The following is a 72,089-nucleotide window of genomic DNA, read 5'->3' as shown; positions in this document are numbered from 1 at the left end:
CACTCACTCACTGACTGACTCACTGACTGACTGACTCACTCACTGACTCACTCACTCACTGACTCACTCACTCACTCACTGACTCACTGACTCACTCACTGACTCACTCACTGACACTCACTCACTCACACTCACTCACTGACACTCACTCACTGACACTCACTAACTGACACTCACTCACTGACTCACTCACTGACTGACAGACTCACTGACTGACTGACTGACAGATTCACTGACTCACTGACTGACTCACTGACTGACTGACTGACAGACTCACTCACTGACTGACTGACAGACTAACTGACTGACTGACTGACAGACTCACTCACTGACTGACTGACAGACTGACAGACTCACTCACTGACTGACTGACAGACTCACTCACTGACTGACAGACTCACTCACTGATTGACTGACAGACTCACTCACTGACTGACTGACAGACTCACTCACTGACAGACTGACTGACTCGCTGACAGACTGACAGACTCACTCACTGCCTGACAGAATCACTCACTGCCTCACTCACTGACTGACTGACTGACTGACAGACTCACTCACTGACTGACTGACAGACTCACTGACTGACTGACTGACAGACTCACTGACTGACTGACTGACTGACAGACTCACTGACTGACTGACTGACAGACTCACTCACTGACTGACTGACAGACTCACTCACTGACTGACTGACTCTCTGACTGACTGACAGAATCACTGACTGACTGACAGACTCACTCACTGATTGACTGACAGACTCACTCACTGACTGACTGACAGACTCACTCACTGACAGACTGACTGACTCACTGACAGACTGACTGACTCACTGACTGACTGACAGACTCACTCACTGCCTGACAGAATCACTCACTGCCTCACTCACTGACTGACTGACTGACAGACTCACTCACTGACAGACTCACTCACTGACTGACTCACTGACTGTCTGACAGACTCACTGACTGACCCACTCACTGACTGACATACTCACTGACTAACTGACAGACTGACTCACTGACTGACTCACTGACTGACTCACCGACTGACTCACTGACTGACAGACTCACTCACTGACTGACAGACTCACTCACTGACTGTCAGACTCACTCACTGACTGACTGACAGACTCACTGACTGACTGACTGACAGACTCACTCACTGACTGACTGAGAGACTCACTCACTGACTGACTAACTCACTGACTGCCTGACAGACTCACTCACTGACTGTCTGACAGACTCACTGACTGACTGACAGACTCACTGACTGACTCACTGACTGACTCACTGACTGACTCACTGACTGACTGACAGACTCACTCACTGCCTGACAGAATCACTCACTGCCTCACTCACTGACTGACTGACAGACTCACTCACTGACAGACTCACTCACTGACTGACTCACTCACTGTCTGACAGACTCACTGACTGACTCACTCACTGACTGACAGACTCACTGACTGACTGACAGACTGACTCACTGACTGACTCACTGACTGACTCACTGACTGACTCACTGACTGACTCACTGACTGACAGACTCACTGACTGACTGACTGACAGACTCACTGACTGACTGACTGACAGACTCACTCACTGACTGACTGACAGACTCACTCACTGACTGACAGACTCACTCACTGACTGACTCACTCACTGACTGTCTGACAGACTCACTCACTGACTGTCTGACAGACTCACTGACTGACTGACAGACTCACTGACTGACTCACTGACTGACTGACAGACAGACTCACTCACTGACTGACTCACTGACTGACTGACTCACTCACTGACTGACTGACAGACTCACTCACTCACTGACTGACAGACTCACTCACTGACTGACAGACTCACTCACTCACTGACAGACTCACTGACTGACTGACTGACAGACTCACTGACTGACTGACTGACAGACTCACTCACTGACTGACTGACAGACTCACTGACTGACTGACTGACTCACTGACTGACTCACTCACTGACTCACTCACTGACTGACTGACTGACTCACTCACTGACTGACTCACTCACTCACTGACTGACTCACTCACTGACTGACTCACTCACTGACTGACTCACTCTCACTGACTGACTGACTCACTCTCACTGACTGGCTCACTCTCACTGACTGACTCACTCTCACTGACTGACTCACTCTCACTGACAGACTCACTCTCACTTACTGACTCACTCTCACTGACTCACTCTCACTGACTGACAGACTCACTCACTGACTGACAGACTCACTCACTGACTGACTGACAGACTCACTGACTGACTCACTGACTGACTGACTGACTCACTGACTGACTCACTGACTCACTGACAGACTGACTCACTGACTGAATGACTCACTGACTGACTGACTCACTGACAGACTCACTGACTGACTCACTGACTGACTGACTGACTGACTGACTGACTGACTGACTCACTGACTCACTGACTGACTCACTGAATGACTGACTGACTCACTGACTGACTCACTGTCTGAGAGACACACTGACTGTCTGACTCACTGACTGACTGACTGACTCACTGACTGACTCACTGACTGACTGATAGACTCACTCACTGACTGACAGACTCACTCACTGACTGATTGACTCACTGACTGACTGACAGACTCACTCAGTAACTCACTGACTGACTGACCGACTCACTAACTGACTGACAGACTCTCTGACTGACTGACAGACTCACTGACAGACTCACTCACTGACTGACTGACAGACTCACTGACTGACTCACTGACTGACAGACTCACTGACTGACTCACTCTCACTGACTGACTCACTCACTGACACTCACTCACTCACTCACTGACTGACTCACTGACTGACTGACTCACTGACTGACTCACTCACTGACTGACTCACTGACTGACTCACTCACTGACTCACTCACTCACTGACTCACTCACTCACTCACTGAGTCACTGACTCACTCACTGACTCACTGACACTCACTCACTCACACTCACTCACTGACACTCACTCACTGACACTCACTAACTGACACTCACTCACTGACTCACTCACTGACTGACAGACTCACTGACTGACTGACTGACAGACTCACTGACTGACTGACTCACTGACTGACTCACTGACTGACTGACTGACTGACAGACTCACTCACTGACTGACTGACAGACTAACTGACTGACTGACTGACAGACTCACTCACTGACTGACTGACAGACTGACAGACTCACTCACTGACTGACTGACTCACTGACTGACTGAATCACTGACTGACTGACAGACTCACTCACTGATTGACTGACAGACTCACTCACTGACTGACTGACAGACTCACTCACTGACAGACTGACTGACTCACTGACAGACTGACTGACTCACTGACTGACTGACAGACTCACTCACTGCCTGACAGAATCACTCACTGCCTCACTGACTGACTGACTGACTGACTGACAGACTCACTCACTGACAGACTCACTCACTGACTGACTCACTCACTGACTGTCTGACAGACTCACTGACTGACCCACTCACTGACTGACAGACTCACTGACTAACTGACAGACTGACTCACTGACTGACTCACTGACTGACTCACCGACTGACTCACTGACTGACAGACTCACTCACTGACTGACAGACTCACTCACTGACTGTCAGACTCACTCACTGACTGACTGACAGACTCACTGACTGACTGACTGACAGACTCACTCACTGACTGACTGAGAGACTCACTCACTGACTGACTAACTCACTGACTGCCTGACAGACTCACTCACTGACTGTCTGACAGACTCACTGACTGACTGACAGACTCACTGACTGACTCACTGACTGACTCACTGACTGACTCACTGACTGACTGACAGACTCACTCACTGCCTCACTCACTGACTGACTGACAGACTCACTCACTGACAGACTCACTCACTGACTGACTCACTCACTGTCTGACAGACTCACTGACTGACTCACTCACTGACTGACAGACTCACTGACTGACTGACAGACTCACTCACTGACTGACTCACTGACTGACTCATTGACTGACAGACTCACTCACTGACTGACAGACTCACTGACTGACTGACTGACAGACTCACTGACTGACTGACTGACAGACTCACTCACTGACTGACTGACAGACTCACTCACTGACTGACAGACTCACTCACTGACTGTCTGACAGACTCACTCACTGACTGTCTGACAGACTCACTGACTGACTGACAGACTCACTGACTGACTCACTGACTGACTCACTGACTGACTGACAGACAGACTCACTCACTGACTGACTCACTGACTGTCTGACTGACTCACTGACTGACTGACAGACTCACTCACTCACTGACTGACAGACTCACTCACTGACTGACAGACTCACTCACTCACTGACAGACTCACTCACTGACTGACTGACAGACTCACTGACTGACTGACTGACAGACTCACTCACTGACTGACTGACAGACTCACTGACTGACTGACTGACTCACTGACTGACTCACTCACTGACTCACTCACTGACTGACTGACTGACTCACTCACTGACTGACTCACTCACTCACTGACTGACTCACTCACTGACTGACTCACTCACTGACTGACTCACTCTCACTGACTGACTGACTCACTCTCACTGACTGGCTCACTCTCACTGACTGACTCACTCTCACTGACTGACTCACTCTCACTGACAGACTCACTCTCACTTACTGACTCACTCTCACTGACTCACTCTCACTGACTGACAGACTCACTCACTGACTGACAGACTCACTCACTGACTGACTGACAGACTCACTGACTGACTCACTGACTGACTGACTGACTCACTGACTGACTCACTGACTCACTGACAGACTGACTCACTGACTGAATGACTCACTGACTGACTGACTCACTGACAGACTCACTGACTGACTCACTGACTGACTCACTGACTGACTGACTGACTGACTCACTGACTCACTGACTGACTCACTGAATGACTGACTGACTCACTGACTGACTCACTGACTGACAGACACACTGACTGTCTGACTCACTGACTGACTGACTGACTCACTGACTGACTCACTGACTGACTGATAGACTCACTCACTGACTGACAGACTCACTCACTGACTGATTGACTCACTGACTGACTGACAGACTCACTCACTAACTCACTGACTGACTGACCGACTCACTAACTGACTGACAGACTCACTGACAGACTCACTCACTGACTGACTGACAGACTCACTGACTGACTCACTGACTGACAGACTCACTGACTGACTCACTCTCACTGACTGACTCACTCACTGACACTCACTCACTCACTGACTGACTGACTCACTGACTGACTGACTCACTGACTGACTCACTCACTGACTGACTCACTGACTGACTCACTCACTGACTCACTCACTCACTGACTCACTCACTCACTCACTGACTCACTGACTCACTCACTGACTCACTGACACTCACTCACTCACACTCACTCACTGACACTCACTCACTGACACTCACTAACTGACACTCACTCACTGACTCACTCACTGACTGACAGACTCACTGACTGACTGACTGACAGACTCACTGACTGACTGACTCACTGACTGACTCACTGACTGAATGACTGACTGACAGACTCACTCACTGACTGACTGACAGACTAACTGACTGACTGACTGACAGACTCACTCACTGACTGACTGACAGACTGACAGACTCACTCACTGACTGACTGACTCACTGACTGACTGAATCACTGACTGACTGACAGACTCACTCACTGATTGACTGACAGACTCACTCACTGACTGACTGACAGACTCACTCACTGACAGACTGACTGACTCACTGACAGACTGACTGACTCACTGACTGACTGACAGACTCACTCACTGCCTGACAGAATCACTCACTGCCTCACTCACTGACTGACTGACTGACTGACAGACTCACTCACTGACAGACTCACTCACTGACTGACTCACTCACTGACTGTCTGACAGACTCACTGACTGACTCACTCACTGACTGACAGACTCACTGACTGACTGACAGACTCACTGACTGACTGACTGACAGACTCACTGACTGACTCACTGACTGACTGACTGACTCACTGACTGACTCACTGACTCACTGACAGACTGACTCACTGACTGACTCACTCACTGACTGACTGACTCACTGACTGACTGACTCACTGACTGACAGACTCACTGACTGACTGACAGACTCACTGACTGACTCCCTGACTGACTCACTGACTGACAGACAGACTCACTCACTGACTGACTGACTCACTCACTGACTGACAGACTCACTGACTGACTCACTCACTGACTGACTCACTGACTGACTCACTCACTGACTGACTCACTGACTGACTCACTGATTGACAGACTCACTGACTGACTGACTGACTGACTGAGTGACTGACTGACTGACTGACAGACTAACTCACTGACTGTCTCACTGACTGACTCACTGACTGACTCACTGACTGACTCACTGACTGACTCACTGACTGACTGACAGACTAACTCACTGACTGTCTCACTGACTGACTCACTGACAAACTCACTGACTGACTCACTGACAGACTCACTGACTGACTGACAGACTCACTGACTGACTGACTGAATCACTCACTGACTCACTCACTGACTTTCTCACTCACTGACTGACTCACTCTCACTGACTGACTGACTCACTCTCACTGACTGACTCACTCTCACTGACTGACTCACTCTCACTGACTGACTCACTCTCACTGACAGACTCACTCTCACTTACTGACTCACTCTCACTGACTGACTCACTCTCACTGACTGACAGACTCACTCACTGACTGACAGACTCACTCACTGACTGACTGACAGACTCACTGACTGACTCACTGACTGACTGACTCACTGATTGACTCACTGACTCACTGACAGACTGACTCACTGACTGAATGACTCACTGACTGACTGACTCACTGACAGACTCACTGACTAACTCACTGACTGACTCACTGACTGACTCACTCACTGACTGACTGACTGACTCACTGACTCACTGACTGACTCAGTGACTCACTGAATGACTGACTGACTCACTGACTGACTCACTGACTGACAGACACACTGACTGACTGACTGACTGACTGACTGACAGACTCACTGACTGACTGACAGACTCACTCACTGACTGACAGACTCACTCACTGACTGACCGACTAACTAACTGACTGACAGACTCACTGACTGACTGACAGACTCACTGACTGACAGACTCACTGACAGACTCACTCACTGACTGAGTGACAGACTCACTGACTGACTCACTGACTGACTGACTGACTCACTGACTGACTCACTGACTGACAGACAAACTGACTGACTGACTCACTCTGACTGACTCACTCACTGACACTCACTCACTCACTCACTCACTGACTCACTCACTCACTGACTGACTGACTCACTGACTGACTGACTGACTGACTGACTAACTCACTGACTGTCTCACTGACTGTCTCACTGACTGACTGACTCACTGACTGACTCACTGACTGACTCACTGACTGACTGACAGACTAACTCACTGACTGTCTCACTGACTCACTGACTGACTGACTGACAGACTAACTCACTGACTGTCTCACTGACTGTCTCACTGACTGACTGACTCACTGACTGACTCACTGACTGACTCACTGACTGACTGACAGACTAACTCACTGACTGTCTCACTGACTGACTCACTGACAAACTCACTGACTGACTCACTGACAGACTCACTGACTGACTGACAGACTCACTGACTGACTGACTGACTCACTCACTGACTGACTCACTCACGGACTGACTCACTCACTGACTGACTCACTCTCACTGACTGACTGACTCACTCTCACTGACTGACTCACTCTCACTGACTGACTCACTCTCACTGACTGACTCACTCTCACTGACTGACTCACTCTCACTGACAGACTCACTCTCACTTACTGACTCACTCTCACTGTCTGACAGACTCACTCACTGACTGACTGACAGACTCACTGACTGAATGACTCACTGACTGACTGACTCACTGACAGACTCACTGACTGACTCACTGACTGACTCACTGACTGACTCACTCACTGACTGACTCACTGACTCACTGACTCACTGACTGACTGACTCACTGACTCACTGAATGACTGACTGACTCACTTACTGACTCACTGACTGACAGACACACTGACTGACTGACTGACTGACTGACAGACAGACTCACTGACTGACTGACAGACTCACTCACTGACTGACAGACTCACTCACTGACTGACTGACTCACTGACTGACTGACAGACTCACTAACTGACTGACAGACTCACTGACTGACTGACAGACTCACTGACTGACTGACAGACTCACTGACAGACTCACTCACTGACTGACTGACAGACTCACTGACTGACTCACTGACTGACTGACTGACTCACTGACTGACTCACTGACTGACAGACAAACTGACTGACTGACTCTCACTGACTCACTCACTGACACTCACTCACTCACTCACTGACTCACTCACTCACTGACTGACTGACTCACTGACAGACTGACTGACTCACTCACTCGCTGACTGACTCACTGACTGACTGACTCACTCAATTCAATTCAAAAACTTTATTCGATCATAACTTAATGATCATAAAAGTACATACATACATAGGTATAAAAACATGAGGATTCAGCAAATTTTAGATTAATCACATGTCATGAAAATGGTGCTTTTCCTCAGACATATCGATTTTAAAATATATACAGCAGTAAAATAGCAAATGTCCTGTGAATTAAGTCCAAATAAAAGTCCCATGGCTGAAACAATATTAAATACATTATATTTTTTAAAAAGTGGTTTCAGGTATACTTTTCGAAGATGGAGATAAAGAGGGCATAACAATAAAAAATGCTCCGTACTTTGTTTAGTAGTCCCGTCACACGGACAGGGGGCGGTAGTATAAATCTTCATTACAGGATACGCAACAAGCAAATGAACAGTCCCCATCCGGAGTCTTGTCAACACAAATTGGTGGAAACGAATAGTAACCAATTTAAGGTATCCTGGGGGCCCCATTTCTTCCTTATTATATTTGTCATAAAAGACATGTGAGGAGAACTGGACAGTAGCTGCGTTACGCTTCATCATGCTAACCCTCAAAAATTCATGTTTAATCTCAGTCTTCGTGATATCTAGAACACAAGAAGGGTTATCACAAACCCTAAAATTAAAAAGAACATCAAATGTTCGGATAATATAGTTAAGCCACGGGATGCGGGAACATTTATCCAAGTGAAGACAATCAGAGATTATCTTTCTTGTAAAACCAGTCTGTTCCTTCGACCAAATAGATCTCTATACTAACAGGGGTCTTAGTCTGATCAAGTCAGATAGATGTTCTAAACCAGACTCTTGATGGATCAACTTTGTTGAGGAAGAAGATGGCAAACAAAGGAGTTTTTTGATAAATTTGTTTTCCTCTACCTGGAGCATGTTGTTATTACAATGGCCCCACACTCCTGAACCATATAGGGCCAGAGCAACACATTTATGTCGATATAGATACAACATGTCTAATATCCGTCTTGAGCCTAGCTTGGATGCAAACCTAAATAAGCCAAAAGAGCACTTGGCCATTTTGGCTCTTACATTTATCATTTCGGAGGTCCACATCCCCCCACTATTAAAAGTGATACCCAAATAACAAAATTTGTCCACCACTGTTATTGTTTGGTCCATAACTGTAAAGGGCCTTAGGTTCTTAATTTTCTTCCCACAGGGCATTATAAAAGTTTTTGAATTATTAATTTTTAATTTTCTCCCCTTAATAAAATCTGCAAATTTATTCATTAGTTTTTGCAACCCTAAGGGGGTTTGTGAGAGCAGAACCGCGTCATCCGCATAAAGCAAAATTGGGATGGACAAGCCACCAGCAGTCGGTGCATCTGCACTTGTGGACCGTAGTTCCGACTCAATTGCATTAATAAAAAGGGAGAAAAGGAGAGGTGCAAGGACGCATCCCTGCCTAATACCGGATCCTATTTTAACACTGGGGGTGCACTCCCCCGATTGCCCGTATCGTATCTTAGCTGTCAGATTCCTATAAAGTTGGGCCAGGAAATAAATAATATCTTGAGGGGCACCCATGTCCAACAAGGTTGACCACAGAAGTCCATGGTCAACCAAGTCGAAGGCACTGGACAGATCGGCAAAACAAAGAAACAACGAGCCTTGTTTGGCTCGTGTATATTTACATATAATAAGGTCTAGGTTAATGCACTGTTCTATAGTGCCCAACCCCTTGCGAAATCCATACTGTGAATCTGCAAGGATCCCTTTATCTTCTGCCCATTCCTCCAGACGACTCAATAATACTCTACTCATAATTTTTAGGGAAGCAGTAAGGAGGGAGATCGGGCGATAGTTTTTTGCCTCACCCCTCTCCCCTTTTTTATATACCGGAATAATAATTGATTCCCCCCAGGTCATTGGAGCCGCAATCGTCGCAGCTGCATTAAAAACCTTTGTTAACAATGGGCTCCAAATGGAAATCTCGGCTTTATAAAGGTCAACGGGTACCCCGTCCGGGCCCGGCGCCTTTCCCCCCTTACTAGCCCGAATGGCTGCATCTACCTCTAGGACTGTGATATTGAGAGGTATGGGGATTAAAGCCATGGTTTCATTATCCCCCCCTACAGCTAATCCTTCGGGGTTAAAAATACTAGTAAAATGAGACACCCATTGTTCCTCAGATACCTGGGCTGACATTACCGGGACTTCTTCATTTTGGAGGAAGGGACTATTTACCGTGGACCAGAAAAGCTTGGTATCCTTAAGGTCCACTGCCTTAGTCATATTATTCCAAGCCTCTTCCCTTAATTCCTGTTTCCTATCCCTCAGATGAATTGTGTATTCCCTTCTGAGGGTATTAACTGCTTCCTTATCTCTGGGTTTTCCCTTGAGAGCAGCTTTGAGTCTTTGTAAGGATTTGGTACATTCTCTGTTAAACCATCCCCCATTAATCCTAGGGCCCTTTTTTTTTCTTCCAGTTAAAATTTCAGCAACATTTTTATTAATAATGTCGAAACTAACTAGAATATCAACATTATTCTTTCCGGGTTCAAGACAGCATTCCACCTCGTCCACCTCGTCTATACAGGCAGACACGATAGTACAAAGTAATTGTTCCTCGTTTTGCCTACCCCATTTGATTCTAGGGCCATTAGGTCTATGTGGGACTATATCTGTCACTACACCATGTAACGCCTTTTCTTTGTCCCCCCACAAAGAAAGATACATTGTTAAACAGTTATGATCACTTAGGGCCGGATCTACTATTACAGGTAAGGAACACAGAGCTGTAATACTGGTAGAGACAATGAGGTAATCGATAACCGTGGCACAGTTCCTACCAATAAAGGTTGGTACCGAATTACCCTCACTGTCTACCCTAGGTAACATAATACATAAATCCATTTTAAGCATAAAAGTGTTAAGGGAATCCCCATAAACCGAATGCATAAAGTGGGTCTGATCTTCCCCCACGTCGTCCCCATGCCCACACACCCTATTGCCACCAAATGGGCACATGTAAATGTTAAAATCTCCGCCCCACAAAATATCAAAATGCACGTCACTGCACCCATATAGTCTTTCCACCTCCGCTTCAAGTTCATCAACCATATCTGTATTTGAGTGGTTAAAGGCATTGTTGTAGTGATTTATAACTAAAACATTTCGCCCATTCCTATTTTGTAACCACAACAACTGAGAGTGTAGACCGACTGTCCGGTGGATTTTTACTCGAACCGGTAGCCTCACAGAAAGCAGTATCACCATTCCACCGCTGGCTCTCCCCATGTTGGATGGTTGGGCATGGCAATTATAGGCAACATACCCGTCAAGATAGACATCTTCGGCCGCCCAAGTCTCCTGGAGACACAGGATATCAAATTGGGTTATAAATTCTGACCATCCTAGACATTCTAACTTGTTATTCCATCCAGCAATATTCCAGCTCGCCATCTTATATCCCCGTTCCATTAAACTAACAGCCTCAGTGGATGGTGGGGATAAGGTGTGGACATGGGTTAATTCCCCTGGCACGGGATCTACAGATAGTAAGGTCTGGCTTGTACTTCCATTGGCCGGGGAAAAAGCATCGAAATTACAGTGAAGCTGGGCAAAATTACATGTACTGCCCCCAGAACTACATGTAGCATTGTATCCATTGGGTGTATTAATATCTATTGAACCTTTTTCCCCCGTTCCTCCACCCGTGTCTCCCCCTATATCACCACGGAATTCCTTCTCCCCCTTCCCTGTGGCTCGATGGCATCAATCGCAGTCTTCCAGGCCACTAAACACCTCAAACCTATTGGTGGTATCTAGGGGTGTAAAGGGTTTGAGATGGTCCATTCTCCTATGTGTTAGGGGGTTATATCTTGGGCCTATAATATTCCACCCATACAACTCTACAGCTAATGGTAATTGCCTATCGCTAAATATAGGGCCATTATTGTAGACAGGTGGGCGATATGGGTTTGGAAGCATTTGCCTCAATAATGGTGGGGGGGGAGCTCGCTGTGATTGATGATTTGGTGGGAACACCACTGAGCGAGGGTAAAAATATGTTAGGGGACGGGGGGTAATAGGTTTACTATCATGGTCTGACGGCCAATTAAGTATAAAATGGACGGCATTCTGATCTCTAAAATTAATGACCACTATGTCTCCCTCAATATCTTTGGGTCTTCCTCCCAGCCAAGGAAGGCGGCGGACATGTATAATTTCTCCATTGATATTATTTGCAATAGGTCTGTGTAGACAGTGTGATATTTTATTTTTCAACTGGGTAAAGCTCTCCCGTTTGTCCTTCTCCAGCTCTGGTACCCCAGTAAGGACTACTACAAGGGGTACTGCTTCTGGTGGAAGTTCTGGAAGGGGACCCTTGTTATAATTATCTCGGGCCGGTCGCTCGTTACCTCTCTCTCTATTTATATTCCCTAGGGCTTGACCAGAGTTATTCCGCTGTCCATTGGACGTTTCAGCCTGTACTGATGTGGGTTTACTGTTAGGTCCAACAGGATTACTCCCTGATGTACTTCCACTCATACTAATTGAGGGTTGAGGCCGAATAGTAGTCTGATCAGGGGAAAGTAGCGTTATTGTAGCGGATGTACCTGATGAAGAAGGTACCATTGGGACTTGTATAGAGGGGTTAAACGGCACTTTATTAGTTACAAGCTTTTTCTCCAATTCTTGTTCTATCTTCCCAAGTCTGTCTTCTAGTTTGTTAAGTCTTTCTATAATAGCCAGGGAATAGGACTGACTCACTCACTCACTGACTGACTCACTCACTCACTGACTCACTCACTCACTCACTGACTCACTCACTGACACTCACTCACTCACACTCACTCACTGACACTCACTCACTGGCACTCACTCACTGACACTCACTCACTGACACTCACTCACTGACTCACTCACTGACTGACAGACTCACTGACTGACTGACTGACAGACTCACTGACTGACTGACTCACTGAATGACTGACTGACTGACTGACAGACAGACTCACTGACTGACTGACTGACAGACTCACTCACTGACTGACTGACAGACTCACTGACTGACTGACTCACTGACTGACTGTCTGACAGACTCACTCACTGACTGACTGACAGACTCTCTGACTGACTGACAGAATAACTGACTGACTGACAGACTCACTCACTGATTGACTGACAGACTCACTCACTGACTGACTGACAGACTCACTCACTGACAGACTGACTAACTCACTGACAGACTGACTGACTCACTGACTGACTGACAGACTCACTCACTGCCTGACAGAATCACTCACTGCCTCACTCACTGACTGACTGACTGACAGACTCACTCACTGACAGACTCACTCACTGACTGTCTGACAGACTCACTGACTGACCCACTCACTGACTGACAGACTCACTGACTAACTGACAGACTGACTCACTGACTGACTCACTGACTGACTCACCGACTGACTCACTGACTGACAGACTCACTCACTGACTGACAGACTCACTCACTGACTGACAGACTCACTCACTGACTGACTGACTGACAGACTCACTGACTGACTGACAGACTCACTCACTGACTGACTGAGAGACTCACTCACTGACTGACTCACTCACTGACTGCCTGACAGACTCACTCACTGACTGTCTGACAGACTCACTGACTGACTGACAGACTCACTGACTGACTCACAGACTCACTGACTGACTCACTGACTGACTCACTGACTGACTGACAGACTCACTCACTGCCTGACAGAATCACTCACTGCCTCACTCACTGACTGACTGACAGACTCACTCACTGACAGACTCACTCACTCACTGACTGACTCACTCACTGTCTGACAGACTCACTGACTGACTCACTCACTGACTGACAGACTCACTGACTGACTGACAGACTCACTCACTGACTGACTCACTGACTGACTCACTGACTGACTGACTGACAGACTCACTGACTGACTGTTTGACAGACTCACTCACTGACTGTCTGACAGACTCACTGACTGACTGACAGACTCACTGACTGACTCACTGACTGACTCACTGACTGACTTACTGACTGACTGACAGACATACTCACTCACTGACTGACTGACTCACTGACTGACTCACTGACTGACTGACAGACTCACTCACTCACTGACTGACAGACTCACTCACTGACTGACAGACTCACTCACTGACTCACTGACAGACTCACTGACTGACTGACTGACAGACTCACTGACTGACTGACTGACAGACTCACTCACTGACTGACTGACAGACTCACTGACTGACTCACTGACTGAATCACTCACTGACTCACTCACTGACTGACTGACAGACTCACTCACTGACTGACTCACTCACTCACTGACTGACTCACTCACTGACTGACTCACTGACTGACTGACTCACTCTCACTGACTGACTGACTCACTCTCACTGACTGACTCACTCTCACTGACTGAATCACTCTCACTGACTGACTCACTCTCACTGACAGACTCACTCTCACTTACTGACTCACTCTCACTGACTCACTCTCACTGACTGACAGACTCACTCACTGACTGACAGACTCACTCACTGATTGACTGACAGACTCACTGACTGACTCACTGACTGACTGACTCACTGACTGACTCACTGACTCACTGACAGACTGACTGACTCACTCACTGACTCACTCACTGACTGACTCACTCTCACTGACTGACTGACTCACTCTCACTGACTGACTCACTCTCACTGACTGACTCACTCTCACTGACAGACTCACTCTCACTTACTGACTCACTCTCACTGACTGACTCACTCTCACTGACTGACAGACTCACTCACTGACTGACAGACTCACTCACTGACTGACAGACTCACTGACTGACTCACTGACTGACTGACTCACTGACTGACTCACTGACTCACTGACAGACTGACTCACTGACTGAATGACTCACTGACTGACTCACTGACAGACTCACTGACTGACTCACTGACTGACTCACTGACTGACTGACAGACTCACTCACTGCCTGACAGAATCACTCACTGCCTCACTCACTGACTGACTGACAGACTCACTCACTGACAGACTCACTCACTCACTGACTGACTCACTCACTGTCTGACAGACTCACTGACTGACTCACTCACTGACTGACAGACTCACTGACTGACTGACAGACTCACTCACTGACTGACTCACTGACTGACTCACTGACTGACTCACTGACTGACAGACTCACTGACTGACTGACAGACTCACTGACTGACTGACTGACAGACTCACTGACTGACTGTCTGACAGACTCACTCACTGACTGTCTGACAGACTCACTGACTGACTGACAGACTCACTGACTGACTCACTGACTGACTCACTGACTGACTTACTGACTGACTGACAGACATACTCACTCACTGACTGACTGACTCACTGACTGACTCACTGACTGACTGACAGACTCACTCACTCACTGACTGACAGACTCACTCACTGACTGACAGACTCACTCACTGACTCACTGACAGACTCACTGACTGACTGACTGACAGACTCACTGACTGACTGACTGACAGACTCACTCACTGACTGACTGACAGACTCACTGACAGACTGACTGACTGACTCACTGACTGAATCACTCACTGACTCACTCACTGACTGACTGACAGACTCACTCACTGACTGACTCACTCACTCACTGACTGACTCACTCACTGACTGACTCACTGACTGACTGACTCACTCTCACTGACTGACTGACTCACTCTCACTGACTGACTCACTCTCACTGACTGAATCACTCTCACTGACTGACTCACTCTCACTGACAGACTCACTCTCACTTACTGACTCACTCTCACTGACTCACTCTCACTGACTGACAGACTCACTCACTGACTGACAGACTCACTCACTGATTGACTGACAGACTCACTGACTGACTCACTGACTGACTGACTCACTGACTGACTCACTGACTCACTGACAGACTGACTCACTCACTCACTGACTCACTCACTGACTGACTCACTCTCACTGACTGACTGACTCACTCTCACTGACTGACTCACTCTCACTGACTGACTCACTCTCACTGACAGACTCACTCTCACTTACTGACTCACTCTCACTGACTGACTCACTCTCACTGACTGACAGACTCACTCACTGACTGACAGACTCACTCACTGACTGACAGACTCACTGACTGACTCACTGACTGACTGACTGACTCACTGACTGACTCACTGACTCACTGACAGACTGACTCACTGACTGAATGACTCACTGACTGACTGACTCACTGACAGACTCACTGACTGACTCACTGACTGACTCACTGACTGACTCACTGACTGACTCACTGACTGACTGACTGACTGACTGACTCACTGACTGACTCACTGACTGACTCACTGACTGACTCACTGAATGACTGACTGACTCACTGACTGACTCACTGACTGACAGACACACTGACTGTCTGACTCACTGACTGACTGACTGACTCACTAACTGACTGACAGACTCACTGACTGACTGACAGACTCACTGACAGACTCACTCACTGACTGACTGACAGACTCACTGACTGACTCACTGACTGACAGACTCACTGACTGACTGACTCACTCTCACTGACTGACTCACTCACTGACACTCACTCACTCACTCACTGACTGACTCACTGACTGACTGACTCACTGACTGACTGACTGACTCACTGACTGACTCACTGACTGACTAACTCACTCATTTACTGACTCACTCACTCACTGACTCACTCACTCACTCACTGACTCACTGACTCACTCACTGACTCACTCACTGACACTCACTCACTCACACTCACTCACTGACACTCACTCACTGACACTCACTAACTGACACTCACTCACTGACTCACTCACTGACTGACAGACTCACTGACTGACTGACTGACAGACTCACTGACTGACTGACTTACTGACTGACTCACTGACTGACTGACTGACTGACAGACTCACTCACTGACTGACTGACAGACTAACTGACGGACTGACTGACAGACTCACTCACTGACTGACTGACAGACTGACAGACTCACTCACTGACTGACTGACAGACTCACTGACTGACTGAATCACTGACTGACTGACAGACTCACTCACTGATTGACTGACAGACTCACTCACTGACTGACTGACAGACTCACTCACTGACAGACTGACTGACTCGCTGACAGACTGACTGACTCACTGACTGACTGACAGACTCACTCACTGCCTGACAGAATCACTCACTGCCTCACTCACTGACTGACTGACTGACAGACTCACTCACTGACAGACTCACTCACTGACTGACTCACTCACTGACTGTCTGACAGACTCACTGACTGACTCACTCACTGACTGACAGACTCACTGACTGACTGACAGACTCACTCACTGACTGACTGACAGACTCACTGACTGACTCACTGACTGACTGACTGACTCACTGACTGACTCACTGACTCACTGACAGACTGACTCACTGACTGACTCACTGACTGACTGACTGACTCACTGACTGACTGACTCACTGACTGACAGACTCACTGACTGACTGACAGACTCACTGACTGACTCCCTGACTGACTCACTGACTGACAGACAGACTCACTCACTGACTGACTGACTCACTCACTGACTGACAGACTCACTGACTGACTCACTCACTGACTGACAGACTCACTGACTGACTCACTCACTGACTGACTCACTGACTGACTCACTGATTGACAGACTCACTCACTGACTGACTGACTGACTGACTCACTGACTGACTGACAGACTAACTCACTGACTGTCTCACTGACTGACTCACTGACTGACTGACTCACTGACTGACTCACTGACTGACTCACTGACTAACTGACAGACTAACTCACTGACTGTCTCACTGACTGACTCACTGACAAACTCACTGACTGACTCACTGACAGACTCACTGACTGACTGACAGACTCACTGACTGACTGACTGACTCACTCACTGACTGACTCATTCACTGACTTTCTCACTCACTGACTGACTCACTCTCACTGACTGACTCATTCTCACTGACAGACTCACTCTCACTTACTGACTCACTCTCACTGACTGACTCACTCTCACTGACTGACAGACTCACTCACTGACTGACAGACTCACTGACTGACTGACTGACAGACTCACTGACTGACTCACTGACTGACTGACTCACTGATTGACTCACTGACTCACTGACAGACTGACTCACTGACTGAATGACTGACTGACTGACTGACTCACTGACAGACTCACTGACTGACTCACTGACTGACTCACTGACTGACTCACTCACTGACTGACTGACTCACTGACTCACTGACTGACTGACTCACTGACTCACTGAATGACTGACTGACTCACTGACTGACTCACTGACTGACAGACACACTGACTGACTGACTGACTGACTGACAGACTCACTGACTGACTGACAGACTCACTCACTGACTGACAGACTCACTCACTGACTGACAGACTCACTCACTGACTGACTGACTCACTGACTGACTGACAGACTCACTCACTGACTGACTGACTCACTGACTGACTGACCGACTCACTAACTGACTGACAGACTCACTGACTGACTGACAGACTCACTGACTGACAGACTCACTGACAGACTCACTCACTGACTGAGTGACAGACTCACTGACTGACTCACTGACTGACTGACTGACTCACTGACTGACTCACTGACTGACAGACAAACTGACTGACTGACTCACTCTGACTGACTCACTCACTGACACTCACTCACTCACTCACTCACTGACTCACTCACTCACTGACTGACTGACTGACTCACTCGCTGACTGACTCACTCGCTGACTGACTCACTGACTGACTGACTCTCACTCACTGACTGATTCAATCACTCACTGACTCACTCACTCACTCACTGACTCACTCACTGACACTCACTCACTCACACTCACTCACTGACACTCACTCACTGACACTCACTCACTGACACTCACTCACTGACTCACTCACTGACTGACAGACTCACTGACTGACTGACTGACTCACTCACTGACTCACTCACTGACTGACTCACTGACTGACTGACTCACTGACTGACAGACTCACTCATTGACTGACTGACAGACTCACTGACTGACTGAATCACGGACTGACTGACAGACTCACTCACTGACTGACTGAAAGACTCACTGACTGACTGACTGACAGACTCACTCACTGACTGACTGACAGACTCACTGACTGACTGACTGACAGACTCACTCACTGACTGACTGACAGACTCACTCACTGACTGACTGACAGACTCACTGACTGACTGACAGAATCACTGACTGACTGACAGACTCACTCACTGATTGACTGACAGACTCACTCACTGACTGACTGACAGACTCACTCACTGACAGACTGACTGACTCACTGACAGACTGACTGACTCACTGACTGACTGACAGACTCACTCACTGCCTGACAGAATCACTCACTGCCTCACTCACTGACTGACTGACTGACTGACTGACTGACAGACTTACTCACTGACAGACTCACTCACTGACTGACTCACTGACTGTCTGACAGAGTCACTGACTGACCCACTCACTGACTGACAGACTCACTGACTGACTGACAGACTGACTCACAGACTCACTCACTGACTGACTGACAGACTCACTGACTGACTGACAGAATCACTGACTGACTGACAGACTCACTCACTGATTGACTGACAGACTCACTCACTGACTGACTGACAGACTCACTCACTGACAGACTGACTGACTCACTGACAGACTGACTGACTCACTGACTGACTGACAGACTCACTCACTGCCTGACAGAATCACTCACTGCCTCACTCACTGACTGACAGACTCACTCACTGACTGACTGACAGACTCACTGACTGACTGACTGACAGACTCACTCACTGACTGACTGAGAGACTCACTCACTGACTCACTCACTGACTGTCTGACAGACTCACTCACTGACTGTCTGACAGACTCACTGACTGACTCACTGACTGACTCACTGACTGACGCACTGACTGACAGACTCACTCACTGCCTGACAGAATCACTCACTGCCTCACTCACTGACTGACTGACAGACTCACTCACTGACAGACTCACTCACTGACTGACTCACTCACTGTCTGACAGACTCACTGACTGACTCACTCACTGACTGACAGACTCACTGACTGACTGACAGACTGACTCACTGACTGACTCACTGACTGACTCACTGACTGACTCACTGACTGACAGACTCACTCACTGACTGACAGACTCACTGACTGACTGACTGACAGACTCACTGACTGACTGACTGACAGACTCACTCACTGACTGACTGACAGACTCACTGACTGACTGACAGACTCACTCACTGACTGACTCACTCACTGACTGTCTGACAGACTCACTCACTGACTGTCTGACAGACTCACTGACTGACTGACAGACTCACTGACTGACTCACTGACTGACTCACTGACTGACTCACTGACTGACTGACAGACAGACTCACTCACTGACTGACTCACTGACTGACTGACTCACTGACTGACTGACTGACTCACTGACTCACTGACTGACTGACAGACTCACTCACTCACTGACTGACAGACTCACTCACTGACTGACAGACTCACTGACTGACTCACTGACAGACTCACTGACTGACTGACTGACAGACTCACTGACTGACTGACTGACAGACTCACTCACTGACTGACTGACAGACTCACTGACTGACTGACTGACTGACTCACTGACTGACTCACTCACTGACTCACTCACTGACTGACTGACTGACAGACTCACTGACTGACTGACTGACTGACTCACTCACTCACTCACTGACTCACTCACTGACTGACTCACTCTCACTGACTGACTGACTCACTCTCACTGACTGACTCACTCTCACTGACTGACTCACTCTCACTGACTGACTCGCTCTCACTGACAGACTCACTCTCACTTACTGACTCACTCTCACTTACTGACTCACTCTCACTGACTGACTCACTCTCACTGACTGACAGACTCACTCACTGACTGACTGACAGACTCACTCACTGACTGACTGACAGACTCACTGACTGACTGACTGACTGACTGACTGACTCACTGACTGACTCACTGACTCACTGACAGACTGACTCACTGACTGAATGACTCACTGACTGACTGACTGACTGACAGACTCACTGACTGACTGACTGACTGACTGACTCACTGACTGACTGACTCACTGATGGACTCACTGAATGACTGACTGACTCACTGACTGACTCACTGACTGACAGACACACTGACTGTCTGACTCACTGACTGACTGACTGACAGACTCACTCACTGACTGACTGACAGACTCACTGACTGACTGAATCACTGACTGACTGACAGACTTACTCACTGATTGACTGACAGACTCACTCACTGACTGACTGACAGACTCACTCACTGACAGACTGACTGACTCGCTGACAGACTGACTGACTCACTGACTGACTGACAGACTCACTCACTGCCTGACAGAATCACTCACTGCCTCACTCACTGACTGACTGACTGACTGACTGACAGACTCACTCACTGACAGACTCACTCACTGACTGACTCACTCACTGACTGTCTGACAGACTCACTGACTGACTCACTCACTGACTGACAGACTCACTGACTGACTGATAGACTCACTCACTGACTGACTGACAGACTCACTGACTGACTCACTGACTGACTGACTGACTCACTGACTGACTCACTGACTCACTGACAGACTGACTCACTGACTGACTCACTGACTGACTGACTGACTGACTGACTGACTCACTGACTGACAGACTCACTGACTGACTGACAGACTCACTGACTGACTCCCTGACTGACTCAATGACTGACAGACAGACTCACTCACTGACTGACTGACTCACTCACTGACTGACTGACAGACTCACTGACTGACTCACTCACTGACTGACAGACTCACTGACTGACTCACTCACTGACTGACTCACTGACTGACTCACTGATTGACAGACTCACTCACTGACTGACTGACTGACTCACTGACTGACTGACTAACTCACTGACTGTCTCACTGACTGACTCACTGACTGACTGACTCACTGACTGACTCACTGACTGACTCACTGACTGACTGACAGACTAACTCACTGACTGTCTCACTGACTGACTCACTGACAAACTCACTGACTGACTCACTGACAGACTCACTGACTGACTGACAGACTCACTGACTGACTGACTGACTCACTCACTGACTGACTCATTCACTGACTTTCTCACTCACTGACTGACTCACTCTCACTGACTGACTGACTCACTCTCACTGACTGACTCACTCTCACTGACTGACTCACTCTCACTGACTGACTCACTCTCACTGACAGACTCACTCTCACTGACTGACTCACTCTCACTGACTGACAGACTCACTCACTGACTGACAGACTCACTGACTGACTGACTGACAGACAGACTCACTGACTGACTCACTGACTGACTGACTCACTGATTGACTCACTGACTCACTGACAGACTGACTCACTGACTGAATGACTCACTGACTGACTGACTCACTGACAGACTCACTGACTGACTCACTGACTGACTCACTGACTGACTCACTCACTGACTGACTCACTGACTCACTGACTCACTGAATGACTGACTGACTCACTGACTGACTCACTGACTGACAGACACACTGACTGACTGACTGACTGACTGACTGACAGACTCACTGACTGACTGACAGACTCACTCACTGACTGACAGACTCACTCACTGACTGACTGACTCACTGACTGACTGACAGACTCACTCACTGACTGACTGACTCACTGACTAACTGACTGACAGACTCACTGACTGACTGACAGACTCACTGACTGACAGACTCACTGACAGACTCACTCACTGACTGAGTGACAGACTCACTGACTGACTCACTGACTGACTGACTGACTCACTGACTGACTCACTGACTGACAGACAAACTGACTGACTGACTCACTCTGACTGACTCACTCACTGACACTCACTCACTCACTCACTCACTGACTCACTCACTCACTGACTGACTGACTCACTGACTGACTGACTGACTCACTCGCTGACTGACTCACTGACTGACTGACTCACTCACTCACTGACTGATTCACTCACTCACTGACTCACTCACTCACTCACTGACTCACTCACTGACACTCACTCACTCACACTCACTCACTGACACTCACTCACTGACACTCACTCACTGACACTCACTCACTGACTCACTCACTGACTGACAGACTCACTGACTGACTGACTGACAGACTCACTGACTGACTGACTCACTGAATGACTCACTGACTGACTGACTGACTGACGGACTCACTCACTGACTGACTGACAGACTCACTCACTGACTGACTGACAGACTCACTCACTCACTGACAGACTCACTCACTCACTGACTGACAAACTCACTCACTGACTCACTGACTGACTGACAGACTCACTCACTGACTGACTGACAGACTCACTCACTGACTGACTGACTGACTGACAGACTCACTCACTGACTGACTGACAGACTCACTCACTGACTGACTGACAGACTCACTGACTGACTGACAGAATCACTGACTGACTGACAGACTCACTCACTGATTGACTGACAGACTCACTCACTGACTGACTGACAGACTCACTCACTGACAGACTGACTGACTCACTGACAGACTGACTGACTCACTGACTGACTGACAGACTCACTCACTGCCTGACAGAATCACTCACTGCCTCACTGACTGACTGACTGACTGACTGACAGACTCACTCACTGACAGACTCACTAACTGACTGACTCACTGACTGTCTGACAGAGTCACTGACTGACCCACTCACTGACTGACAGACTCACTGACTGACTGACAGACTGACTCACTGACTGACTGACTCACCGACTGACTCACTGACTGACAGACTCACTCACTGACTGACAGACTCACTCACTGACTGACAGACTCACTCACTGACTGACTGACAGACTCACTGACTGACTGACTGACAGACTCACTGACTGACTGACTGACAGACTCACTCACTGACTGACTGAGAGACTCACTCACTGACTGACTCACTCACTGACTGTCTGACAGACTCACTGACTGACTGACAGACTCACTGACTGACTCACTGACTGACTCACTGACTGACTGACAGACTCACTCACTGCCTGACAGAATCACTCACTGCCTCACTCACTGACTGACTGACAGACTCACTCACTGACAGACTCACTCACTGACTGACTCACTCACTGTCTGAAAGACTCACTGACAGACTCACTCACTGACTGTCTGACAGACTCACTGACTGACTGACTGACTGACTCACTCACTCACTGACTGACTGACAGACTCACTCACTGACTGACTGACAGACTCACTGACTGACTGACAGAATCACTGACTGACTGACAGACTCACTGACTGACTGACTGACAGACTCACTCACTGACTGACTGACAGACTCACTCACTGACTGACTGACAGACTCACTGACTGACTGACAGAATCACTGACTGACTGACAGACTCACTCACTGATTGACTGACAGACTCACTCACTGACTGACTGACAGACTCACTCACTGACAGACTGACTGACTCACTGACAGACTGACTGACTCACTGACTGACTGACAGACTCACTCACTGCCTGACAGAATCACTCACTGCCTCACTCACTGACTGACTGACTGACTGACTGACTGACAGACTTACTCACTGACAGACTCACTCACTGACTGACTCACTGACTCTCTGACAGAGTCACTGACTGACCCACTCACTGACTGACAGACTCACTGACTGACTGACAGACTGACTCACAGACTCACTCACTGACTGACTGACAGACTCACTGACTGACTGACAGAATCACTGACTGACTGACAGACTCACTCACTGATTGACTGACAGACTCACTCACTGACTGACTGACAGACTCACTCACTGACAGACTGACTGACTCACTGACAGACTGACTGACTCACTGACTGACTGACAGACTCACTCACTGCCTGACAGAATCACTCACTGCCTCACTCACTGACTGACAGACTCACTCACTGACTGACTGACAGACTCACTGACTGACTGACTGACAGACTCACTCACTGACTGACTGAGAGACTCACTCACTGACTCACTCACTGACTGTCTGACAGACTCACTCACTGACTGTCTGACAGACTCACTGACTGACTCACTGACTGACTCACTGACTGACTCACTGACTGACTCACTGACTGACAGACTCACTCACTGCCTGACAGAATCACTCACTGCCTCACTCACTGACTGACTGACAGACTCACTCACTGACAGACTCACTCACTGACTGACTCACTCACTGTCTGACAGACTCACTGACTGACTCACTCACTGACTGACAGACTCACTGACTGACTGACAGACTGACTCACTGACTGACTCACTGACTGACTCACTGACTGACTCACTGACTGACAGACTCACTCACTGACTGACAGACTCACTGACTGACTGACTGACAGACTCACTGACTGACTGACTGACAGACTCACTCACTGACTGACTGACAGACTCACTGACTGACTGACAGACTCACTCACTGACTGACTCACTCACTGACTGTCTGACAGACTCACTCACTGACTGTCTGACAGACTCACTGACTGACTGACAGACTCACTGACTGACTCACTGACTGACTCACTGACTGACTGACAGACAGACTCACTCACTGACTGACTCACTGACTGACTGACTCACTGACTGACTGACTGACTCACTGACTCACTGACTGACTGACAGACTCACTCACTCACTGACTGACAGACTCACTCACTGACTGACAGACTCACTGACTGACTCACTGACAGACTCACTGACTGACTGACTGACAGACTCACTGACTGACTGACTGACAGACTCACTCACTGACTGACTGACAGACTCACTGACTGACTGACTGACTGACTCACTGACTGACTGACTCACTGACTCACTCACTGACTGACTGACTGACAGACTCACTGAGTGACTGACTGACTGACTGACTGACTCACTCACTCACTGACTCACTCACTGACTGACTCACTCTCACTGACTGACTGACTCACTCTCACTGACTGACTCACTCTCACTGACTGACTCACTCTCACTGACTGACTCACTCTCACTGACAGACTCACTCTCACTTACTGACTCACTCTCACTTACTGACTCACTCTCACTGACTGACTCACTCTCACTGACTGACAGATTCACTCACTGACTGACTGACAGACTCACTCACTGACTGACTGACAGACTCACTCACTGACAGACTGACTGACTCGCTGACAGACTGACTGACTCACTGACTGACTGACAGACTCACTCACTGCCTGACAGAATCACTCACTGCCTCACTCACTGACTGACTGACTGACTGACAGACTCACTCACTGACAGACTCACTCACTGACTGACTCACTCACTGACTGTCTGACAGACTCACTGACTGACTCACTCACTGACTGACAGACTCACTGACTGACTGATAGACTCACTCACTGACTGACTGACAGACTCACTGACTGACTCACTGACTGACTGACTGACTCACTGACTGACTCACTGACTCACTGACAGACTGACTCACTGACTGACTCACTGACTGACTGACTGACTGACTGACTCACTGACTGACAGACTCACTGACTGACTGACAGACTCACTGACTGACTCCCTGACTGACTCACTGACTGACAGACAGACTCACTCACTGACTGACTGACTCACTCACTGACTGACAGACTCACTGACTGACTCACTCACTGACTGACAGACTCACTGACTGACTCACTCACTGACTGACTCACTGACTGACTCACTGATTGACAGACTCACTCACTGACTGACTGACTCACTGACTGACTGACTAACTCACTGACTGTCTCACTGACTGACTCACTGACTGACTGACTCACTGACTGACTCACTGACTGACTCACTGACTGACTGACAGACTAACTCACTGACTGTCTCACTGACTGACTCACTGACAAACTCACTGACTGACTCACTGACAGACTCACTGACTGACTGACAGACTCACTGACTGACTGACTGACTCACTCACTGACTGACTCATTCACTGACTTTCTCACTCACTGACTGACTCACTCTCACTGACTGACTGACTCACTCTCACTGACTGACTCACTCTCACTGACTGACTCACTCTCACTGACTGACTCACTCTCACTGACAGACTCACTCTCACTGACTGACTCACTCTCACTGACTGACAGACTCACTCACTGACTGACAGACTCACTCACTGACTGACTGACAGACAGACTCACTGACTGACTCACTGACTGACTGACTCACTGATTGACTCACTGACTCACTGACAGACTGACTCACTGACTGAATGACTCACTGACTGACTGACTCACTGACAGACTCACTGACTGACTCACTGACTGACTCACTGACTGACTCACTCACTGACTGACTCACTGACTCACTGACTCACTGAATGACTGACTGACTCACTGACTGACAGACACACTGACTGACTGACTGACTGACTGACTGACAGACTCACTGACTGACTGACAGACTCACTCACTGACTGACAGACTCACTCACTGACTGACTGACTCACTGACTGACTGACAGACTCACTCACTGACTGACTGACTCACTGACTAACTGACTGACAGACTCACTGACTGACTGACAGACTCACTGACTGACAGACTCACTGACAGACTCACTCACTGACTGAGTGACAGACTCACTGACTGACTCACTGACTGACTGACTGACTCACTGACTGACTCACTGACTGACAGACAAACTGACTGACTGACTCACTCTGACTGACTCACTCACTGACACTCACTCACTCACTCACTCACTGACTCACTCACTCACTGACTGACTGACTCACTGACTGACTGACTGACTCACTCGCTGACTGACTCACTGACTGACTGACTCACTCACTCACTGACTGATTCACTCACTCACTGACTCACTCACTCACTCACTGACTCACTCACTGACACTCACTCACTCACACTCACTCACTGACACTCACTCACTGACACTCACTCACTGACACTCACTCACTGACTCACTCACTGACTGACAGACTCACTGACTGACTGACAGACTCACTGACTGACTGACAGACTCACTGAATGACTCACTGACTGACTGACTGACTGACGGACTCACTCACTGACTGACTGACAGACTCACTCACTGACTGACTGACAGACTCACTCACTCACTGACAGACTCACTCACTCACTGACTGACAAACTCACTCACTGACTCACTGACTGACTGACAGACTCACTGACTGACTGACTGACAGACTCACTCACTGACTGACTGACTGACTGACAGACTCACTCACTGACTGACTGACAGACTCACTCACTGACTGACTGACAGACTCACTGACTGACTGACAGAATCACTGACTGACTGACAGACTCACTCACTGATTGACTGACAGACTCACTCACTGACTGACTGACAGACTCACTCACTGACAGACTGACTGACTCACTGACAGACTGACTGACTCACTGACTGACTGACAGACTCACTCACTGCCTGACAGAATCACTCACTGCCTCACTGACTGACTGACTGACTGACTGACTGACAGACTCACTCACTGACAGACTCACTCACTGACTGACTCACTGACTGTCTGACAGAGTCACTGACTGACCCACTCACTGACTGACAGACTCACTGACTGACTGACAGACTGACTCACTGACTGACTGACTCACCGACTGACTCACTGACTGACAGACTCACTCACTGACTGACAGACTCACTCACTGACTGACAGACTCACTCACTGACTGACTGACAGACTCACTGACTGACTGACTGACAGACTCACTGACTGACTGACTGACAGACTCACTCACTGACTGACTGAGAGACTCACTCACTGACTGACTCACTCACTGACTGTCTGACAGACTCACTGACTGACTGACAGACTCACTGACTGACTCACTGACTGACTCACTGACTGACTGACAGACTCACTCACTGCCTGACAGAATCACTCACTGCCTCACTCACTGACTGACTGACAGACTCACTCACTGACAGACTCACTCACTGACTGACTCACTCACTGTCTGAAAGACTCACTGACAGACTCACTCACTGACTGTCTGACAGACTCACTGACTGACTGACTGACTGACTCACTCACTCACTGACTGACTGACAGACTCACTCACTGACTGACTGACAGACTCACTGACTGACTGACAGAATCACTGACTGACTGACAGACTCACTGACTGACTGACTGACAGACTCACTCACTGACTGACTGACAGACTCACTCACTGACTGACTGACAGACTCACTGACTGACTGACAGAATCACTGACTGACTGACAGACTCACTCACTGATTGACTGACAGACTCACTCACTGACTGACTGACAGACTCACTCACTGACAGACTGACTGACTCACTGACAGACTGACTGACTCACTGACTGACTGACAGACTCACTCACTGCCTGACAGAATCACTCACTGCCTCACTCACTGACTGACTGACTGACTGACTGACTGACAGACTCACTCACTGACAGACTGACTCACTGACTCTCTGACAGAGTCACTGACTGACCCACTCACTGACTGACAGACTCACTGACTGACTGACAGACTGACTCACAGACTCACTCACTGACTGACTGACAGACTCACTGACTGACTGACAGAATCACTGACTGACTGACAGACTCACTCACTGATTGACTGACAGACTCACTCACTGACTGACTGACAGACTCACTCACTGACAGACTGACTGACTCACTGACAGACTGACTGACTCACTGACTGACTGACAGACTCACTCACTGCCTGACAGAATCACTCACTGCCTCACTCACTGACTGACAGACTCACTCACTGACTGACTGACAGACTCACTGACTGACTGACTGACAGACTCACTCACTGACTGACTGAGAGACTCACTCACTGACTCACTCACTGACTGTCTGACAGACTCACTCACTGACTGTCTGACAGACTCACTGACTGACTCACTGACTGACTCACTGACTGACTCACTGACTGACTCACTGACTGACAGACTCACTCACTGCCTGACAGAATCACTCACTGCCTCACTCACTGACTGACTGACAGACTCACTCACTGACAGACTCACTCACTGACTGACTCACTCACTGTCTGACAGACTCACTGACTGACTCACTCACTGACTGACAGACTCACTGACTGACTCACAGACTGACTCACTGACTGACTCACTGACTGACTCACTGACTGACTCACTGACTGACAGACTCACTCACTGACTGACAGACTCACTGACTGACTGACTGACAGACTCACTGACTGACTGACTGACAGACTCACTCACTGACTGACTGACAGACTCACTGACTGACTGACAGACTCACTCACTGACTGACTCACTCACTGACTGTCTGACAGACTCACTCACTGACTGTCTGACAGACTCACTGACTGACTGACAGACTCACTGACTGACTCACTGACTGACTCACTGACTGACTGACAGACAGACTCACTCACTGACTGACTCACTGACTGACTGACTCACTGACTGACTGACTGACTCACTGACTCACTGACTGACTGACAGACTCACTCACTCACTGACTGACAGACTCACTCACTGACTGACAGACTCACTGACTGACTCACTGACAGACTCACTGACTGACTGACTGACAGACTCACTGACTGACTGACTGACAGACTCACTCACTGACTGACTGACAGACTCACTGACTGACTGACTGACTGACTCACTGACTGACTCACTCACTGACTCACTCACTGACTGACTGACTGACAGACTCACTGAGTGACTGACTGACTGACTGACTGACTCACTCACTCACTGACTCACTCACTGACTGACTCACTCTCACTGACTGACTGACTCACTCTCACTGACTGACTCACTCTCACTGACTGACTCACTCTCACTGACTGACTCACTCTCACTGACAGACTCACTCTCACTTACTGACTCACTCTCACTTACTGACTCACTCTCACTGACTGACTCACTCTCACTGACTGACAGATTCACTCACTGACTGACTGACAGACTCACTCACTGACTGACAGACTCACTGACTGACTGACTGACTCACTGACTGACTCACTGACTCACTGACAGACTGACTCACTGACTGAATGACTCACTGACTGACTGACTCACTGACAGACTCACTGACTGACTGACTGACTGACTGACTCACTGACTGACTGACTCACTGACGGACTCACTGAATGACTGACTGACTCACTGACTGACTCACTGACTGACAGACACACTGACTGTCTGACTCACTGACTGACTGACTGACAGACTCACTCACTGACTGACTGACAGACTCACTGACTGACTGAATCACTGACTGACTGACAGACTCACTCACTGATTGACTGACAGACTCACTCACTGACTGACTGACAGACTCACTCACTGACAGACTGACTGACTCGCTGACAGACTGACTGACTCACTGACTGACTGACAGACTCACTCACTGCCTGACAGAATCACTCACTGCCTCACTCACTGACTGACTGACTGACTGACAGACTCACTCACTGACAGACTCACTCACTGACTGACTCACTCACTGACTGTCTGACAGACTCACTGACTGACTCACTCACTGACTGACAGACTCACTGACTGACTGACAGACTCACTCACTGACTGACTGACAGACTCACTGACTGACTCACTGACTGACTGACTGACTCACTGACTGACTCACTGACTCACTGACAGACTGACTCACTGACTGACTCACTGACTGACTGACTGACTCACTGACTGACTGACTCACTGACTGACAGACTCACTGACTGACTGACAGACTCACTGACTGACTCCCTGACTGACTCACTGACTGACAGACAGACTCACTCACTGACTGACTGACTCACTCACTGACTGACAGACTCACTGACTGACTCACTCACTGACAGACAAACTCACTCACTGACTGACTCACTGACTGACTGACTCACTGACTGACTGACTGACTCACTGACTCACTGACTGACTGACAGACTCACTCACTCACTGACTGACAGACTCACTCACTGACTGACAGACTCACTGACTGACTCACTGACAGACTCACTGACTGACTGACTGACAGACTCACTGACTGACTGACTGACAGACTCACTCACTGACTGACTGACAGACTCACTGACTGACTGACTGACTGACTCACTGACTGACTCACTCACTGACTCACTCACTGACTGACTGACTGACAGACTCACTGACTGACTGACTGACTGACTGACTGACTGACTCACTCACTGACTCACTCACTGACTGACTCACTCTCACTGACTGACTGACTCACTCTCACTGACTGACTCACTCTCACTGACTGACTCACTCTCACTGACTGACTCACTCTCACTGACAGACTCACTCTCACTTACTGACTCACTCTCACTTACTGACTCACTCTCACTGACTGACTCACTCTCACTGACTGACAGATTCACTCACTGACTGACTGACAGACTCACTCACTGACTGACAGACTCACTGACTGACTGACTGACTGACTGACTGACTCACTGACTGACTCACTGACTCACTGACAGACTGACTCACTGACTGAATGACTCACTGACTGACTGACTCACTGACAGACTCACTGACTGACTGACTGACTGACTGACTCACTGACTGACTGACTCACTGACGGACTCACTGAATGACTGACTGACTCACTGACTGACTCACTGACTGACAGACACACTGACTGTCTGACTCACTGACTGACTGACTGACAGACTCACTCACTGACTGACTGACAGACTCACTGACTGACTGAATCACTGACTGACTGACAGACTCACTCACTGATTGACTGACAGACTCACTCACTGACTGACTGACAGACTCACTCACTGACAGACTGACTGACTCGCTGACAGACTGACTGACTCACTGACTGACTGACAGACTCACTCACTGCCTGACAGAATCACTCACTGCCTCACTCACTGACTGACTGACTGACTGACAGACTCACTCACTGACAGACTCACTCACTGACTGACTCACTCACTGACTGTCTGACAGACTCACTGACTGACTCACTCACTGACTGACAGACTCACTGACTGACTGACAGACTCACTCACTGACTGACTGACAGACTCACTGACTGACTCACTGACTGACTGACTGACTCACTGACTGACTCACTGACTCACTGACAGACTGACTCACTGACTGACTCACTGACTGACTGACTGACTCACTGACTGACTGACTCACTGACTGACAGACTCACTGACTGACTGACAGACTCACTGACTGACTCCCTGACTGACTCACTGACTGACAGACAGACTCACTCACTGACTGACTGACTCGCTCACTGACTGACAGACTCACTGACTGACTCACTCACTGACTGACAGACTCACTGACTGACTCACTCACTGACTGACTCACTGACTGACTCACTGATTGACAGACTCACTCACTGACTGACTGACTGACTGACTCACTGACTGACTGACTAACTCACTGACTGTCTCACTGACTGACTCACTGACTGACTGACTCACTGACTGACTCACTGACTGACTCACTGACTGACTGACAGACTAACTCACTGACTGTCTCACTGACTGACTCACTGACAAACTCACTGACTGACTCACTGACAGACTCACTGACAGACTGACAGACTCACTGACTGACTGACTGACTCACTCACTGACTGACTCATTCACTGACTTTCTCACTCACTGACTGACTCACTCTCACTGACTGACTGACTCACTCTCACTGACGGACTCACTCTCACTGACTGACTCACTCTCACTGACTGACTCACTCTCACTGACAGACTCACTCTCACTGACTGACTCACTCTCACTGACTGACAGACTCACTCACTGACTGACAGACTCACTCACTGACTGACTGACAGACAGACTCACTGACTGACTCACTGACTGACTGACTCACTGATTGACTCACTGACTCACTGACAGACTGACTCACTGACTGAATGACTCACTGACTGACTGACTCACTGACAGACTCACTGACTGACTCACTGACTGACTCACTCACTGACTCACTCACTGACTGACTCACTGACTCACTGACTCACTGAATGACTGACTGACTCACTGACTGACTCACTGACTGACAGACACACTGACTGACTGACTGACTGACTGACTGACAGACTCACTGACTGACTGACAGACTCACTCACTGACTGACAGACTCACTCACTGACTGACTGACTCACTGACTGACTGACAGACTCACTCACTGACTGACTGACTCACTGACTAACTGACTGACAGACTCACTGACTGACTGACAGACTCACTGACTGACAGACTCACTGACAGACTCACTCACTGACTGAGTGACAGACTCACTGACTGACTCACTGACTGACTGACTGACTCACTGACTGACTCACTGACTGACAGACAAACTGACTGACTGACTCACTCTGACTGACTCACTCACTGACACTCACTCACTCACTCACTCACTGACTCACTCACTCACTGACTGACTGACTGACTGACTGACTGACTGACTCACTCGCTGACTGACTCACTGACTGACTGACTCACTCACTCACTGACTGATTCACTCACTCACTGACTCACTCACTCACTCACTGACTCACTCACTGACACTCACTCACTCACACTCACTCACTGACACTCACTCACTGACACTCACTCACTGACACTCACTCACTGACTCACTCACTGACTGACAGACTCACTGACTGACTGACTGACAGACTCACTGACTGACTGACTCACTGAATGACTCACTGACTGACTGACTGACTGACAGACTCACTCACTGACTGACTGACAGACTCACTCACTGACTGACTGACAGACTCACTCACTCACTGACAGACTCACTCACTCACTGACTGACAAACTCACTCACTGACTCACTGACTGACTGACAGACTCACTCACTGACTGACTGACAGACTCACTCACTGACTGACTGACTGACTGACAGACTCACTCACTGACTGACTGACAGACTCACTCACTGACTGACTGACAGACTCACTGACTGACTGACAGAATCACTGACTGACTGACAGACTCACTCACTGATTGACTGACAGACTCACTCACTGACTGACTGACAGACTCACTCACTGACAGACTGACTGACTCACTGACAGACTGACTGACTCACTGACTGACTGACAGACTCACTCACTGCCTGACAGAATCACTCACTGCCTCACTGACTGACTGACTGACTGACTGACTGACAGACTCACTCACTGACAGACTCACTCACTGACTGACTCACTGACTGTCTGACAGAGTCACTGACTGACCCACTCACTGACTGACAGACTCACTGACTGACTGACATACTGACTCACTGACTGACTCACTGACTGACTCACCGACTGACTCACTGACTGACAGACTCACTCACTGACTGACAGACTCACTCACTGACTGACAGACTCACTCACTGACTGACTGACAGACTCACTGACTGACTGACTGACAGACTCACTGACTGACTGACTGACAGACTCACTCACTGACTGACTGAGAGACTCACTCACTGACTGACTCACTCACTGACTGTCTGACAGACTCACTGACTGACTGACAGACTCACTGACTGACTCACTGACTGACTCACTGACTGACTCACTGACTGACTGACAGACTCACTCACTGCCTGACAGAATCACTCACTGCCTCACTCACTGACTGACTGACAGACTCACTCACTGACAGACTCACTCACTGACTGACTCACTCACTGTCTGACAGACTCACTGACAGACTCACTCACTGACTGTCTGACAGACTCACTGACTGACTGACAGACTCACTGACTGACTCACTGACTGACTCACTGACTGACTCACTGACTGACTGACAGACAGACTCACTCACTGACTGACTCACTGACTGACTGACTCACTGACTGACTGACTGACTCACTGACTCACTGACTGACTGACAGACTCACTCACTCACTGACTGACAGACTCACTCACTGACTGACAGACTCACTCACTGACTCACTGACAGACTCACTGACTGACTGACTGACAGACTCACTGACTGACTGACTGACAGACTCACTCACTGACTGACTGACAGACTCACTGACTGACTGACTGACTGACTGACTGACTGACTCACTGACTCACTCATTGACTGGCTGACTGACAGACTCACTCACTGACTGACTGACTGACTGACTCACTCACTCACTGACTCACTCACTGACTCACTCACTCTCACTGACTGACTGACTCACTCTCACTGACTGACTCACTCTCACTGACTGACTCACTCTCACTGACTGACTCACTCTCACTGACAGACTCACTCTCACTTACTGACTCACTCTCACTGACTGACTCACTCTCACTGACTTACTCACTCTCACTGACTGACAGACTCACTCACTGACTGACAGACTCACTCACTGACTGACTGACAGACTCACTGACTGACTGACTGACTGACTGACTCACTGACTGACTCACTGACTCACTGACAGACTGACTCACTGACTGAATGACTCACTGACTGACTGACTCACTGACAGACTCACTGACTGACTGACTGACTGACTCACTGACTGACTGACTCACTGACTGACTCACTGACTGACTCACTGACTGACAGACACACTGACTGTCTGACTCACTGACTGACTGACTGACAGACTCACTGACTGACTGATAGACTCACTCACTGACTGACAGACTCACTCACTGACTGACTGACTCACTGACTGACTGACTGACTCACTCACTGACTGACTCACTGACTGACCGACTCACTAACTGACTGACAGACTCACTGACTGACTGACAGACTCACTGACAGACTCACTCACTGACTGACTGACAGACTCACTGACTGACTCACTGACTGACAGACTCACTGACTGACTGACTCACTCTCACTGACTGACTCACTCACTGACACTCACTCACTCACTCACTGACTGACTCACTGACTGACTGACTCACTGACTGACTGACTGACTCACTCACTCACTGACTGACTCACTGACTGACTGACTCACTCACTCACTCACTGACTCACTCACTCACTGACTCACTCACTCACTCACTGACTCACTCACTCACTCACTGACTCACTCACTGACACTCACTCACACTCACTCACTCACACTCACTCACTGACACTCACTAACTGACACTCACTCACTGACTCACTGACTGACTGACAGACTCACTGACTGACTGACTGACAGACTCACTCACTGACTGACTCACTGACTGACTCACTGACTGACTGACTGACTGACAGACTCACTCACTGACTGACTGACAGACTAACTGACTGACTGACTGACAGACTCACTCACTGACTGACTGACAGACTGACTGACTGACAGACTCACGCACTGACTGACTGACAGACTCACTCACTGACTGACTGACAGACTCACTGACTGACTGAATCACTGACTGACTGACAGACTCACTCACTGATTGACTGACAGACTCACTCACTGACAGACTGACTGACTCGCTGACAGACTGACTGACTCACTGACTGACTGACAGACTCACTCACTGCCTGACAGAATCACTCACTGCCTCACTCACTGACTGACTGACTGACTGACAGACTCACTCACTGACTGACTCACTCACTGACTGTCTGACAGACTCACTGACTGACTCACTCACTGACTGACAGACTCACTGACTGACTGACAGACTGACTCACTGACTGACTCACTGACTGACTCACCGACTGACTCACTGACTGACAGACTCACTCACTGACTGACAGACTCACTCACTGACTGACAGACTCACTCACTAACTGACTGACAGACTCACTGACTGACTGACTGACAGACTCACTTACTGACTGACTGACAGACTCACTCACTGACTGACTCACTGACTGACTGTCTGACAGACTCACTCACTGACTGTCTGACAGACTCACTGACTGACTGACAGACTCACTGACTGACTCACTGACTGACTCACTGACTGACTCACTGACTGACTGACAGACTCACTCACTGCCTGACAGAATCACTCACTGCCTCACTCACTGACTGACTGACTGACTGACAGACTCACTAACTGACAGACTCACTCACTGACTGACTCACTCACTGACTGTCTGACAGACTCACTGACTGACTCACTCACTGACTGACAGACTCACTGACTGACTGACAGACTCACTCACTGACTGACTCACTGACTGACTCACTGACTGACTCACTGACTGACAGACTCACTCACTGACTGACAGACTCACTCACTGACTGACAGACTCACTGACTGACAGACTCACTCACTGACTGACTGACAGACTCACTCACTGACTGACTGACAGACTCACTCACTGACTGACTCACTCACTGACTGTCTGACAGACTCACTCACTGACTGTCTGACAGACTCACTGACTGACTGACAGACTCACTGACTGACTCACTGACTGACTCACTGACTGACTCACTGACTGACTGACAGACTGACTCACTGACTGACAGACTCACTCACTGACTGACAGACTCACTCACTGACTCACTGACAGACTCACTGACTGACTGACTGATAGACTCACTGACTGACTGACAGACTCACTCACTGACTGACTGACTCACTGACTGACTCACTCACTGACTGACTCACTCTCACTGACTGACTGACTCACCCTCACTGACTGACTCACTCTCACTGACAGACTCACTCTCACTAACAGACTCACTGACTGACAGACTCACTGACTGACAGACTCACTGACTGACTGACTGACAGACTCACTGACTGACAGACTGACTGACAGACTCACTGACTGACAGACTCACTGACTGACTGACTGACTGACTCACTCACTGACTGACTGACTCACTGACTGACTCACTGACTGACTCACTGACTGACTGACAGACTCACTCACTGACTGTCTCACTGACTGTCTCACTGACTGACTCACTGACTGACTCACTGACTGACTCACTGACTGACTGACAGACTCACTGACTGACTGACTCACTGACTGACTCACTCACTGACTCACTCACTCACTGACTGACTCACTCTCACTGACTGACTGACTCACTCTCACTGACTGACTCACTCTCACTGACTGACTCACTCTCACTGACAGACTCACTCTCACTTACTGACTCACTCTGACTGACTGACTCACTCTCACTGACTGACAGACTCACTGACTGACTGACAGACTCACTCACTGACTGACTGACAGACTCACTGACTGACTCACTGACTGACTGACTCACTCACTGACTCACTCACTGACTGACTCACTCACTGACTGACTCACTGACTGACTGACTCACTGACCAACTCACTGACTGACTGACTGACTCACTGACTGACTGACTCACTGACTGACAGACTCACTGACAGACTCACTGACTGACTGACTCACTGACTGACTGACTCACTGACTGACTGACTCACTGACTGACTGACTCACTGACTGACTCACTGACTGACTGACTCACTGACTGACTGATAGACTCACTCACTGACTGACTGACTGACTGACTCACTGACTGACTCACTGACTCACTGACTGACTCACTGACTCACTGACTGATTGACTCACTGACAGACTGACTCACTGACTGACTGACTCACTGACTGACTGACTCACTGACTGACTCACTGAATGACTGACTGACTCACTGACTGACTCACTGACTGACAGACACACTGACTGACTGACTCACTGACTGACTCACTGACTGACAGACTCACTGACTGACTGACAGACTCACTCACTGACTGACTGACTCACTGACTGACTGACAGACTCACTCACTGACTGACTGACTCACTGACTGACTGACCGACTCACTAACTGACTGACAGACTAACTGACTGACAGACTCACTGACAGACTCACTCACTGACTGACTGACAGACTTACTGACTGACTCACTGACTGACTGACTCACTGACTGTCTCACTGACTGACAGACTCACTGACTGACTGACTCACTCTCACTGACTGACTCACTCACTGACACTCACTCACTCACTGACTGACTGACTCACTCTCACTGACTGACTCACTCACTGACACTCACTCACTCACTGACTGACTGACTCACTGACTGACTGACTGACTCACTGACTGACTGACTCACTCACTCAATCACTGACTGACTCACTGACTGACTGACTCACTCACTCACTGACTCACTCACTCACTGACTCACTCACTCACTCACGGACTCACTCACTCACTCACTGACTCACTCACTGACACTCACTCACTCACACTCACTCACTCACACTCACTCACTGACACTCACTCACTGACTGACAGACTCACTGACTGACTGACTGACAGACTCACTGACTGACTGACTCACTGACTGACTCACTGACTGACTGACTTACAGACTCACTCACTGACTGACTGACAGACTCACTGACTGACTGACTGACAGACTCACTGACTGACTGACTGACTGACAGACTGACTACCTGACTGACAGACTCACACACTGACTGACTGACAGACTCACTCACTGACTGACAGACTCACTGACTGACTGACAGAATCACTGACTGACTGACAGACTCACTCACTGACTGACTGACAGACTCACTCACTGACTGACTGACAGACTCACTCACTGACAGACTGACTGACCCACTGACAGACTGACTGACTCACTGACTGACTGACAGACTCACTCACTGCCTGACAGAATCACTCACTGCCTCACTCACTGACTGACTGACTGACAGACTCACTGACTGACTGACTGACAGACTCACTCACAGACTGACTGACAGACTCACTCACTGACTGACTGACAGACTCACTCACTCACTGACTGACTGACAGACTCACTTACTCACTGACTGACAGACTCACTCACTCACTCACTGACAGACTCACTCACTGACTGACTGACAGACTCACTCACTCACTCACTGACAGACTCACTCACTGGCTGACTGACAGACTCACTCACTGACTCACTGACTGACTGACAGACTCACTCACTGACTGACTGACAGACTCACTCACTGACTGACAGACTCACTCACTGACTGATTGACAGACTCACTCACTCACTGACTGACAGACTCACTCACTGACTGAATGACAGACTCACTCACTGACTGACTGACAGACTCACTCACTCACTCACTGGCAGACTCACTGACTGACTGACTGACAGACTCACTCACTGACTCACTGACTGACTGACAGACTCACTCACTGACTGACAGACTCACTGACTGACAGACTCACTGACTGACAGACTCACTGACTGACTGACTGACTGACTGACTCACTCACTCACTCACTGACTGACTGACTCACTGACTGACTCACTGACTGACTCACTGACTGACTGACAGACTCACTCACTGACTGTCTCACTGACTGACTCACTGACTGACTGACTGACAGACTCACTGACTGACTCACTGACTCACTCACTGACTCACTCACTGACTCACTCACTGACTCACTCACTGACTGACAGACTCACTCACTTACTGACAGACTCACTCACTGACTGACAGACTCACTCACTGACTGACTGACAGACTCACTGACTGACTGACAGACTCACTGACTGACTGACAGACTCACTGACTGACTCACTGACTCACTGACTGACTGACAGACTCACTGACAGACTGACTGACTCACTCACTGACTCACTCACTGACTGACTGACTCACTGACTGACTGACTCACTGACTGACAGACTCACTGACTGACAGACTCACTGACTTACAGACTCACTCACTGACTGACAGACTCACTCACTGACTGACAGACTCACTCACTCACTGATTGACTGAAAGACTCACTCACTCACTGACAGACTCACTCACTGAGACTCACTCACTGACTGACAGACTCACTCACTGACTGACAGACTCACTGACTGACTGACAGGCTCACTGACTGACTGACTGACTCACTGACTGACTGACTCACTCACTGACTGACTCAGTCACTGACTGACTCACTGACTGACTCACTCACTGACTGACTGACTGACTCACTGACTCACTGACTGACTGACTCACTGACTCACTGAATGACTGACTGACTCACTGACTGACTCACTGACTGACAGACACACTGACTGACTGACTGACTGACTGACTGACAGACTCACTGACTGACTGACAGACTCACTCACTGACTGACAGACTCACTCACTGACTGACTGACTCACTGACTGACTGACAGACTCACTCACTGACTGACTGACTCACTGACTGACTGACCGACTCACTAACTGACTGACAGACTCACTGACTGACTGACAGACTCACTGACTGACAGACTCACTGACAGACTCACTCACTGACTGAGTGACAGACTCACTGACTGACTCACTGACTGACTGACTGACTCACTGACTGACTCACTGACTGACAGACAAACTGACTGACTGACTCACTCTGACTGACTCACTCACTGACACTCACTCACTCACTCACTGACTCACTCACTCACTGACTGACTGACTCACTGACTGACTGACTCACTCACTCGCTGACTGACTCACTGACTGACTGACTCTCACTCACTGACTGATTCACTCACTCACTGACTCACTCACTCACTCACTGACTCACTCACTCACACTCACTCACTCACACTCACTCACTGACACTCACTCACTGACACTCACTCACTGACACTCACTCACTGACTCACTCACTGACTGACAGACTCACTGACTGACTGACTGACAGACTCACTGACTGACTGACTCACTGAATGACTCACTGACTGACTGACTGACTGACAGACTCACTCACTGACTGACTGACAGACTCACTGACTGACTGACTGACAGACTCACTGACTGACTGACTGACAGACTCACTGACTGACTGACTGACTGACAGACTCACTCACTGACTGACTGACAGACTCACTCACTGACTGACTGACAGACTCACTGACTGACTGACAGAATCACTGACTGACTGACAGACTCACTCACTGATTGACTGACAGACTCACTCACTGACTGACTGACTGACAGACTCACTCACTGACAGACTGACTGACTCACTGACAGACTGACTGACTCACTGACTGACTGACAGACTCACTCACTGCCTGACAGAATCACTCACTGCCTCACTGACTGACTGACTGACTGACTGACTGACAGACTCACTCACTGACAGACTCACTCACTGACTGACTCACTGACTGTCTGACAGAGTCACTGACTGACCCACTCACTGACTGACAGACTCACTGACTGACTGACAGACTGACTCACTGACTGACTCACTGACTGACTCACCGACTGACTCACTGACTGACAGACTCACTCACTGACTGACAGACTCACTCACTGACTGACAGACTCACTGACTGACTGACTCACTGACTGACTGACTCACTGACTGACTGACTGACTGACTCACTGACTCACTGACTCACTGACTCACTGACGGACTCACTGAATGACTGACTGACTCACTGACTGACTCACTGACTGACAGACACACTGACTGTCTGACTCACTGACTGACTGACTGACAGACTCACTCACTGACTGACTGACAGACTCACTGACTGACTGAATCACTGACTGACTGACAGACTCGCTCACTGATTGACTGACAGACTCACTCACTGACTGACTGACAGACTCACTCACTGACAGACTGACTGACTCGTTGACAGACTGACTGACTGACTGACAGACTCACTCACTGCCTGACAGAATCACTCACTGCCTCACTCACTAACTGACTGACTGACTGACAGACTCACTCACTGACAGACTCACTCACTGACTGACTCACTCACTGACTGTCTGACAGACTCACTGACTGACTCACTCACTGACTGACAGACTCACTGACTGACTGACAGACTCACTCACTGACTGACTGACAGACTCACTGACTGACTCACTGACTGACTGACTGACTCACTGACTGACTCACTGACTCACTGACAGACTGACTCACTGACTGACTCACTGACTGACTGACTGACTCACTGACTGACTGACTCACTGACTGACAGACTCACTGACTGACTGACAGACTCACTGACTGACTCCCTGACTGACTCACTGACTGACAGACAGACTCACTCACTGACTGACTGACTCACTCACTGACTGACAGACTCACTGACTGACTCACTCACTGACTGACAGACTCACTGACTGACTCACTCACTGACTGACTCACTGACTGACTCACTGATTGACAGACTCACTCACTGACTGACTGACTGACTCACTGACTGACAGACTCACTCACTGACTGACAGACTCACTGACTGACTGACAGACTCACTGACTGACTGACTGACTCACTCACTGACTGACTGACAGACTAACTCACTGACTGTCTCACTGACTGACTCACTGACTGACTGACTCACTGACTGACTCACTGACTGACTCACTGACTGACTGACAGACTAACTCACTGACTGTCTCACTGACTGACTCACTGACAAACTCACTGACTGACTCACTGACAGACTCACTGACTGACTGACAGACTCACTGACTGACTGACTGACTCACTCACTGACTGACTCATTCACTGACTTTCTCACTCACTGACTGACTCACTCTCACTGACTGACTGACCGACTCACTAACTGACTGACAGACTCACTGACTGACTGACCGACTCACTAACTGACTGACAGACTCACTGACTGACTGACAGACTCACTGACTGACAGACTCACTGACAGACTCACTCACTGACTGAGTGACAGACTCACTGACTGACTCACTGACTGACTGACTCACTGACTGACTCACTGACTGACAGACAAACTGACTGACTGACTCACTCTGACTGACTCACTCACTGACACTCACTCACTCACTCACTCACTCACTCACTCACTGACCGACTGACTGACTCACTGACTGACTGACTGACTCACTCGCTGACTGACTCACTGACTGACTGACTCACTCACTCACTGACTGATTCACTCACTCACTGACTCACTCACTCACTGACTCACTCACTGACACTCACTCACTCACACTCACTCACTGACACTCACTCACTGACACTCACTCACTGACACTCACTCACTGACTCACTCACTGACTGACAGACTCACTGACTGACTGACAGACTCACTGACTGACTGACTCACTGAATGACTCACTGACTGACTGACTGACTGACAGACTCACTCACTGACTGACTGACAGACTCACTGACTGACTGACTGACAGACTCACTCACTGACTGATTGACAGACTCACTGACTGACTGACTGACTGACAGACTCACTGACTGACTGACTCACTCACTCACTGACTGATTCACTCACTCACTGACTCACTCACTCACTCACTGACTCACTCACTGACACTCACTCACTCACACTCACTCACTGAAACTCACTCACTGACACTCACTCACTGACTCACTCACTGACTGACAGACTCACTGAATGACTCACTGACTGACTGACTGACTGACAGACTCACTCACTGACTGACTGACAGACTCACTGACTGACTGACTGACAGACTCACTCACTGACTGACTGACAGACTCACTGACTGACTGACTGACTGACAGACTCACTCACTGACTGACTGACAGACTCACTCACTGACTGACTGACAGACTCACTGACTGACTGACAGAATCCCTGACTGACTGACTCACTCACTGATTGACTGACAGACTCACTCACTGACTGACTGACAGACTCACTCACTGACAGACTGACTGACTCACTGACAGACTGACTGACTCACTGACTGACTGACAGACTCACTCACTGCCTGACAGAATCACTCACTGCCTCACTCACTGACTGACTGACTGACTGACAGACTCACTCACTGACAGACTCACTCACTGACTGACTCACTGACTGTCTGACAGAGTCACTGACTGACCCACTCACTGACTGACAGACTCACTGACTGACTGACAGACTGACTCACTGACTGACTCACTGACTGACTCACCGACTGACTCACTGACTGACAGACTCACTCACTGACTGACAGACTCACTCACTGACTGACAGACTCACTCACTGACTGACTGACAGACTCACTGACTGACTGACTGACAGACTCACTCACTGACTGACTGAGAGACTCACTCACTGACTGACTCACTCACTGACTGTCTGACAGACTCACTCACTGACCGTCTGACAGACTCACTGACTGACTGACAGACTCACTGACTGACTCACTGACTGACTCACTGACTGACTCACTGACTGACTGACAGACTCACTCACTGCCTGACAGAATCACTCACTGCCTCACTCACTGACTGACTGACAGACTCACTCACTGACAGACTCACTCACTGACTGACTCACTCACTGTCTGACAGACTCACTGACTGACTCACTGACTGACTGACAGACTCACTGACTGACTGACAGACTGACTCACTGACTGACTCACTGACTGACTCACTGACTGACTCACTGACTGACTCACTGACTGACAGACTCACTCACTGACTGACAGACTCACTGACTGACTGACTGACAGACTCACTGACTGACTGACTGACAGACTCACTCACTGACTGACTGACAGACTCACTGACTGACTGACAGACTCACTCACTGACTGACTCACTCACTGACTGTCTGACAGACTCACTCACTGACTGTCTGACAGACTCACTGACTGACTGACAGACTCACTGACTGACTCACTGACTGACTCACTGACTGACTCACTGACTGACTGACAGACAGACTCACTCACTGACTGACTCACTGACTGACTGACTGACTGACTGACTGACTGACTGACTCACTGACTCACTGACTGACTGACAGACTCACTCACTCACTGACTGACAGACTCACTCACTGACTGACAGACTCACTCACTGACTCACTGACAGACTCACTGACTGACTGACTGACAGACTCACTGACTGACTGACTGACAGACTCACTCACTGACTGTCTGACAGACTCACTGACTGACTGGCTGACTGACTCACTGACTGACTCACTCACTGACTCACTCACTCACTGACTGACTGACTGACAGACTCACTCACTGACTGACTGACTGACTGACTCACTCACTCACTCACTGACTCACTCACTGACTGACTCACTCTCACTGACTGACTGACTCACTCTCACTGACTGACTCACTCTCACTGACTGACTCACTCTCACTGACTGACTCACTCTCACTGACAGACTCACTCTCACTTACTGACTCACTCTCACTTACTGACTCACTCTCACTGACTGACTCACTCTCACTGACTGACAGACTCACTCACTGACTGACAGACTCACTCACTGACTGACTGACAGACTCACTGACTGACTGACTGACTGACTCACTGACTGACTCACTGACTCACTGACAGACTGACTCACTGACTGAATGACTCACTGACTGACTGACTCACTGACAGACTCACTGACTGACTGACTGACTGACTGACTCACTGACTCACTGACTCACTGACGGACTCACTGAATGACTGACTGACTCACTGACTGACTCACTGACAGACACACTGACTGTCTGACTCACTGACTGACTGACTGACAGACTCACTGACTGACTGATAGACTCACTCACTGACTGACAGACTCACTCACTGACTGACTGACTCACTGACTGACTGACTGACTCACTCACTGACTGACTCACTGACTGACCGACTCACTAACTGACTGACAGACTCACTGACTGACTGACAGACTCACTGACAGACTCACTCACTGACTGACTGACAGACTCACTGACTGACTCACTGACTGACAGACTCACTGACTGACTGACTCACTCTCACTGACTGACTCACTCACTGACACTCACTCACTCACTCACTGACTGACTCCCTTACTGACTGACTCACTGACTGACTGACTCACTCACTCACTGACTGACTCACTGACTGACTGACTGACTCACTCACTGACTCACTCACTCACTGACTCACTCACTCACTCACTGACTCACTCACTCACTGACTCACTCACTGACACTCACTCACACTCACTCACTGACACTCACTCACTGACACTCACTAACTGACACTCACTCACTGACTCACTGACTGACTGACTCACTGACTGACTGACTGACTGACTGACTGACTGACTGACTGACTCACTGACTGACTGACTCACTGACGGACTCACTGAATGACTGACTGACTCACTGACTGACTCACTGACTGACAGACACACTGACTGACTGACTGACTGACTGACTGACAGACTCACTGACTGACTGACAGACTCACTCACTGACTGAAAGACTCACTCACTGACTGACTCACTGACTGACTGACAGACTCACTCACTGACTGACTGACTCACTGACTGACTGACCGACTCACTAACTGACTGACAGACTCACTGACTGACTGACAGACTCACTGACTGACTCACTGACTCACTGACTGACTCACTGACTGACTCACTGACTGACAGACAAACTGACTGACTGACTCACTCTGACTGACTCACTCACTGACACTCACTCACTCAGTCACTCACTCACTCACTCACTCACTGACTGACTGACTCACTGACTGACTGACTGACTCACTCGCTGACTGACTGACTGACTGACTCACTCACTCACTGACTGATTCACTCACTCACTGACTCACTCACTCACTGACTCACTCACTGACACTCACTCACTCACACTCACTCACTCACACTCACTCACTGACACTCACTCACTGACACTCACTCACTGACTCACTCACTGACTGACAGACTCACTGACTGACTGACTGACAGACTCACTGACTGACTGACTCACTGAATGACTCACTGACTGACTGACTGACTGACAGACTCACTCACTGACTGACTGACAGACTCACTGACTGACTGACTGACAGACTCACTCACTGACTGACTGACAGACTCACTGACTGACTGACTGACTGACAGACTCACTCACTGACTGACTGACAGACTCACTCACTGACTGACTGACAGACTCACTGACTGACTGACAGAATCACTGACTGACTGACAGACTCACTCACTGATTGACTCACTCACTGACTGACTGACAGACTCACTCACTGACAGACTGACTGACTCACTGACAGACTGACTGACTCACTGACTGACTGACAGACTCACTCACTGCCTGACAGAATCACTCACTGCCTCACTCACTAACTGACTGACTGACTGACTGACAGGCTCACTCACTGACAGACTCACTCACTGACTGACTCACTGACTGTCTGACAGAGTCACTGACTGACCCACTCACTGACTGACAGACTCACTGACTGACTGACAGACTGACTCACTGACTGACTCACTGACTGACTCACCGACTGACTCACTGACTGACAGACTCACTCACTGACTGACAGACTCACTCACTGACTGACAGACTCACTCACTGACTGACTGACAGACTCTCTGACTGACTGACAGACTCACTCACTGACTGACTGAGAGACTCACTCACTGACTGACTCACTCACTGACTGTCTGACAGACTCACTCACTGACTGTCTGACAGACTCACTGACTGACTGACAGACTCACTGACTGACTCACTGACTGACTCACTGACTGACTGACAGACTCACTCACTGCCTGACAGAATCACTCACTGCCTCACTCACTGACTGACTGACAGACTCACTCACTGACAGACTCACTCACTGACTGACTCACTCACTGTCTGACAGACTCACTGACTGACTCACTCACTGACTGACAGACTCACTGACTGACAGACAGACTGACTCACTGACTGACTCACTGACTGACTCACTGACTGACTCACTGACTGACAGACTCACTCACTGACCGACAGACTCACTGACTGACTGACTGACAGACTCACTGACTGACTGACTGACAGACTCACTCACTGACTGACTGACAGACTCACTGACTGACTGACAGACTCACTCACTGACTGACTCACTCACTGACTGTCTGACAGACTCACTCACTGACTGTCTGACAGACTCACTGACTGACTGACAGACTCACTGACTGACTCACTGACTGACTCACTGACTGACTCACTGACTGACTGACAGACAGACTCACTCACTGACTGACTCACTGACTGACTGACAGACTCACTCACTGACAGACTCACTCACTGACTGACTCACTCACTGTCTGACAGACTCACTGACTGACTCACTCACTGACTGACAGACTCACTGACTGACAGACAGACTGACTCACTGACTGACTCACTGACTGACTCACTGACTGACTCACTGACTGACAGACTCACTCACTGACTGACAGACTCACTGACTGACAGACTCACTGACTGACTGACTGACAGACTCACTCACTGACTGACTGACAGACTCACTGACTGACTGACAGACTCACTCACTGACTGACTGACTCACTGACTGTCTGACAGACTCACTCACTGACTGTCTGACAGACTCACTGACTGACTGACAGACTCACTGACTGACTCACTGACTGACTCACTGACTGACTCACTGACTGACTGACAGACAGACTCACTCACTGACTGACTCACTGACTGACTGACTCACTGACTGACTGACTGACTGACTCACTGACTCACTGACTGACTGACAGACTCACTCACTCACTGACTGACAGAATCACTCACTGACTGACAGACTCACTCACTGACTCACTGACAGACTCACTGACTGACTGACTGACAGACTCACTGACTGACTGACTGACAGACTCACTCACTGACTGACTGACAGACTCACTGACTGACTGACTGACTGACTCACTGACTGACTCACTCACTGACTCACTGACTGACTGACTGACTGACAGACTCACTCACTGACTGACTGACTGACTGACTGACTCACTCACTCACTGACTCACTCACTGACTGACTCACTCTCACTGACTGACTGACTCACTCTCACTGACTGACTCACTCTCACTGACTGACTCACTCTCACTGACTGACTCACTCTCACTGACAGTAAGTGAGAGTGAGTCTGACTCACTCTCACTGACTGACAGACTCACTCACTGACTGACAGACTCACTCACTGACTGACTGACAGACTCACTGACTGAATGACTCACTGACTGACTCACTGACTGACTCACTGACTCACTGACAGACTGACTCACTGACTGAATGACTCACTGACTGACTGACTCACTGACAGACTCACTGACTGACTGACTGACTGACTGACTCACTGACTGACTGACTCACTGACGGACTCACTGAATGACTGACTCACTCTCACTGACTGACTCACTCTCACTGACTGACTCACTCTCACTGACTGACTCACTCTCACTGACAGACTCACTCTCACTTACTGACTCACTCACTCTCACTTACTGACTCACTCTCACTGACTGACTCACTCTCACTGACTGACAGACTCACTCACTGACTGACAGACTCACTCACTGACTGACTGACAGACTCACTGACTGACTGACTGACTGACTGACTCACTGACTGACTCACTGACTCACTGACAGACTGACTCACTGACTGAATGACTCACTGACTGACTGACTCACTGACAGACTCACTGACTGACTGACTGACTGACTGACTCACTGACTGACTGACTGACTCACTGACGGACTCACTGAATGACTGACTGACTCACTGACTGACTCACTGACTGACAGACACACTGACTGTCTGACTCACTGACTGACTGACTGACAGACTCACTGACTGACTGATAGACTCACTCACTGACTGACAGACTCACTCACTGACTGACTGACTCACTGACTGACTGACTGACTCACTCACTGACTGACTCACTGACAGACTCACTGACTGACTCACTGACTGACTCACTGACTGACTGACTCACTGACTGACTGACTGACTCACTGACAGACTCACTCACTGACTGACTGACAGACTCACTGACTGACTGACAGACTCACTGACAGACTCACTCACTGACTGACTGACAGACTCACTGACTGACTCACTGACTGACAGACTCACTGACTGACTGACTCACTCTCACTGACTGACTCACTCACTGACACTCACTCACTCACTGACTGACTGACTCACTGACTGACTGACTCACTGACTGACTGACTGACTCACTCACTCACTGACTGACTCACTGACTGACTGACTCACTCACTCACTGACTCACTCACTCACTGACTCACTCACTCACTCACTGACTCACTCACTCACTCACTCACTCACTCACTGACACTCACTCACTCACACTCACTCACTGACACTCACTCACTGACACTCACTAACTGACACTCACTCACTGACTCACTGACTGACTGACAGACTCACTGACTGACTGACTGACAGACTCACTGACTGACTGACTCACTGACTGACTCACTGACTGACTGACTGACTGACAGACTCACTCACTGACTGACTGACAGACTAACTGACTGACTGACTGACAGACTCACTCACTGACTGACTGACAGACTGACTGACTGACAGACTCACGCACTGACTGACTGACAGACTCACTCACTGACTGACTGACAGACTCACTGACTGACTGAATCACTGACTGACTGACAGACTCACTCACTGATTGACTGACAGACTCACTCACTGACAGACTGACTGACTCGCTGACAGACTGACTGACTCACTGACTGACTGACAGACTCACTCACTGCCTGACAGAATCACTCACTGCCTCACTCACTGACTGACTGACTGACTGACAGACTCACTCACTGACTGACTCACTCACTGACTGTCTGACAGACTCACTGACTGACTCACTCACTGACTGACAGACTCACTGACTGACTGACAGACTGACTCACTGACTGACTCACTGACTGACTCACCGACTGACTCACTGACTGACAGACTCATTCACTGACTGACAGACTCACTCACTGACTGACAGACTCACTCACTAACTGACTGACAGACTCACTGACTGACTGACTGACAGACTCACTCACTGACTGACTGACAGACTTACTCACTGACTGACTCACTGACTGACTGTCTGACAGACTCACTCACTGACTGTCTGACAGACTCACTGACTGACTGACAGACTCACTGACTGACTCACTGACTGACTCACTCACTGACTGACTCACTGACTGACTGACAGACTCACTCACTGCCTGACAGAATCACTCACTGCCTCACTCACTGACTGACTGACTGACTGACAGACTCACTCACTGACTGACTCACTCACTGACTGTCTGACAGACTCACTGACTGACTCACTCACTGACTGACAGACTCACTGACTGACTGACAGACTCACTCACTGACTGACTCACTGACTGACTCACTGACTGACTCACTGACTTACAGACTCACTCACTGACTGACAGACTCACTCACTGACTGACAGACTCACTGACTGACAGACTCACTTACTCACTGACTGACAGACTCACTCACTGACTGACTGACAGACTCACTCACTGACTGACTCACTCACTGACTGTCTGACAGACTCACTCACTGACTGTCTGACAGACTCACTGACTGACTGACAGACTCACTGACTGACTCACTGACTGACTCACTGACTGACTCACTGACTGACTGACAGACTCACTCACTGACTGACAGACTCACTCACTGACTGACAGACTCACTCACTGACTCACTGACAGACTCACTGACTGACTGACTGATAGACTCACTGACTGACTGACTGATAGACTCACTGACTGACTGACTCACTGACTGACTGACTCACTGACTGACTCACTCACTGACTGACTCACTCTCACTGACTGACTGACTCACCCTCACTGACTGACTCACTCTCACTGACAGACTCACTCTCACTAACAGACTCACTGACTGACAGACTCACTGACTGACAGACTCACTGACTGACTGACTGACAGACTCACTGACTGACAGACTCACTGACTGACTGACTGACTGACAGACTCACTCACTGACTATCTCACTGACTGACTCACTGACTGACTCACTGACTGACTCACTGACTGACTCACTGACAGATTCACTGACTGACTGACAGACTCACTGACTGACTGACTGACTCACTCACTGACTCACTCACTGACTCACTCACTCACTGACTGACTCACTCTCACTGACTGACTGACTCACTCTCACTGACTGACTCACTCTCACTGACTGACTCACTCTCACTGACAGACTCACTCTCACTTACTGACTCACTCTCACTGACTGACTCACTCTCACTGACTGACAGACTCGCTGACTGACTGACAGACTCACTGACTGACTCACTGACTGACTGACTCACTCACTGACTCACTCACTGACTGACTCACTCACTGACTGACTCACTGACTGACTCACTCACTGACTGACTCACTGACTGACTGACTCACTGACCAACTCACTGACTGACTGACTGACTGACTCACTGACTGACTGACTCACTGACTGACAGACTCACTGACAGACTCACTGACTGACTGACTCACTGACTGACTGACTCACTGACTGACTGACTCACTGACTGACTCACTGACTGACTCACTGACTGACTGACTGACTCACTGACTGACTGATAGACTCACTCACTGACTGACTGACTGACTCACTCACTGACTGACTCACTGACTCACTGACTGACTCACTGACTCACTGACTGATTGACTCACTGACAGACTGACTCACTGACTGAATGACTCACTGACTGACTGACTCACTGACAGATTCACTGACTCACTGACTGACTCACTGACTGACTGACTCACTGACTGACTGACTGACTCACTGACTGACTGACTCACTGACTGACTGACTCACTGACTGACTCACTGACTGACAGACACACTGACTGACTGACTCACTGACTGACTGACTGACTGACTGACAGACTCACTGACTGACTGACAGACTCACTCACTGACTGACTGACTCACTGACTGACTGACAGACTCACTCACTGACTGACTGACTCACTGACTGACTGACCGACTCACTAACTGACTGACAGACTAACTGACTGACAGACTCACTGACAGACTCACTCACTGACTGACTGACAGACTCACTGACTGACTCACTGACTGACTGACTCACTGACTGTCTCACTGACTGACAGACTCACTGACTGACTGACTCACTCTCACTGACTGACTCACTCACTGACACTCACTCACTCACTGACTGACTGACTCACTGACTGACTGACTGACTGACTCACTGACTGACTGACTCACTCACTCAATCACTGACTGACTCACTGACTGACTGACTCACTCACTCACTAACTGACTCACTCACTCACTGACTCACTCACTCACTCACGGACTCACTCACTCACTCACTGACTCACTCACTGACACTCACTCACTCACACTCACTCACTCACACTCACTCACTGACACTCACTCACTGACTGACAGACTCACTGACTGACTGACTGACAGACTCACTGACTGACTGACTCACTGACTGACTCACTGACTGACTGACTTACAGACTCACTCACTGACTGACTGACAGACTCACTGACTGACTGACTGACAGACTCACTGACTGACTGACTGACTGACAGACTGACTACCTGACTGACAGACTCACACACTGACTGACTGACAGACTCACTCACTGACTGACTGACAGACTCACTGACTGACTGACAGAATCACTGACTGACTGACAGACTCACTCACTGACTGACTGACAGACTCACTCACTGACTGACTGACAGACTCACTCACTGCCTGACAGAATCACTCACTGCCTCACTCACTGACTGACTGACTCACTGACTGACTGACTGAGAGACTCACTCACAGACTGACTGACAGACTCACTCACTGACTGACTGACAGACTCACTCACTCACTGACTGACTGACAGACTCACTTACTCACTGACTGACAGACTCACTCACTCACTCACTGACAGACTCATTCACTGACTGACTGACAGACTCACTCACTCACTCACTGACAGACTCACTCACTGGCTGACTGACAGACTCACTCACTGACTCACTGACTGACTGACAGACTCACTCACTGACTGACAGACTCACTCACTGACTGATTGACAGACTCACTCACTCACTGACTGACAGACTCACTCACTGACTGAATGACAGACTCACTCACTGACTGACTGACAGACTCACTCACTCACTCACTGACAGACTCACTGACTGACTGACTGACAGACTCACTCACTGACTGACTCACTGACTGACCGACTCACTAACTGACTGACAGACTCACTGACTGACTGACAGACTCACTGACAGACTCACTCACTGACTGACTGACAGACTCACTGACTGACTCACTGACTGACAGACTCACTGACTGACTGACTCACTCTCACTGACTGACTCACTCACTGACACTCACTCACTCACTCACTGACTGACTCCCTTACTGACTGACTCACTGACTGACTCACTCACTCACTGACTGACTCACTGACTGACTGACTGACTCACTCACTGACTCACTCACTCACTGACTCACTCACTCACTCACTGACTCACTCACTCACTGACTCACTCACTGACACTCACTCACACTCACTCACTGACACTCACTCACTGACACTCACTAACTGACACTCACTCACTGACTCACTGACTGACTGACTCACTGACTGACTGACTGACTGACTGACTGACTGACTGACTGACTGACTGACTCACTGACTGACTGACTCACTGACGGACTCACTGAATGACTGACTGACTCACTGACTGACTCACTGACTGACAGACACACTGACTGACTGACTGACTGACTGACTGACAGACTCACTGACTGACTGACAGACTCACTCACTGACTGAAAGACTCACTCACTGACTGACTGACTCACTGACTGACTGACAGACTCACTCACTGACTGACTGACTCACTGACTGACTGACCGACTCACTAACTGACTGACAGACTCACTGACTGACTGACAGACTCACTGACTGACTCACTGACTCACTGACTGACTCACTGACTGACTCACTGACTGACAGACAAACTGACTGACTGACTCACTCTGACTGACTCACTCACTGACACTCACTCACTCAGTCACTCACTCACTCACTCACTCACTGACTGACTGACTCACTGACTGACTGACTGACTCACTCGCTGACTGACTCACTGACTGACTGACTCACTCACTCACTGACTGATTCACTCACTCACTGACTCACTCACTCACTGACTCACTCACTGACACTCACTCACTCACACTCACTCACTCACACTCACTCACTGACACTCACTCACTGACACTCACTCACTGACTGACTCACTCACTGACTGACAGACTCACTGACTGACTGACTGACAGACTCACTGACTGACTGACTCACTGAATGACTCACTGACTGACTGACTGACTGACAGACTCACTCACTGACTGACTGACAGACTCACTGACTGACTGACTGACAGACTCACTCACTGACTGACTGACAGACTCACTGACTGACTGACTGACTGACAGACTCACTCACTGACTGACTGACAGACTCACTCACTGACTGACTGACAGACTCACTGACTGACTGACAGAATCACTGACTGACTGACAGACTCACTCACTGATTGACTGACAGACTCACTCACTGACTGACTGACAGACTCACTCACTGACAGACTGACTGACTCACTGACAGACTGACTGACTCACTGACTGACTGACAGACTCACTCACTGCCTGACAGAATCACTCACTGCCTCACTCACTAACTGACTGACTGACTGACTGACAGGCTCACTCACTGACAGACTCACTCACTGACTGACTCACTGACTGTCTGACAGAGTCACTGACTGACCCACTCACTGACTGACAGACTCACTGACTGACTGACAGACTGACTCACTGACTGACTCACTGACTGACTCACCGACTGACTCACTGACTGACAGACTCACTCACTGACTGACAGACTCACTCACTGACTGACAGACTCACTCACTGACTGACTGACAGACTCTCTGACTGACTGACAGACTCACTCACTGACTGACTGAGAGACTCACTCACTGACTGACTCACTCACTGACTGTCTGACAGACTCACTCACTGACTGTCTGACAGACTCACTGACTGACTGACAGACTCACTGACTGACTCACTGACTGACTCACTGACTGACTGACAGACTCACTCACTGCCTGACAGAATCACTCACTGCCTCACTCACTGACTGACTGACAGACTCACTCACTGACAGACTCACTCACTGACTGACTCACTCACTGTCTGACAGACTCACTGACTGACTCACTCACTGACAGACTCACTGACTGACAGACAGACTGACTCACTGACTGACTCACTGACTGACTCACTGACTGACTCACTGACTGACAGACTCACTCACTGACCGACAGACTCACTGACTGACTGACTGACAGACTCACTGACTGACTGACTGACAGACTCACTCACTGACTGACTGACAGACTCACTGACTGACTGACAGACTCACTCACTGACTGACTCACTCACTGACTGTCTGACAGACTCACTCACTGACTGTCTGACAGACTCACTGACTGACTGACAGACTCACTGACTGACTCACTGACTGACTCACTGACTGACTCACTGACTGACTGACAGACAGACTCACTCACTGACTGACTCACTGACTGACTGACAGACTCACTCACTGACAGACTCACTCACTGACTGACTCACTCACTGTCTGACAGACTCACTGACTGACTCACTCACTGACTGACAGACTCACTGACTGACAGACAGACTGACTCACTGACTGACTCACTGACTGACTCACTGACTGACTCACTGACTGACAGACTCACTCACTGACTGACAGACTCACTGACTGACTGACTGACAGACTCACTGACTGACTGACTGACAGACTCACTCACTGACTGACTGACAGACTCACTGACTGACTGACAGACTCACTCACTGACTGACTGACTCACTGACTGTCTGACAGACTCACTCACTGACTGTCTGACAGACTCACTGACTGACTGACTGACTCACTGACTGACTCACTGACTGACTCACTGACTGACTCACTGACTGACTGACAGACAGACTCACTCACTGACTGACTCACTGACTGACTGACTCACTGACTGACTGACTGACTGACTCACTGACTCACTGACTGACTGACAGACTCACTCACTCACTGACTGACAGAATCACTCACTGACTGACAGACTCACTCACTGACTCACTGACAGACTCACTGACTGACTGACTGACAGACTCACTGACTGACTGACTGACAGACTCACTCACTGACTGACTGACAGACTCACTGACTGACTGACTGACTGACTCACTGACTGACTCACTCACTGACTCACTGACTGACTGACTGACTGACAGACTCACTCACTGACTGACTGACTGACTGACTGACTCACTCACTCACTGACTCACTCACTGACTGACTCACTCTCACTGACTGACTGACTCACTCTCACTGACTGACTCACTCTCACTGACTGACTCACTCTCACTGACTGACTCACTCTCACTGACAGTAAGTGAGAGTGAGTCTGACTCACTCTCACTGACTGACAGACTCACTCACTGACTGACAGACTCACTCACTGACTGACTGACAGACTCACTGACTGAATGACTCACTGACTGACTCACTGACTGACTCACTGACTCACTGACAGACTGACTCACTGACTGAATGACTCACTGACTGACTGACTCACTGACAGACTCACTGACTGACTGACTGACTGACTGACTCACTGACTGACTGACTCACTGACGGACTCACTGAATGACTGACTCACTCTCACTGACTGACTCACTCTCACTGACTGACTCACTCTCACTGACTGACTCACTCTCACTGACAGACTCACTCTCACTTACTGACTCACTCACTCTCACTTACTGACTCACTCTCACTGACTGACTCACTCTCACTGACTGACAGACTCACTCACTGACTGACAGACTCACTCACTGACTGACTGACAGACTCACTGACTGACTGACTGACTGACTGACTCACTGACTGACTCACTGACTCACTGACAGACTGACTCACTGACTGAATGACTCACTGACTGACTGACTCACTGACAGACTCACTGACTGACTGACTGACTGACTGACTCACTGACTGACTGACTGACTCACTGACGGACTCACTGAATGACTGACTGACTCACTGACTGACTCACTGACTGACAGACACACTGACTGTCTGACTCACTGACTGACTGACTGACAGACTCACTGACTGACTGATAGACTCACTCACTGACTGACAGACTCACTCACTGACTGACTGACTCACTGACTGACTGACTGACTCACTCACTGACTGACTCACTGACAGACTCACTGACTGACTCACTGACTGACTCACTGACTGACTCACTGACTGACTGACTGACTCACTGACAGACTCACTCACTGACTGACTGACAGACTCACTGACTGACTGACAGACTCACTGACAGACTCACTCACTGACTGACTGACAGACTCACTGACTGACTCACTGACTGACAGACTCACTGACTGACTGACTCACTCTCACTGACTGACTCACTCACTGACACTCACTCACTCACTCACTGACTGACTCACTGACTGACTGACTCACTGACTGACTGACTGACTCACTCACTCACTGACTGACTCACTGACTGACTGACTCACTCACTCACTGACTCACTCACTCACTGACTCACTCACTCACTCACTGACTCACTCACTCACTCACTCACTCACTCACTGACACTCACTCACTCACACTCACTCACTGACACTCACTCACTGACACTCACTAACTGACACTCACTCACTGACTCACTGACTGACTGACAGACTCACTGACTGACTGACTGACAGACTCACTGACTGACTGACTCACTGACTGACTCACTGACTGACTGACTGACTGACAGACTCACTCACTGACTGACTGACAGACTAACTGACTGACTGACTGACAGACTCACTCACTGACTGACTGACAGACTGACTGACTGACAGACTCACGCACTGACTGACTGACAGACTCACTCACTGACTGACTGACAGACTCACTGACTGACTGAATCACTGACTGACTGACAGACTCACTCACTGATTGACTGACAGACTCACTCACTGACAGACTGACTGACTCGCTGACAGACTGACTGACTCACTGACTGACTGACAGACTCACTCACTGCCTGACAGAATCACTCACTGCCTCACTCACTGACTGACTGACTGACTGACAGACTCACTCACTGACTGACTCACTCACTGACTGTCTGACAGACTCACTGACTGACTCACTCACTGACTGACAGACTCACTGACTGACTGACAGACTGACTCACTGACTGACTCACTGACTGACTCACCGACTGACTCACTGACTGACAGACTCACTCACTGACTGACAGACTCACTCACTGACTGACAGACTCACTCACTAACTGACTGACAGACTCACTGACTGACTGACTGACAGACTCACTCACTGACTGACTGACAGACTTACTCACTGACTGACTCACTGACTGACTGTCTGACAGACTCACTCACTGACTGTCTGACAGACTCACTGACTGACTGACAGACTCACTGACTGACTCACTGACTGACTCACTGACTGACTCACTGACTGACTGACAGACTCACTCACTGCCTGACAGAATCACTCACTGCCTCACTCACTGACTGACTGACTGACTGACAGACTCACTCACTGACTGACTCACTCACTGACTGTCTGACAGACTCACTGACTGACTCACTCACTGACTGACAGACTCACTGACTGACTGACAGACTCACTCACTGACTGACTCACTGACTGACTCACTGACTGACTCACTGACTGACAGACTCACTCACTGACTGACAGACTCACTCACTGACTGACAGACTCACTGACTGACAGACTCACTTACTCACTGACTGACAGACTCACTCACTGACTGACTGACAGACTCACTCACTGACTGACTCACTCACTGACTGTCTGACAGACTCACTCACTGACTGTCTGACAGACTCACTGACTGACTGACAGACTCACTGACTGACTCACTGACTGACTCACTGACTGACTCACTGACTGACTGACAGACTCACTCACTGACTGACAGACTCACTCACTGACTGACAGACTCACTCACTGACTCACTGACAGACTCACTGACTGACTGACTGATAGACTCACTGACTGACTGACTGATAGACTCACTGACTGACTGACTCACTGACTGACTGACTCACTGACTGACTCACTCACTGACTGACTCACTCTCACTGACTGACTGACTCACCCTCACTGACTGACTCACTCTCACTGACAGACTCACTCTCACTAACAGACTCACTGACTGACAGACTCACTGACTGACAGACTCACTGACTGACTGACTGACAGACTCACTGACTGACAGACTCACTGACTGACTGACTGACTGACTGACTCACTGACTGACTGACTCACTGACTGACTCACTGACTGACTCACTGACTGACTGACAGACTCACTCACTGACTATCTCACTGACTGACTCACTGACTGACTCACTGACTGACTCACTGACTGACTCACTGACAGATTCACTGACTGACTGACAGACTCACTGACTGACTGACTGACTCACTGACTGACTCACTCACTGACTCTCTCACTCACTGACTGACTCACTCTCACTGACTGACTGACTCACTCTCACTGACTGACTCACTCTCACTGACTGACTCACTCTCACTGACAGACTCACTCTCACTTACTGACTCACTCTCACTGACTGACTCACTCTCACTGACTGACAGACTCACTGACTGACTGACAGACTCACTGACTGACTCACTGACTGACTCACTGACTGACTCACTGACTGACTGACAGACAGACTCACTCACTGACTGACTCACTGACTGACTGACTCACTGACCAACTCACTGACTGACTGACTGACTGACTCACTGACTGACTGACTCACTGACTGACAGACTCACTGACAGACTCACTGACTGACTGACTCACTGACTGACTGACTCACTGACTGACTGACTCACTGACTGACTCACTGACTGACTCACTGACTGACTGACTGACTCACTGACTGACTGATAGACTCACTCACTGACTGACTGACTGACTCACTCACTGACTGACTCACTGACTCACTGACTGACTCACTGACTCACTGACTGATTGACTCACTGACAGACTGACTCACTGACTGAATGACTCACTGACTGACTGACTCACTGACAGATTCACTGACTGACTCACTGACTGACTCACTGACTGACTGACTCACTGACTGACTGACTGACTCACTGACTGACTGACTCACTGACTGACTGACTCACTGACTGACTCACTGACTGACAGACACACTGACTGACTGACTCACTGACTGACTGACTGACTGACTGACAGACTCACTGACTGACTGACAGACTCACTCACTGACTGACTGACTCACTGACTGACTGACAGACTCACTCACTGACTGACTGACTCACTGACTGACTGACCGACTCACTAACTGACTGACAGACTAACTGACTGACAGACTCACTGACAGACTCACTCACTGACTGACTGACAGACTCACTGACTGACTCACTGACTGACTGACTCACTGACTGTCTCACTGACTGACAGACTCACTGACTGACTGACTCACTCTCACTGACTGACTCACTCACTGACACTCACTCACTCACTGACTGACTGACTCACTGACTGACTGACTGACTGACTCACTGACTGACTGACTCACTCACTCAATCACTGACTGACTCACTGACTGACTGACTCACTCACTCACTAACTGACTCACTCACTCACTGACTCACTCACTCACTCACGGACTCACTCACTCACTCACTGACTCACTCACTGACACTCACTCACTCACACTCACTCACTCACACTCACTCACTGACACTCACTCACTGACTGACAGACTCACTGACTGACTGACTGACAGACTCACTGACTGACTGACTCACTGACTGACTCACTGACTGACTGACTTACAGACTCACTCACTGACTGACTGACTCACTGACTGACTGACTGACAGACTCACTGACTGACTGACTGACTGACAGACTGACTACCTGACTGACAGACTCACACACTGACTGACTGACAGACTCACTCACTGACTGACTGACAGACTCACTGACTGACTGACAGAATCACTGACTGACTGACAGACTCACTCACTGACTGACTGACAGACTCACTCACTGACTGACTGACAGACTCACTCACTGCCTGACAGAATCACTCACTGCCTCACTCACTGACTGACTGACTCACTGACTGACTGACTGAGAGACTCACTCACAGACTGACTGACAGACTCACTCACTGACTGACTGACAGACTCACTCACTCACTGACTGACTGACAGACTCACTTACTCACTGACTGACAGACTCACTCACTCACTCACTGACAGACTCACTCACTGACTGACTGACAGACTCACTCACTCACTCACTGACAGACTCACTCACTGGCTGACTGACAGACTCACTCACTGACTCACTGACTGACTGACAGACTCACTCACTGACTGACAGACTCACTCACTGACTGATTGACAGACTCACTCACTCACTGACTGACAGACTCACTCACTGACTGAATGACAGACTCACTCACTGACTGACTGACAGACTCACTCACTCACTCACTGACAGACTCACTGACTGACTGACTGACAGACTCACTCACTGACTCACTGACTGATTGACAGACTCACTCACTGACTGACAGACTCACTCACTGACTGATTGACAGACTCACTCACTCACTGACTGACAGACTCACTCACTGACTGAATGACAGACTCACTCACTGACTGACTGACAGACTCACTCACTCACTCACTGACAGACTCACTGACTGACTGACTGACAGACTCACTCACTGACTCACTGACTGACTGACAGACTCACTCACTGACTGACAGACTCACTGACTGACAGACTCACTGACTGACAGACTCACTGACTGACTGACTGACTGACTGACTGACTCACTGACTGACTGACTGACTGACTGACTCACTGACTGACTCACTGACTGACTGACAGACTCACTCACTGTCTGTCTCACTGACTGACTCACTGACTGACTGACTGACAGACTCACTGACTGACTCACTGACTCACTCACTGACTCACTCACTGACTCACTCACTGACTCACTCACTGACTGACAGACTCACTCACTGACTGACAGACTCACTCACTGACTGACAGACTCACTCACTGACTGACTGACAGACTCACTGACTGACTGACAGACTCACTGACTGACTCACTGACTCACTGACTGACTGACAGACTCACTGACAGACTGACTGACTCACTGACTCACTCACTGACTGACTGACTGACTGACTGACTGACTCACTGACTGACAGACTCACTGACTGACAGACTCACTGACTTACAGACTCACTCACTGACTGACAGACTCACTCACTCACTGATTGACTGAAAGACTCACTCACTCACTGACAGACTCACTCACTGAGACTCACTCACTGACTGACAGACTCACTGACTGACTGACAGACTCACTGACTGACTGACAGGCTCACTGACTGACTGACTGACTCACTGACTGACTGACTCACTCACTGACTGACTCAGTCACTGACTGACTCACTGACTGACTGAAAGACTCACTGACTGACTGACTCCCTGACTGACAGACAGACTCACTCACTGACTGACAGACTCACTGACTGACTCCCTGACTGACTCACTGACTGACAGACAGACTCACTCACTGACTGACTCACTCACTGACTGACAGACTCACTGACTGACTCACTCACTGACTGACTCACTGATTGACAGACTCACTCACTGACTGACTCACTGACTCACTGACTGACTGACTGACAGACTAACTCACTGACTGTCTCACTGACTGTCTCACTGACTGACTGACTCACTGACTGACTCACTGACTGACTGACTGACAGACTAACTCACTGACTGTCTCATTGACTGACTCACTGACAAACTCACTGACTGACTCACTGACAGACTCACTGACTGACAGACTCACTGACTGACTCACTCACGGACTGACTCACTCACTGACTGACTCACTCTCACTGACTGACTGACTCACTCTCACTGACTGACTCACTCTCACTGACTGACTCACTCTCACTGACTGACTCACTCTCACTGACAGACTCACTCTCACTTACTGACTCACTCTCACTGACTGACTCACTCTCACTGACTGACAGACTCACTCACTGACTGACAGACTCACTCACTGACTGACTGACAGACTCACTGACTGACTCACTGACTGACTCACTGACTCACTGACTGACTCACTGACAGACTGACTCACTGACTGAATGACTCACTGACTGACTGACTCACTGACAGACTCACTGACTGACTCACTGACTGACTCACTGACTGACTCACTCACTGACTGACTCACTGACTCACTGACTGACTGACTCACTGACTCACTGAATGACTGACTCACTGACTGACAGACTCACTGACTGACTGACAGACTCACTGACTGACTGAAAGACTCACTGACTGACTGACTCCCTGACTGACAGACAGACTCACTGACTGACTCCCTGACTGACTCACTGACTGACAGACAGACTCACTCACTGACTGACTCACTCACTGACTGACAGACTCACTGACTGACTCACTCACTGACTGACTCACTGATTGACAGACTCACTCACTGACTGACTGACTGACTCACTGACTGACTGACTGACAGACTAACTCACTGAATGTCTCACTGACTGTCTCACTGACTGACTGACTCACTGACTGACTCACTGACTGACTGACTGACAGACTAACTCACTGACTGTCTCACTGACTGACTCACTGACAAACTCACTGACTGACTCACTGACAGACTCACTGACTGACAGACTCACTGACTGACTCACTCACGGACTGACTGACTCACTGACTGACTCACTCTCACTGACTGACTGACTCACTCTCACTCACTGACTCACTCTCACTGACTGACTCACTCTCACTGACTGACTCACTCTCACTGACAGACTCACTCTCACTTACTGACTCACTCTCACTGACTGACTCACTCTCACTGACTGACAGACTCACTCACTGACTGACAGACTCACTCACTGACTGACTGACAGACTCACTGACTGACTCACTGACTGACTGACTCACTGACTGACTCACTGACAGACTGACTCACTGACTGAATGACTCACTGACTGACTCACTGACAGACTCACTGACTGACTCACTGACTGACTCACTGACTGACTCACTCACTGACTGACTCACTGACTCACTGACTGACTGACTCACTGAATGACTGACTGACTCACTGACTGACTCACTGACTGACAGACACACTGACTGACTGACTGACTGACTGACTGACTGACAGACTCACTGACTGACTGACAGACTCACTCACTGACTGACAGACTCACTCACTGACTGACAGACTCGCTCACTGACTGACTGACTCACTGACTGACTGACAGACTCACTCACTGACTGACTGACTCACTGACTGACTGACCGACTCACTAACTGACTGACCGACAGACTCACTGACTGACTGATAGACTCACTGACTGACTGACAGACTCACTGACAGACTCACTCACTGACTGACTGACAGACTCACTGACTGACTCACTGACTGACTGACTGACTCACTGACTGACTCACTGACTGACAGACAAACTGACTGACTGACTGACTCTCACTGACTAACTCACTGACACTCACTCACTCACTCACTGACTCACTCACTCACTGACTGACTCACTGACTGACTGACTCACTCGCTGACTGACTCACTGACTGACTCACTCACTCACTGACTGACTCACTCACTGACTCACTCACTCACTCACTCACTGACTCACTCACTGACACTCACTCACTCACACTCACTCACTGACACTCACTCACTGACACTCACTCACTGACACTCACTCACTGACTCACTCACTGACTGACAGACTCACTGACTGACTGACTGACAGACTCACTGACTGACTGACTCACTGAATGACTCACTGACTGACTGACTGACAGACTCACTCACTGACTGACTGACAGACTCACTGACTGACTGACTCACTGACTGACTGACTGACAGACTCACTCACTGACTGACTGACAGACTCACTCACTGACTGACTGACAGACTCACTCACTGACTGACTGACAGACTCACTGACTGACTGACAGAATCACTGACTGACAGACAGACTCACTCACTGATTGACTGACAGACTCACTCACTGACTGACTGACAGACTCACTCACTGACAGACTGACTGACTCACTGACAGACTGACTGACTCACTGACTGACTGACAGACTCACTCACTGCCTGACAGAATCACTCACTGCCTCACTCACTGACTGACTGACTGACTGACTGACAGACTCACTCACTGACAGACTCACTGACAGACTGACTCACTGACTGTCTGACAGACTCACTGACTGACCCACTCACTGACTGACAGACTCACTGACTGACTGACAGACTGACTCACTGACTGACTCACTGACTGACTCACCGACTGACTCACTGACTGACAGACTCACTCACTGACTGACAGACTCACTCACTGACTGACAGACTCACTCACTGACTGACTGACAGACTCGCTGACTGACTGACTGACAGACTCACTCACTGACTGACTGAGAGACTCACTCACTGACTGACTCACTCACTGACTGCCTGACAGACTCACTCACTGACTGTCTGACAGACTCTCTGACTGACTGACAGACTCACTGACTGACTCACTGACTGACTCACTGACTGACTCACTGACTGACTGACAGACTCACTCACTGCCTGACAGAATCACTCACTGCCTCACTCACTGACTGACTGACAGACTCACTCACTGACAGACTCACTCACTGACTGACTCACTCACTGTCTGACAGACTCACTGACTGACTCACTCACTGACTGACAGACTCACTGACTGACTGACAGACTCACTCACTGACTGACTCACTGACTGACTCACTGACTGACTCACTGACTGACAGACTCACTCACTGACTGACAGTCTCACTGACTGACAGACTCACTGACTGACTGACTGACAGACTCACTGACTGACTGACTGACAGACTCACTCACTGACTGACTGACAGACTCACTCACTGACTGACAGACTCACTCACTGACTGACTCACTCACTGACTGTCTGACAGACTCACTCACTGACTGTCTGACAGACTCACTGACTGACTGACAGACTCACTGACTGACTCACTGACTGACTCACTGACTGACTCACTGACTGACTGACAGACAGACTCACTGACTGACTGACTGACTGACTGACTGACTCACTGACTCACTGACTGACTGACAGACTCACTCACTCACTGACTGACAGACTCACTCACTGACTGACAGACTCACTCACTGACTCACTGACAGACTCACTGACTGACAGACAGACTGACTCACTGACTGACTCACTGACTGACTCACTGACTGACTCACTGACAGACTCACTGACTGACTCACTGACAGACTCACTGACTGAATGACTGACAGACTCACTGACTGACTGACTGACAGACTCACTCACTGACTGACTGACAGACTCACTGACTGACTGACTGACTGACTCACTGACTGACTCACTCACTGACTCACTCACTGACTGACTGACTGACAGACTCACTCACTGACTGACTCACTGACTGACTCACTGACTGACTGACAGACTCACTCACTGCCTGACAGAATCACTCACTGCCTCACTCACTGACTGACTGACAGACTCACTCACTGACAGACTCACTCACTGACTGACTCACTCACTGTCTGACAGACTCACTGACTGACTCACTCACTGACTGACAGACTCACTGACTGACTGACAGACTCACTCACTGACTGACTCACTGACTGACTCACTGACTGACTCACTGACTGACAGACTCACTCACTGACTGACAGTCTCACTGACTGACAGACTCACTGACTGACTGACTGACAGACTCACTGACTGACTGACTGACAGACTCACTCACTGACTGACTGACAGACTCACTCACTGACTGACAGACTCACTCACTGACTGACTCACTCACTGACTGTCTGACAGACTCACTCACTGACTGTCTGACAGACTCACTGACTGACTGACAGACTCACTGACTGACTCACTGACTGACTCACTGACTGACTCACTGACTGACTGACAGACAGACTCACTCACTGACTGACTCACTGACTGACTGACTCACTGACTCACTGACTGACAGACTCACTCACTGACTGACAGACTCACTCACTGACTGACTCACTGACTGACTGACTCACTGACTCACTGACTCACTGACTCACTGACTGACTGACAGACTCACTCACTCACTGACTGACAGACTCACTCACTGACTGACAGACTCACTCACTGACTCACTGACAGACTCACTCACTGACTGACTGACAGACTCACTGACTGACTGACTGACTGACTCACTGACTGACTCACTCACTGACTCACTCACTGACTGACTGACTGACAGACTCACTCACTGACTGACTCACTCACTCACTGACTGACTCACTCACTCACTGACTCACTCACTGACTGACTCACTCTCACTGACTGACTGACTCACTCTCACTGACTGACTCACTCTCACTGACTGACTCACTCTCACTGACAGACTCACTCTCACTTACTGACTCACTCTCACTGACTCACTCTCACTGACTGACAGACTCACTCACTGACTGACAGACTCACTCACTGACTGACTGACAGACTCACTGACTGACTGACTGACTGACTCACTGACTGACTCACTGACTCACTGACAGACTGACTCACTGACTGAATGACTCACTGACTGACTGACTCACTGACAGACTCACTGACTGACTCACTGACTGACTCACTGACTGACTCACTGACTAACTGACTGGCTGACTCACTGACTGACTGACTGACTGACTGACTCACTGAATGACTGACTGACTCACTGACTGACTCACTGACTGACAGACACACTGACTGACTGATAGACTCACTCACTGACTGACAGACTCACTCACTGACTGATTGACTCACTGACTGACTGACAGACTCACTCACTGACTGACTCACTGACTGACTGACCGACTCACTCACTGTCTGACAGACTCACTGACTGACTCACTCACTGACTGACAGACTCACTG

Source organism: Triturus cristatus, unplaced genomic scaffold (genome assembly GCF_964204655.1).
Source record: "Triturus cristatus unplaced genomic scaffold, aTriCri1.1 SCAFFOLD_141, whole genome shotgun sequence".
NCBI lineage: Eukaryota > Metazoa > Chordata > Amphibia > Caudata > Salamandridae > Triturus > Triturus cristatus.
Note: the sequence above shows the minus strand (reverse complement) of the source record.